The sequence below is a fragment of the Cryptomeria japonica genome, chromosome 5 (genome assembly GCF_030272615.1).
Source record: "Cryptomeria japonica chromosome 5, Sugi_1.0, whole genome shotgun sequence".
Taxonomy (NCBI): domain Eukaryota; kingdom Viridiplantae; phylum Streptophyta; class Pinopsida; order Cupressales; family Cupressaceae; genus Cryptomeria; species Cryptomeria japonica.
In genome coordinates this window covers 170,012,977-170,085,065 of record NC_081409.1, presented here as the reverse complement: position 1 = coordinate 170,085,065, position 72,089 = coordinate 170,012,977, and positions in this window count along the sequence as shown.

The window sequence follows — 72,089 nt, the reverse complement described above, 5'->3', positions numbered from 1 at the left end:
TAAACGAATGATTGTACTCACAAATCAACCAAGTATTTGATAGCTTAACATAATTTTCTTGTCAAAGAAAACGTCATCTTGTCTTTGTTTTTGGTAAGGAAGGATGCATCCTTGTTTGAAAGACAATTTCCGATTTGTTGATGTTGATTGTGTGGTTTGATTAGTAAATGGTCATCGTGTGAGTATTATGTCAATGTTTGTTTTGTATCTGTGTGGATGAGTATGTACAAGGTGTTGACATGTTTTTGTTGGATTTTTGATGGTTTTTCAATGTTTTTGGATTTTTGTGGAACAGTTTTGAATGTTTTTGAAATTTGTGAGACATTTTTGAATGTTTTTGGATTTTGTGAGACATTTTTGAATGTTTTTTGCCAATGAATCACCAGCAATGTAGAATCCACTTCCATCATCGAGATTTTAAGGGTATTGCCCCCAAGTGTAGACATGACTATGATAGAGCAGGATGCAATACGCATGGAGTACTATCTTAATTGCAGATAAATAACAAGTCATGGTTTTGGATGGATGGGTGTATGTATGAAGTAGATGTGATCGCAACAAGTCTGAAAGACAATGGAGCCATAGCCTTTACGAGTGGCGCCTGTTTGCCAGGTCTTCACCATCGTACTTACCCAAGGTGCCACCGGAGTGGTTGTTCACCGTTTGGATGCATGATTTTTCTCTTACTCTTTTTGGTGTTTTTGTATTTTCTTCAGGACATTTTTCTGAATGTTTTTGGTATTTTCTGGTATGTAGGGGAGCCTGATGCTCTATACAGCTTAGGTATAAAACCGTTTGAGGTGCATGCTGTTGATTGGATCTGCAAGCGGTTCTCCTTCTGATGTAGCCAATTGATATGCCCCAGACCCAAATACAGCAGTGATAACATATGGACCTAGCCAATTTGAGTCAAACTTTCCCTGATGTTCTCTATTTGGTTGATTACGAGGATTCTCTCGAAGAACAAGATCACCTACCTCAAATGTACAAGATCGAACTCGGTGATTGTAGCTTCTACTCATGCGCTGTTGATAGGCTTTCAGATGGTTGTACGCAGCTTGTCGCTTCTCATCTAGTAACTCTAAGTCCTGAAGATGGGATACTCTATATGTTTCATCATCGATGAGGTTGTGCAAGGAAACCCGTAATGATGGTATTTCGACCTCAATAGGCAAGATAGCTTCTGCACCATAGACCAATGAATAAGGAGTTGCACCTGTAGGGATTCGAATGCTAGTTGGATATGCCCATAACACTGGATTTAGTTGAACATGCCAATCACGGCCGACATCATTGACTGTCTTCTTTAGGATTCTTAATATGTTTTTATTTGATGCTTCGGCCTGACCATTGCCTTGTGGGTAATAAGGAGTGGAAAAGCGGTGTTGGATATAAAATTTCTCACAAAGTTCATGGACATCCTGATATTTGAAAGGAAGATCGTTATCTATGATGATGGACATGGGCACACCATACTGGCAGATGATGTAGTTGAGGATGAATGAGGCGATCTTCTTGTCGGTGACTTGGGTAAGTGGAATAGCTTCAATCCACTTTGTGAAATATTCAGTGGCGGTAATGATGAATTTATGGCCGTTGGATGAAGATGGATGGATTTTACCCACAAGGTCAAGGCCCCATTGACAAAAAGGCCATGGTGTTGTGATTGGTTGCAGTTCCTGGGCTGGTGCATGTATCAGGTCACCATGAACTTGACATTTCTTTCATTTCTTGACAAAGTAGTAGGAATCCTTTTCCATAGATGGCCAATAGTATCCATTGCGCAGGAGTTTCTTGGCTAGTGACAGTCCACTCGAGTGAGTCCCGCAAATTCCCTCATGGACTTCTTCTAAAGCCTTTGTTATCTTACCTTGTTCTAGACATTGAAGGAGAGTACCATCAAGACCGCGTCGGTATAGGGTTTCGGCAATAATGGTATATCGAGCATTTTGGCGAATGAAGGTTTTACGTTGGTTATTCAATTGGTTGGGAGGAAGGGTGTGATCGCGGAGATAGGTGTAGAATTCACCGTACCATGGGGATTCAAAACCGACAAGGTGACATATCTTTTCGAATTCGGGGATATCATAAGCGAGAATCCAAAGCTGTTCTACCAAGAACTCATAGCGTGTTGAATTTTGTGGAAGATCTAGGAGAGATGCGATGGTAGCCATAGTGTCAGCAGCTCGATTCTAATCTCTTGGTATCTGCTCAAAAGTGATAGTAGTAAATGATGTCTTTAGAGTGTCCACCATTTTCTTATATGGCATGAGTTTATCATCCTTGGTCTGATATTCATCTGTTGCTTGTCAAATGACCAGTTGGGAGTCGCCATATACTTGTAGTTCTTGTAATTTCCATTGTACAACTAGCTTGAGTCCTGTGATGAAGGCCTCATACTCTGCTATGTTGTTGGTACATGGAAATGTGAGCCTGTAAGACTTCGGGATGCTGTCACCTTGAGGTGTGATAAACAGAATGCCTGCCCCCCAGCCATGCCTAGTGTACGAACCATCAAAGTATAATTTCCATGGTTGTGTTGTTGTGATCATGAATATCGTTTCATCTGGAAAATTGGAAATGAGAGGATGATCACCTATGAGAAGTGCATCGGCCAACTGATCTGCAATAACCTGCCCTTTGATGGCTTTACGGTCTACATACTCGATGTCAAATTCACTTAGAATCATCACCCATTTGGCCAAGCGACCTGTCAATGCTGCTTTGCTGAGTAAATACTTGAGTGGATCAATCTTTGCAATGAGTTGTACTTTGTGTGTTAACAGATAGTGCCTCAGTTTAGTGGCTGCTAAGATTACTTCTAGGCAAGCTCGCTCAATAGGCGTGTAATTGAGTTCATAGCCCACCAGTGTGCGAGAGATGTAGTAAATAGCACACTCTTTTCCTTCTACATTATGTTGTGCCAGTAGTACACCCAATGTTGTACTTGTCGCTGAGATATAAAGTAACAATGGTCTACTTGGATCTGGTGGCATTAGCAATGGCGGATTCATGAGATAGTCTTTAAGCGTCTGAAATGCTTGCTGGCATCTGACATCCCACTAAAAGCGGATGTTTTTGTGTAGCAGGTATGTGAATGGGTGACACTTATCAGCCAATTGTGCAATGAATCTTCAGATGGATTGAAGTTGTCCTTGTAATGTCCTTAGCTGATTGATATTCTTTGGAGGTGGCATGTCCATGATTGCTTTTACCTTTGCTGGGTCGACCTCAATACCTTTGCTTGAGACAATGTATCCTAGAAGCTTCCTAGAGGTTACTCTAAAGACACATTTCTTTGGGTTGAGTCGAACATGGTATTGTTCCAGTCTATCAAATATTTTCTCTAAGATGTGGAGATGCCCTTCTCTGGTGAGTGATTTTGCTAGTAAGTCATCAACATAATCTTCCATCATAGTATGCATCAAGTCATGGAAGATGGTAGTCATTGCTTGTTGATAGGTCGCTCCTGCATTCTTTAGACCAAAAGGCATTACATTCCAGCAATATGTGCCCCATGGACATGTGAAGGTTGTCTTATGTTGACCTTCGGGTGCGATCTTTATCTGATTGTATCTAAAAAGCCATCCATGAGTGAAAGCATGGCATGTCCTGCTGTCAGATCCACTATGATGTCAATATTTGGTAAGGGGAAGTCATCCTTAGGACATGCCTTGTTTAGATCTCTGAAGTCAGTACAAATGCGGATGCCCCCTTTTGGTTTGCCAACAGGTACAATGTTGGAGATCCAATCTACATAATCAATTGGTCTAATGAAAGCAACATCTAGGAGTTTCTTGAGTTCTGTTTTGACTAGCACTGCAATGTGAGGATGCATCTTACGAAGCTTCTACTTGATAGGTTTGGCTCCTTCTGCTATGGTGAGGTGATGCATGACTAAATCAGGATCAAGCCCAGGCATGTTCGCATATGACCATGCAAAGTTGATCTGACGCTTCTGGAAGAACTCTATACACTTAGGCTGCTCTTCTGGAGTGAGAAGAGATGTCAGATGTACGAGGTGAGGATTTTCAGGAGTCCCCACATTGTATTCTTTGGTTTCCTTGATGAGAATCATTGATCGTTCTTGTTGTGTACTATCAGGGAGAATGTCAAACCCTTCATCCTTAGGCACCTCAGAGAGGTTTTCACCATTGGATACGCTCTTTCTTTTTACTTTTGTCGGATCAAACAGTGCCATAGTGTGGTTTTCATTGGAAGATCCATGTTTTATTGTTATATTTTTGCAGCTGAAAGGTTTGGCATCCACCCCGAAGTATGTTGCGCTATTAAGTTCAATGGCGGATCTAGCTTTGTGATCCCCACTTGGTAGGTTATCCCTTAATTCCAAAAAGTCAATGATGGCCTCATCATTTTGGAAGAGGTCAAGACATGGGGGATTTGGTTGGTTCCATTCGATAAGTTCAGGGTGGATAATGGGAATTACTTCATCGATTAGGTTAAGTGCGTTAGAGGTATCAGTGAGGGTTAAGACGTTATGGTGAAGGTTGTTAATGGTACTCTCCCTGTCAGAATCAGGCGTAGGATGAGACGTAGGGTCTGTGGAAGATGTTTCCAGCTCAGGAACCCAAGTGGTCTTTATCTATGCTTCTCCGTAAATAGGGATGTCTTTGCGTGGTGGAGGTGGTGATGTGTCTTCCTCATCTGAAGTGTTAAGCTGTACAGAATCAAATTCCCACTCATGTGAGTCGGTCTCTGAGTCACTTTCCAGCATCCGATTACTATACCATACTGGGATGTCTTTTGAGTTAAATACTGCAGGTGTGATCGGTTGATGTACCTTTGTAGTGATTGGTGCTACAGGAAGGTTGGTGGGGATCAAGGAATCTGATACGAGGAGTATCGGTAATATTGACTCAGTTGCTTCTGCTGGAACTGCTGGTGCTATAGATGCTGCTGCGAGTTCTGATACAATTGTTGCTGCTAATGGTACTATTGATGTGATGGCTACTGCAGATGGGATTACTAGTTCGCTTGGTGGGATGAATGGCATTGGTGATGGTTGTGTTGGGATTCTAAGCCTCGGTGGGGCAGTTGTGATGGTGCTTGATGCCGCTTTAAAAATGAAAGGTGTCCTTTTTGCAATAGGCTGACATAATGGTTTGCTGGGTTTTCCTTTGAACTTGAGTTTAGGAAAGTTCTCTTTTTTAAAGCCTAGGCCTGTATTACCTTTGGGCTTTAATTCTGGCAGCAAAGGTTCATGTCGTCCTTGTTGGCAATATTCCAAAGCACTCTAGCCATCATACCCCATTCTTTGCATAATGAGGAGACCTTTGCCATACTGAGTTGTAGGAAGTTTAACTTGCGGTATATCAGTGGTGATGGGATCTTTATAGATCCAATCCGCCAAGTCCTCATCTTGGGTTTCTTCTTCTTGACTCTTTCCAAGGATGAAAGGCGTCAAAGCACATGCAGGCGTGTTTAGTGGTTGCTGGAGTAACTGTTGTGGTTTACCATGTGTTCTAGGAGAAGTGGGCATTTGTCCCACACAAAAGATTTGACTTAAGTTGTATTCCCCAGGACCTTCCTCTGCTATCCTCATCTTAAGCTTTTCTTGCTTGGGTATAGTGGTGTTTGAATTGGCAAGAGAGGCGGGACTTATATATGATGTGGAGGAAATGGCTTCTCTATTATTAGGAACGGTAATCTCTAGTTGATGGCTGATATTATGGCAATACGCAAAGGGATTTGCATCGCCCAAGATTGTGATCTCTGCACCGTTATGTGGGAACTTGATACATTGATGCTAGGTAGATGGAACGGCTTGCATGGCATGTATCCAAGGTCTTCCTAACAATAGATTGTATGGCAGAGGAAGGTCTAGAACCTGACAAATGATGTGCTTTACCACAGGGCCCACTCGGATTAGTAGTACCACAGCTCCTTTGGAGGAACGCTCCGCATCGTCATAGGCTTTGATTGTGATCTTCTTACGGGGATCCACTAATTCTATTGCATATCCCAATGCTATGACCAACTGTAGTGTACAAATATTCAGGCCTGCTCCATTATCGATCAAGACTCGCTTGATCCTATGCTGGTTAATAAAGCTTTAATGTGTAGCGAAGCGTTATGAGGTTTCTGGAAGGAAGAGTTGTCACTTTCAGAAAAAGTGAGACAAGGTGATGACTTTAGATTTCCAACCATGGCTTGGAATTGGTCTGTATTCAAGTTTGCAGGGACTGACACCTCTTGGAGTTCTTGATCCAAGATAGTTTTATGAGATGGTGATAGGCGCAAAAGCTCTAAAATGGATATAAGCACAAGCATTTTGTCTAATTGTTCTACAAGATTGTACTACTTTGGGATGGAGGTGGTGCCTTGTGGAGCTGCCTTTATGGTGACCTTGCCACAATGTGTAACAACATTGCAATTTGAGTTGGGATTTTTGAAGGTTATAGTTGCAACTTGTTCATTGGCATCATACAGATGATTTACAGTGTAATTATACGCAGCCTATGTATAATCAGTGGTATAAGTGCCTCGCCTGGAAGTGGAAGGACCCCTTTGATCTTGTGATGGAAGTGGACTTTTGAACATCAGATGATCATTATTTGTTGTTTTTGGGTCATTTCCTTCAATTTCAATTTCGCCTCAGTCAATAAGATCTTGAATAAGATCTTTCAATCGGTGACAATTACTTGTCTTGTGTCGTCTTCCTTGGTGGAAATCATAGTGTTCAGTATCTCTCCACCATGCGGGTTTGACCTGAGGTTCCTAGTTTGATGTTTTTGGTAGAGTGACCAAATTTTGAGAAATGAGTTGTAGCAATACTATTTCAATGGGTTCCCCTAAGGGAGTGTATGTGCGTTTCTGTTTTTGCTGACGAGGTCTTGGTTCATCATGAGATGTGATGCGACCTTGATTGGAAGGAACATTTGTGTTATTCTGAGGTGGAGGATTTTGTCCTGCAAATCGAACCACAGGTTGTGCATTTTGGATAGTCCGAGCATCCACAACCCCATCGTTGACGATATTCTTGTTTTTGTTCCAGAAGCTTGGTTTATCACTATTGAAGCGCGGACGAGGACCATCTTTTGGTTCATTAAAGATTTTGATGAGTCCTTTCTTGATAAGTGCCCTTTCACATTTCAAACCCTTGGTGATCATATCATTAAAAGAGTCTATGTCTTTGATATCCAGGTGAAATTCCATTTCTTCGTTTAAGTTGGAAATGAATATTTCCACTAGTTCTCATTCAAGTAACTGAAGAGAACGTCTGCTAGACATTTGGCGCCATCATTACAGGAATACTGAGAATAGTTCACCTTGTTTTTGTTTGGTGTTGCACAGATCATCCATGGTGATGTCGCTTTCAATGTTATGAGAGTAATGAGCTAGGAACTTCTGGATGAGTTCCTCAAATGTTCTAATGCCACCTGATAGTCAGGAAAACCATGATGCGGTTGTTCCTCCCAAGCTTTGGGGAAAAAGGCGCATTAGGTAGGTGTCTTCATATGCTACTTCAAGACAAGCGGAAGGAAATTCTCTGACATGATCACGGGGATCTCCCTTTCCTCTATACTTTTCAAATTTGGGTGTTTCGAATCCTCATGGAAAGGGTGGCATAAAAGCTCTACGGTTCAATGATTCTGAATCAAATTCGTTTGTTTTGCCTTGAAGGTAGAGACACATGTGATGCAAAAAAACTCTATGGGAGACAAAGATTTGTCTATTTATATAGAAGAATTTCCTCCTTTTGATCAAAGCCTTTGAGCTTAATGGTCTTCTTTTCAAGTTGATATTCTGATGACACTTCTTCTTTTGCAAGATGTGAAGAATGGTCATAAAATTTGACTCTTTGTTGTTTTGTACTTTGTTTTTTATGTGTTTGGTTGGATGAATACTTTGTTTTTGGAAGTGATTTTCTGATTTTTCTTTGACAAGAAAACAAAGCAAGCACACAAACACAAAAATGTTGCCTAAAAGGCACAAATGAGTATGGGTCTAGATCAACCCAATCCTTGGACTTGCATATGACCCTTTCCTTTAAGTGTATTTTAGGGTGTATTTCCAAAGCCTGAAGTCAGCTCAATTTGCACTTGGTCTTTAAAATGAACACACTTCAAACACTTTTTATCCCTAAGGTCAAATGGCCAGTTGTGATAAATTTAGCCCACATCTTGATATTTCTTCGACTTTGGTACTACATACCTTATGAATCTTGTCATGGTAGGTAAGGATGTGATATAATAAGTCTTGCATGAGCATAACAAATAGATGATCCCTATGATGGGGGAGTCACCACTTTTATCAAGCCACAAGTGACTTTTCAAAAAGCTATGTTTCTACTCAAGGAAATATGTATGGTGAGTATCTTGGGAGCAAAACCATCTATGCTCTTGCACTAAATTATATCACAAATATCCTCAATCAATAGAACAGGTGGGCTACTACTAAAAGGTGTTTAGTCATGTTCGATGTTTTTGGACATAAGTTCATTCTGCAGTGACTCACTTAAGAGCCTTGTAACTGGTGGTGGGGCCCATTTGTCCTTTCAGCCAATTACACTATAAGAAAAGCTATACCCAAGGCTATAGCTTTCGCTCTCACTTGATTTCTATAGCGGCTCGAAGGATTTACCGCTCGAGGTTGTTCCCAAGAGTATCAATCCCTTGGCAGGCCTCTCTTAAAAAGATTAAATTTGAGTGTTACTAACACTTTTCTCTTGCACCTAGGACCACGAAAGCCAAGGGAGAGGATAGTGTGTGTTAGAAGTGGGACCACTCGACCGACTTTTTGCACAAGTGTGCCAAGCACGAAAAACACTTGTTCTTTTTAATCTACCATTGCAATGTGATCTAACTATTTGGAGATGTTGCTCCAATAGTCATGATGTTCTTTTTAACTTCAATGGCAAAATATTTTGTAAACTAGGAAAAATGAAATCTTGGTCAACTTAACAAAAAGCACGTTTTGCTTGAAGTAAAATTGTTATTGAGTTTTGAATGAAAATGGTTTGTTCTTTTTAGATTGCCCAAAACAAAGTGTTGATTATAAATTTCTTTAAGTTGATGCAAGAAAATAAATTTTGTTTTGTTGATTTTAAGCACCAAAACGATGTTTGTTTCCTAACTTGCAAGAAATAAAGTTTGTTTTGTTCAATTTCAATGCACCAAAAGATGAGTGACCCTAACTAGAAAGCATGGAAAATTTGTTTAAGCTTTAAAGCACTAAAAGAAAATTTGTGATTTTTAACGGTGAGGTTTTAAACCTGCACAAACAACAAATGGTTAGTAAAATCTATGTCCAAGGGGGGGCTTCCACAAGCCTAAAATTTTCACTTTTTCGGTTACAAGGCTTTTTGTACAACATTCTATTACAATAGCGCTAGTCTGTGTTTGAATAGAAGCGCTATTTAACACAAACGCGCTAAAAGAAAGGGAAAGACAGAGAGGCAAAAGCACTGAAATCGGGTTAATAGCGCTAAAATAATGTCAAATGCGCCAAAATAGTTACAAAAGCGCTGAACTTGAGGCAATAGCGATATTGTAAGAACAATAGCACTAAAACTATAAGTATCGATAGCACTAGAATGAGTTCAATAGCGCCAAAGCGCAACCTGTGTGACATTTTCAACATTCAAACATGTTATTGGTTTAAAAAAATGATATTTTTGGTGCTTGGATTCACGTCGGGTTCACCAAATGATGCTTTGTTAAATGGACAAGGTTAGCAAATGACAAACAACACAAGAAACCAGAAAATTGTTAGTGTTAGTTAACCAAAAGCTAATCTAAACAGGCATATCAAAAGAGATGCTAAAATCATGCTAATATATCTAACAAATGAAACAAAGATAATGAGGCATCTCCAAATGCCTCTTAGCATGCTCTTAGCTCCTTCTCCCTTGTTCCTCTCCTCTCCAAGTTCCAAAATAGTGTAGCTCTCAGCAGCTTTTTGTACTATGGATGCTTATGGAGGATTGAGATTGAAATGTTGCTCTAAATGTAAATAAAGAAGCAAATATTAAGCTATTGATACTAAAATGATTTATTTTAACCAAAATGACAATATATGAGTTTGCTATGCTAAATGCTCTCTCAAAATGCCTATAGGTTAAATGCATACAAGTTTTCAGGATCTGGATTATGAAGAAATGAGCTCTATTTATAGGAAAAATGGAGCAATGGATGGTTGAGATTAAGCAATCTCAACAAGGGTCAGGATTGAATGATTTCAAATCCATGTGAGGGCTTTCAACCCAATCCCAGGATGACAAGTGTCAATATGAGATAGGTTGAGAGGAGAGGGAATAAACATTAAATGCTTGATATGACTTTGGAAGTTAAAGTCAAGGTTAGTTGAATGAATAAACTCTTTATTCAAAGAATAAAGGTTTTATCCAATGGATAAATTCTTGTGCAAATGTGAAATGGATGAATATGGTCAAAACAATAAATGTTTGGGGGGACAAGTTTGAAATAACCATAAATGGTTATGTAAGAGCCATAAATAGTCATGTAAGAGCCATTAGTGGTTTTGGAAGACTTTGGGGGTTAATTTGTTGAACACACAAAGCATTAAATGCTTTTCAAAGACTTTGGAGTCTTTGAGAAGTGACTCCATTTTGCTTAAGAATGTGACAATAATTAGGGGATGGATTAGGCTAATTAGGAAGGGGTTAGAAGAATCTAGAAGGGGATTAGATTTTGCAAGTGGATTTGGTGGGTGAGGGAAAATAGGATTTTATTAAAATAAAAATTCATTTATTTCAATACATGTGTGCAAGTTGCATTTGTAGGAAAATGCAAGTGGGGGGGGGGATAATGATTTAAATAAATGTTTTTATTTAATTTATTTATAAGAGGAATAGGGGGATTTAATTAAATAAATAGATTTTATTTATTTAATTGATTGTGAATTTGATTTAATGAATTAATTAAAATAAATTGAATAATTTATTTAATTAATAGAAGAATGTTTGGGAATGAATTAATTAAATATTAATTTAATTAACTGATGGCTAGTGGATTTTTAATCAAATAAATAGCGAATATTTATTTAATTAAGCTTGACAGATTTGTGTGACTACAAAAATAAATTCAATTATTTGAATAAATCTCATGCAAAGATTAAATTGAAAATCGAAGTTAAAGTGCAAGCACAAGCTAAATTAATTAATTAAATCATTTATCTCTGCAATCTCTATTTTCATCTTTTAGTTAGCTTTGTCATCTTCTTAATTTCCTCCAATCTTTATTTTTCTTCCTTCAATTAGCTTTTTCTCAATTAGTTGACTCAATTAATCTATTCAATCTATTATGTTTCACCTCTAAATCAACAGTTCAACTATCAATCAGCATGTGAGCTCACCTGAGTTCCACCTCTTGATCAATTTGTTCCATCTTTCAATCAATCTCATCCAATAATCTATAAATTTAGCATTCAATCTCCATTTTCAACAATCACGAACTTTGAATCTTTATGTCAATTGCAGGTTTCGAGCACAATATTTGAGAGCCACCATACCATACAGAAGAGAAGAGCAATGGAAATTATACACAGTCACGTAATAGGGAGTTTTGATTGAATTAATTTTTAATTCCTATTTTGATTTGATTGTGTTATTTCATTGTTTGTTTGTTTGAATTATTTGATTAGATAGGGATTCACGATTTCCCTTTGAATTCTAATTGATACTTTAAAGATGAATTCTGTTTGTGGTGTGAACCGATGAAGTTCTAGGGAAATTGCTCTAGTGGGTGTCTATGATAGGATCATTCAACTATTGAATGCCACACATACCTCGACCCCTAGTGTATTTCCTAGAATGGAGGGGTTCACTCCTTGTCTGCTACATGTTTGTTTCTTCAATGAGATATCTTTACATCTTGGTTCCTTATACCCTGATGTGCTAAGATTCATTGTTCAATAATAAGGCTCAGTGATGAATATATATTGTGCAATAAAATAAATGACACAGGTTTGTGATTCATTCAATTTCATTTTCATCTCATTTGCTTCTTGCTAGTTTGTTGATTCTTTTCTCATTATCTCTTTCTAAATCATTTTCTATCATCTAACATTATTCTATTTCATTCTAAGGTTCATTCTCTCATATTCTATCTCAATGTCATCTTCACATCACCTATCTCTATCACTAATCAACTAACCATTCTTCTATCTTTCATCTCACATTCTTCTTTTTTTGAGAGATCATTCATACCTTTAATGCACAAACAATCTATCGAGGAGGCATTACACCCTAAGCATCGTTGGGGCATAATTTTTTGTTTTCTTTGAAACAATGTCATTCTGATTTTCTCTCAAAGAGGGGCAAATGTAGACACCTAAAAATGTCTCATTGATCATGTTCTAATTATTCCTCTAATTGATTAAATAACTCTTTAATTCTTTAATTAAGTTAATTAATCTTATTCTTGTAATTTCATATTTCCTCATAATCTTACTAATTATTCTATTTCCTATTCTTTCATCATTTAATTATTTTAACCATTTTCTAATGTTAATTAAATATTTATTTATTTAATTAATTCTGATTAATTCCCCAATTTAAATAATCTTTATTATTTAAATAAATTAATTTTCAATTTCTATCTCTAATCATCTAATCATTCAACCCTTTTCTAAATATTAATTATTTAATTAATTGTGATTTAAATCCTTTAATTTAAATAATCTTCATTATTTAATTAAATTCCGTTTCTAAAATAATTAAATAGTTTCTTTAAATTATTTAATTAACTAATTAATTCTTCAATTCCAAATCCCCAAATTCTTCTAATTTTTTTCCAAATTCAATTACATGTGCATGATTTCAAAAATCCAATTGAAAATCAAAGTCAAGTTCTAAATATATTCAAATACTAAATTGAATTTAAAATAAATTCAATTATTTGAATAAATCTCATGCAAAGATAAAATTGAAAATCTAAGTTAAAGTGCAAGCACATGCTAGATTAATTAATTCAATCAATTAATTAATTAAATCATTTATCTCTCCAATCTCTATTTTCATCTTTTAGTTAGCTTTGTCATCTTCTTAATTTCCTCCAATCATTCTTTTTCTTCCTTCAGTTAGCTTTTTCTCAATCAGTTGACTCAATTAATCTATTCAATCTATTCTATTTCACCTCTAAATCAATAGTTCAACTATCAATCAGCCTGTGAGCTCACCTGAGTTCCACCTCTTGATCAATTTGTTCTACCTTTCAATCAATCTCATCCAATAATCTATAAATTGAGCATTCAATCTCCATTTTCAACAATCACGAACTTTGAATCTTTGTGTCAATTGCAGGTTGCAAGCGCAATATCTGAGAGCCGCCATACCACAAAGAAGGGAAGAGCATTGAAATTTATACGGAGTCATGGAATAGGGAGTTTTGATTGAATTACTTTATAATTCCTATTTTGATTTGATTGTGTTATTTCATTGTCTGTTTGTTTGAACTCTTTGATTAGATAGGGATTCGTGATTTCCCTTTGAATTCTAATTGATACTTTAAAGATGAATTCTTTTACATGCGACAATATTCTATTATTTATATTTTTCACTCATATTGTAATCATTTTCCATAATACTAAAACTTCATTTTAGAGGGGAAAGTGGTGCCTTATGGTATACTATTTTTAGTGGTGGAAGCTTAAAAAGATTCAGTTATAATGGATTTTTTTAGAAAGACGTTTAATTATAGTGGCAATCATGTTATGTTTATGACTATACTTAGACTCAATCTTTTTTATGTCTTTGCTTGTTTGTTTTGAGTGAGCTCATTATTAGAGCAGAGGAATTGAATATTTTGGGGGAATTAGATTCATTTTGTTGTGAGGACGACATTTTTATCAGAGAGTACAAGATGCAAGGTAGTGTGGGGTGTAAGAAAATGGAAAGCAAGCATGATTTAATGGAAGGGGAAATCGTTCCACTAATCCTCTCACCTTCTATTAGTATTCATATATTTTTCCGCCACAATTGGACAAATTTTGTAGAAATGTGTTTTCAAATGGGCTGACGCCATTGTAGGTGGTGACTTTGCCGCAGAGCCCGCCCAAGCTTGCAGAAAAAAATACCCCATCATCTCCAATACCCAAAATATGGCCCACGGTCTCTTCATAATTCATATTCCAACTAATTGGACTATAGTTGACATCACTTTGAATTGTACCTACCAATGAAAACCAGTGAAAATCCATGGTTCAGATGGGTTTAATTGTCTTGCACCTTGTTTGGACCTTTCTGCAGTGTTGATGGTAGAAGTCAGCTGATCTACTTTAGATAAGGAACACCTTCGATGTAATTAAACTAATTATTATACTCTTGTGATTTGTTAGAAAAATTTAAATTATTTTTATAAGTTAAAAGAAACAAAAAGAGGACATGCTAGGGTTTCTGCCATCAAAGAGTCAAAAGAGGGCGAAGAGAATGTGGAAGTCGATGTGGATGGCCTTGATGAAGACCTGTCTCTAGCCAATGTCTTCTCAGCTGCCCTTGGCAAGGTTTTCCCCTCTCTGTCTATGTATTTGGATGATCTTTTGGTTCTTTTCGTTGGGTGTGTGAGGGGTGCGACATTATTGTTGTTGTGTGCAATGATGCTCCTGGTGGGTTGTGTGCGATGTGCCCATCTTGCGTGGAGGGGTTTGGGGGAGTTTCAGGTTATCGTCTTGACTTATTATTCTTGGTTCCTCTGTCTCGTGTTGTGATTTCAGGGGGTAGCAGCTATGGCTCCTATGTAGGGGTATGGATTCTTGGCAAGAAGGAAGTTGTTGGTGCGGTAGATTTTGAGGCTATGTTTGGTGGGGGGAGGTTTTTCTCAGTTGTTGGTGTGGATGAGATGTTTGGGACCCAGGCAGAGTTGTTATTGATACCAAAGTTTTTTCTCTCCCTTTGTTATTTTCTATGGTGGGTTTCCTTTTGTCTCAGTTTTGGGCTATGGGACTTTAGGGGGCCTCATGTCCTATTATTGGTCTTTCCTTGTCTTCCTCCCTTGTCTTGGTCTTGTCACTTTTATCTCAGCACTCTAGGTTATTTCTAGTCTTGGCCCTATCTTTTATTGAGCTTGAGATGGTGGGTATTGGAGATAACCAATCTCCTATTGAGGTGGAGATGGAGGTTGTGGTTTTTGTTGGCAGGATTTGGGGGGAGGATGTTGTTGACTTTTTTGGTGAATGACCTACATCTGAGATTGCGCTTATGGTCCCCCCCCCCCTTGTTCCCTATTGAGGTGGTGATTCTGGGGGGCCTTATGTTCTCAGATATGTGTGTTGTGTCTTTAGTTTTGGAAGCTCTATTACTTGAGGTACATGGTATTTTTGTTTCTTGTTCCTTGCTGTCGAGTTTCTCTCCTTCTTCTCCTATAGAGGTGGAGATTTTGGTGATGTTGGTTTGCTTGGAAGTTGTCTAGATCTGGCCTCTTTTTCAACTCAAGGTTTTGGGTGCCTTTTCAAAACCCATTTGTCCATATAAGCTTTGTGGGTTTATTTTTTGGATGCTAGAGTCTTTTTTGCAGTATGAAGTTGTTACTGGCTTCATCCTGGTGGTTATGGGAGCTACTACAAAACCCATTTCAAAGGTTAGGGGAGCCTTTCAAAACCACCTTGTTTTTTCGTTTTTCTATGTGGTCAAGTTGTGGGAGCCTTGTAAAACACACAAGTAGGCTGGATGCTATAAATTTTAAAGGGTCCAATTTGGCCAGCTATTGTTTTTGGTTAAGAATGGGTTTTGTTGGTGGTAGATTAGAGACTCTGTTACAGGTTAAGGGAGCTTGGAAAAACCCTTCTCTGCTAGTTTTGGGGGTCAACTCAAAACCCATGATGAAGGTTAGGGGAGCCTTTTGAAAACCACATGTGTCTAGATTGTAATTGTATATCTATTTGTTGTAATCTGGTGTCTTTGAAGGTGATGGGTGCCTGGAATCATCCATGGTATCAGTTGAAGGTTAAGGGAACCTTAGTAAAACCCTTGAGTTTGTGATTGAGGCTGGTTTTTTCAGTCTTGTTTTTGGGGTTGATCTTTTCAGTCTTGGTTGGGGTTGGGTTGTTGGTTTTTTGATGATCATTCCTTTTCGCAACATTATTTTGTGGGTTCCATATCCTAGAAAAATATGAGGGTTTTAACTCCCTTCAAAACCTATGGGGTTTTGGGTCCCCTCAAAACCTGTTGTTTGGGATTTTGGGTCCCCTCAAAACCTGCTTATCCTTAATCAAAAACAAAAAGAAATTAAAAAAAAATTGTAAGTTACGAGGAGTTGTAATAAATTAATAATTGTAATAATGTTTAATTATAGCTAATTACTTTCTTAATCATAATATTTTATATATTTTAGATTATATTATTATAAATTACGTTTTATAAAATTTAAATTTATTTTTAAAATATTAGTATTAATTTTATTTTTTTAAAGTGTATATATAATATTATTTTTACAATACAAATTAAACTTGTCCAAGGGGTTGAGCTTAGTTGGTTAAAGCAATGAGTTCTCAATGTGGAGACCCAAGTTCAACTCCCATGAGGGACACCTTTGTGTAGAATTCTAAGTTGTGACTCTTGGTCTTCCATTGGTTGTTTAAAGTGGATTTCTAAGTTGTGACCCTTGGTCTTCTGATTGTTGTTTCTAGTTTGGTGCTCGAAAGGAGCTAGTATTTTTAATAAGTTTGTAACGTGGATGCTCGAATGAGCAAAAAATGAGCTTTGTGATTCTATGATACTTAATACAAAAATACAAATTAAACTAGATAATTATAATTATATTTATTATTGTGTATAATATTTGATATAATATAATTTATATCATTACTACATTTCATATAATGTAAATTGTTCAATTTATTTTAAAATAATTTTACAATCATAATAATTAATATACATTATATTATTAAATATAAATTACTAAATGTATAGAAAATAAAATATATTAAACTTATAATTAATATTTAATACTATTTAATATTTAATGTAAACTTATTTTTAAACAGTACTATGATTACATGTAGTTTTTTAATATTATTCTATGATAGGGAGTGCAATAATCATCATATTAAATTAGTTTTCATAATAATTTATAGATATTTATTATACTATGAGATTATTTTAAATTAATCTATACAAATTTAGAAGAATTAACTAGAGGAAGGTTAATCATATAACAACTAATATAATTATAGTGTGATTAATATATAAAATATGTATATAACTAAATAATACATATATATAGATACTAAATTTTTACCATAGTTCATTTTGTAGCACATTCACAATTTATATTGCCTATAAGAAGTTAGTCATAATAGAAACTACAGAGACACATCGATGATTTAATTAGAGAGAGAATCCTAAATAATTGATAGGATAAGATAAAATAGTTTCATTTGCTTTGTATCTCTCCCCTTATCTCTATCTCCTTACCTAACCACCCCCCTCATCTCTCTCTCTCTCTCTCTCTCTCTCTCTCTCTCTCTCTCTCTCTCTCTCTCTCTCTCTCTCTCTCTCTCTCTTTACCCTTCTATCATTCCCACTTTATTTCTATCTATCTCTCCCTCTTGTTATCCCTATCTCTTTTTATATCTCCCTACTTCTCCTTTCCTTCTCTTTATTTCTCCCCACCCCTCTCTATCTCTATCTCCATATCTCTCTCACTCACACACACATTCCATATTTTTCCCTTCATATCTCTATCTCTATATTTCACTCACTTACTCAAACTTTTTTTTTCCCCTCCCTATCTATATCTCTATCTTTATCTTTTTCTGAAGTGTACCCTCTATCTCTGCCTTCCTATCTATCCCTCTCCCTCTCTATTTATTTGTATACATGTCTCAATTTCTTTCTATGCCTCTCCATATATACCTCCCTTACTCATACACACACACTCTCTCCTTTCTTCTCTCTCCCTATATCTATTTCTTATCTTTCCCCCTCTATACCTCTATCCCTCTCTATACCACTCTCTTAATGGCTTTCCTTTGTAACCTTTCTCTCTCACTCTTGCCCACTCTATTGTTGGCAATTGACACTCATCTGGTAAGGTTCATGGCATTATGGGTTGCCATTGATGGCAACTCATCATCTCAAGGTAAATGGTTTCATAATTTTGTTAACTGATATTGTACTCACATTGCTTTACACCGACACCAACACCGACACCAACATTCACTTCATACCTGGCAAATTCCTAATCTCGGTAACGTGTATATGGAACCCAGTAATGAATAGGACCCGACTAAGGAAATCTTTTGTTCATGATTATGTCTTAATGGATTTTTGTGGTAACGTGTGATGGCCAACATGGTCATTTGATAGGGTTTACCTAGCTTGCTCACACTTCACCTAGTTGGTGTTGCTCAATTCCACCAACCTCACCAGGTCTAGCTATGCTTCAAGACCTCTAAGTCCTTTGAATCTCTGCTAGGACTTGCTCCTTACCAATCTCAAGGTGTTTTCAACAAGTGTTTGACTAAGAACCCTACCATTTCAATGTGTTTCCCATAGTCAATCTTGTTATCATGACAACAACTTGTCAATTTCCCACTTTTCACCCCCATAATGTTGTGAGTCATTGTAGAGGTGTGGAGGTGGCATCTACCATGGAATAAATTCAATTTGGTCCATTTGTGGTTTTGCATTCACTGTCTTCCTTACCGATTTCATGAATTTGCCTAAAAATAGGGCTACAAGGATGAGCCCTAATTAGGCCTCCTAAATCCGGTTTTTGAGGGTTTCTGGTTTTATGGTCCAAAAGACCTTGCAAAGAGTGTTATTTTTCTTCAATTAATCACCTATACCAAAGATATTTTGGTGGTTTTGGCTTCCCAACTTGCCGTACAGTACCCTAACCCAAAAATGAGGGTTTGGTAGGGTTTCTAGGCCTTTAACCGCCAGTGACTATTCAATTTTGTGGAATGGGAATCTAAAGGTATTGTCAAGGATTCTCCTTGTTGTTTCAACTCTTTATGGACCTCATGAATATCTCCAATTTATTTGGCTAAGGTTTTGTGTTCGCCTCTGCACTATGCATTCCTTTTTCACCCTGTCTTCTCTAGTCGGGTTGCTCCTGGACTCACCTAGAACAAGGTGGTAACCATGATGAACTCCACTTCTAAAACTCCTCTCTACCTATTTAAACTATACATATGGTTTCCTTCCATGTCCCAACAATCTGTGATGGTAGCACAGAGGGATTTTATCGGGCAACCATTTTACAAGAATTTATTATTTACAAGCCAAAACTGGCTGTTTGGAAACAAAACAGTGAAAGTACTAACACACCCTATCTATAAAGAATGAAATGACAAAATTAGTACTACAACACACCAAATAACTACAATAAAAAATTGTATCAATGGATTCAATCCATTAGTGTTCACATTTTATGCAAAATTAGACAAAAACATTGATAACAGTCCGAAAATGAGTAGTTTCAGATTGTTAATCATACAAAATCAAACTTCCAGCCTTGGTAACCTTGCAAGAGGAGGTTTAAATAGTCTTACCCTTGGGAGGAATCCTAGGGCATTTTTCTATCCCTAACTCCACCGCTAAGCTCTTTAGGACCAAAGTTGTCATGACAACTTTCAAAAGTTGTCATGACAACTTTTACAACTTTTCACATTTTGTGTTTCCAACCTAAGCAACCTATTTCAAGTCATTACTCATGAATTTTTAAACATTAATAAGACTATTCTAAACCTCTCCAATTCTCAAACCAATTCATGCCTCTTTTTACCATCAAGAAGGTCATTTCAACTACTCAAACTATTACCTGTTCACAAAGTGCAAATGTAGGAAGAAAACCAACTCAACTAGGCCTACATTTGACTCAAATCAAATATCACACACACACCTTGGACCCTCTTGGAGTCCTCATTAGAAACCTGAATTGGCTAAGGTCAGTTCAAGCCAAAATTGTGGAAGGACTATGAGCCTAAGTCCTAGGTGCTCCTGCACCATTCTCCCAAACAAAAGAAAACTAAGTCACCTCTTTGGGGATCAGATACTAATCAATACCCATCTTCTTAAAATTTGTCTCAAGAACCCATGTAGCCTCAACATCATCCATACCCTGCCACTTGATTAGGTGCTCCCAATAAATTTAATGCCTTATCTTCTTAGCGATCCTTGAACTCAATACCTTTTCAGCCTTTGGACTATGTTTTGCTAGTACTTGAAGGTTATTTACAACATCTTATACCTCTGAGTGACTGCAATCTAAACCTTGAATTGGCCCTTTGTAAGCAACTATGTTTGCTATGTTGAAAACCGGTGACAATCCTATTTCACTAGGTAGGTCCACCTTGTATGCATTTTCTCCATACTTGGCTAGGATGGCACATGGACCCAACCTTCTCATCTGCAACTTATTAGGTACTCCTTGTTGTAGCCTTGCTTTGTTTAGATACACCATGACAAGATCACCTACTTGGAATTGTAGGTTCTTCCTTCTCTCATCAATCTTTTGCTTGATCTTACTTGTGTTCTCCATCAATGCTTGCTAGACTTATTCATGTACCTCTTTCATTGATTGAGAAAAATATTTAGCATATCCACTTCTTATTGTTGCTTTCCCTAAATCCCTTAACTCTAATATACCCCTTGGGTGAAGACCATAGACCACCTCAAAAGGACTCTTGTCGGTGGTTCTATTTATTGTGTCATTGTAAGCATATTCAGCTTGTGATAGCACTTGATCCCATGTCTGACCATACTCCTTGGTAAGGCACCTCAATAAGTTTCCCAAGCTCCTATTTACCACTTCAGTCTGCCCATCTGTTTGTGGATGGTAGGCTGATCCAAAAGATAGGTTGGTGCCAAGCTTTTGCCAAAGTGTCTTCCAAAAATGACTCATGAACTTTGAGTCCCTATTTGAAACAATGCTCATGGGTAAACCATGTATCCTTATCACTTCCTTGAAGAACAACTCAGCTATATGACATGCATCATGACTAGTCTTGCAAGGTACAAAGTTGGCCATCTTACTAAATATGTCCACTATGATATAAATGTTGTCAAATCCCTGCTTTGACCCTGGTAATCCTACTACAAAGTCCATACTAATCCACTCCCAAGGTCTATTTGGTATGGGAAGAGGTTGGTATAAACCATAATTTGATCCCTAAAGGCTCCATGAGAGAAAACATTGTGAAAGAGAATTATTGTGGGGGAATGGTAGGTCATTTTGGGATTGACAAGACCCTTGAGTTGGTTAGAAGATTCTACTTCTGGCCTAAGATGCAGACCGAGATCAAAAAGTATGTGGAAGTTTGTATGATTTGTCAAAAGGCCAAGGGTAGCAGTTCAAATGCAGGTTTGTATACTCCTTTGCCCATACCAAACAAGCCATGGGATTTAGTCAGCATGGACTTTGTATTAGGACTCCCAAAGACTAAATAGGGTTATGACAACATCTATGTAGTTGTTGACAGGTTTTCAAAAATGGCTTACTTCCTACCTTGTAAAACCATACATGATGCATCTCACATAGCAGGTATATTATTCAAGGAGGTTGTAAGATTACATGGTTTGCCACTATCAGTCATCTCAGATAGAGATTCTAAGTTTATTGGCCATTTTTGGTGAACTCTTTGGAGGAGGTTGGGTACCAATTTGTCATTCACATCAGCTTATCATCCCCAATCTGATGGAAAAACTGAGGTCATCAATAGGTCACTTGGAAACCTATTGAGGTCTCTAACCAAGGATCAAGTAGCTACATGGGATTCAATACTTTCTCAAGAAGATTTTTCTTATGATGACTTCGTGAATAGGAGCATTGGTCATAGTCCCTTTGAAATAGTGTATGGGTCACACCCTAGAGGTGTATTAGAGTTAAGAGATGTGAAGGATTTGGACAGAAGAAGTGCACAAGCAGAGGACTTTGCAGAAGTGATGAGGGATATCTATAAACAAGTAAAGGATAGGTTAGAACAAACCTCAAACAAGTACAAGCATGCATCAGATAGGAAACAGAGAGATTTGTAGTTTAAGGTTCGAGATATGGTAATGATTCATCTCAAGAAGGGGATACTCCCTAAGGAGAAATACACCAAGTTGATGATGAAGAAGATAGGTCCTTTCAAAATCATTCAAAAGTGTGGCAACAATGCCTACGAGATTGATCTCCCATTGAATATTGGTCTCTCTAACACTTTCAATGTTTCAAATATATATGCATATAAAGGTCCTGTTACTGATGTGTGTAATGCAGGTCAAAATGATTCTAGTAGGAAAGAGATGTTACAAGACCTACCTAAGCAGCCTAAGCTTGAAGTTGGGAATGTACTTGACAAGAGGGTGAGTAAGAAAACAAGTAGGCATACCTACTATGAGTACCTAATCCAATGGAAGGACAAGCCCTTAGAAGATGCAGCTTGGATGACAGAGCAAGCTTTGGAGAAGATTGGATGCAAGGTTCCAGATTTGCCAACTCAAGAGACTTGAGTTTTTTCTAGCCCAGGGAGTATGGTGCAGGACACCCTCTTGGTTTTGGATTTCTTTTGTTCTTTGTGTGCTGGATAGGTGGTCTTAGACCCTAGGATGGTTTTTTGGATCAGTTTGAATCTTGTGAATGTAATAAAGAATCTATTGTAAGGTCAATTGGCTCTAAGGTCATTTATAAACCTAGAGACTAAATTAGGCCATGAGGTTCATGTAGTGTAGGAGGCATGTTGATAAGTTGTCTTGAGTTTTATTAGGCCTAAAATATGTCTAAAAAGTCCATTTGGGACGTTGGCATGTCAAAATGTCAAAAAATGCAAAATTGTCAAAAGTTACAAAAGTGCTAAGCAACTTTTCAAAGTTGCTAGGCAACATTTTCCACCGATTGGGAAAAGAGGTTCCACCCACCATAACCAATTGGAAAATAGTTGTAGCCATTGAGTAAAGGCCTATTTGTGCCTTTGATATCATCCATGTTGGTGTTGGATGAAGCATGTAAAGATTTGGTGGTTTGAATAACAAGAAAAAATCAGATTTTACCCAATTTCCATTGCTTTCCATACTGTATGATCTAACAAAGGATTTAATTGCATGGAATTTTGAATTTGTTAGATCATGGTGTGAGTGCAGGCTCAAATGCAAGTGATATGACTCTAATTGATAGAGTTTGGAGCGAGTTGTGGGCAGTTTGCCACAAAGTGTCATCCTAAGACCCAGTTCATAGGGTTTCATCAAAGACATGGCCCTAACTTGCAAATCCCATTGAGGAGTTCAACAGCCTTTTGGGAAATTCTAGGAGTGAGGGTTGGTGTGGTTACCACTAATACCTAGGCTAAACAAGACAATGTGTTTAATCTAGCCTATGAGGAGGAATGAACAAATAGTCACCTAGGGAGTGTTTGGTGACCAGCCTAATGGTGGATTCCATCTATTAGAATCCTAAGGAATATGTCCAAGTGGTGATTTTTGTTCTGCTTTCAAAAATAGGCCTAATTAAGCCTATTAGGTCTGCAAACCTAGTAGGTGCTTAGGGGTGCTGGAGCAGATTCAAACCTCTATCTCTTGGGATTGGATGTAAAGCCCAAAAGGGTATTTAAATATGTATTTTTTTCTTGGAGTGTTTTGGGATAATTTTGAATGATTTGGGAAATACCGGTCTCACAGGGCTACTAGGATTAGGTCTAAATAGGGGTTCCTTGACCAGGGTGCAAAAAGAAGACTTCGAAACTTGGTTGGAAGTATAGAGTGGGTGAACCTGGTTGTCAAATAGTCCAAAATCTCCTTAGAAAGTGTAGTAGGTGAGTGGTTGCATTAGTGTGTGTAGAACCCTAGTTGTGAGGTTGTAATAGGCCTTAGACAAGGCATAGAGGTGTGGTTTTGGGTCTTCTTACCTTCTATTTGCCCACTCTGCATCAATAAAGAGATTGAGAGATAATGAGATATAGATATAGAAGTCAAGGAAACGGGAAAGGGGGAGAGATATGGATGGATAGAGAGAGGGAGATGGAGGTAGAGATGAAGATAGAGAAAAAGTGGAAGAGAGACAAATAGATAAAGAGAAATTGAGAGAGGTAGATGAAGAGATAAAGAGAAACATATAGAGATAGGGAAGGAGAGAGAGAGAGAGAGAGAGAGAGAGAGAGAGAGAGAGAGAGAGAGAGAGAGAGAGAGAGAGAGAGAGAGAGAGAGAGAGAGAGAGAGAGAGAGAGAGAGAGAGAGAGAGAGAGGGAGAGGGAGAGATAGAGAGATGTAGATGGTGAAATAGAATGATAGGCAGATAAACTTAATAGGAGATATAGAGACTGAAAGAGGGAGAGAGATAAAGAGTAGCACATTTGATTTAAAAGGATATGATTATTCATCTTTAAAATTATTATATAATCAAATTTAAAAAACATAATTATTCTATGATAAATATATTTTTAATTAAGATAAATAATTAAAAATTATATTAATTATAATAAATTTTAATTATTATTTGTAACTTCATAAAAATAAAATAAATACATTTTAAACTTAAATATTTTTCATATATATTTAGTTTTCTATTTTTATACTAAAAAATATTATATAATTAAATTGTTAAAAACTTTTGTATTCATCAATCCTTTAATTGTAATATATACAATTAAGCCAAATCATCCAATGACTAGTGTTGTCAGACTAAATGAACGCATTTGTAATTGAGTATCCATGGTTCACTTATGTTACTAGATACAAAAATCCAAAATTGCAACAAAATAGTGAGAATAAAATATTTAAAGATTGAATGTAAGAAATCAATTTATATACACATATATTAAAGAAGTTTAAAATTTATTATAATTTTTTATTCCATATAAATAAATACAAACATATAAGCTAAATTTTATGAAATAAATAAATATAATTAAAACAACAAATATTATATACACTTTAAATTATTTAAAAGATTTTTCTTTTAAAAATAAATAAAATCATTTTAATTATTTATAATATTTTTATATTTAATGTTTTTAAACAATTTCAAAAAACTTTAAAATATAAAAGTATATCTTAACTTTAATTGTAATTTATAATAAATATAAAACCAACAATGTTAATTAAATAACATAAATAAATAAAAATATTTTAAAGGGTAAAGTTAATTCATTTTGTAACGTGAAAGTTTCCAAGCTTTAATAAACTATAGGTAAATATTTAAAAAGAAGAGTAAATTTTAAATAAAATTAATATAAAAATGCTTCTGCGTGACTTCTTCAAAAAATGGAGAAGGCAAAAGCAATTTGCAAACATTAATATATTTTTTTGTCATTCTTTACCAGCATATGTATCTATTATCCCTCCTCCACATTCTGAAGTTTTCATGTACCTTATATTAATTTAGTAGTAATGTTTAGAGGCAACAAAATTCCAAAATTGGCCTTATTATGTATTCTCTACTAGTTTTGGTTTTCTCTGCAATGATAGCGGCGACATTTAGCTGTGGAGTCGAGGCTTTCATCTCACTATCTGCAACTCTCACATACACTACTTCCTTCGCTGCCAACTATATTCTTCTCTTCTCCTCTATCTCTAGACATGTATCTAACTCACTACCTATCTCATATCTCTCTGTCTCCCTATCTCTCTTCCATATTTAGAGGTATTTTCCAATCTTCCTCTCTATTTGTATCTCCTTAGTCCCAACCTCTCTCTATCTCTCTCAATATTCCTCCTCTATTTCTCCCTCTTTTTATCTATATTTCTCACTCATTGTCACTCTCTCATTGTTGCAAATACAACATGATCTTGTTCATAATGGATCCTAATTAACCTCCTAATTTAGAGGTTTTTTACGATCATATTTGGATCCTTGTAAGTGGATGCATTATTGATTTAAAGTTTTTTTTTTTCCATTAAGACCTTTTTTGAACATACAACATCATTTTCTAAATGCCCTACCAATTGACCTCATGTAATACACCAATGTATGCAAAAAAAAAAAGATAAAATATAAACAATACAGATGGAATTCAGAAGATTGGTGTGAAATGGATGACCTCAATTGAGTCAGACAAAATTGAGAGAATTTTCACAAAGCATCTAATCCAAAACAACCTTAGTCCAAAAGATATCGGTAATCTCCTTCCGAAATCCTTGAATGAGATCCTGAAAGAAAGAATGTCTCAACAATTTGTTGAAAAAAAAGGCTTGGATATGCAAAGTCTACTGAATGAATGTACTATTGCTCAAAAGAGCTTGTCAATCTGCATAGAGGAATTGAGAGATTGTATTCACAATGCTAGTAATATCTATAGATATTGTATCTCTTGGCCGATAGCTGTTGTGAAGCACAAAGGTAAAATTGATGCTATTGAAACCGAATTGATAAGTCTAGGTAAATATTTTGATTTTTTGAATGATAATGATGGTGAGCAGAGGAAAAGAGTTAATTCTCTTCCGACTGAGCTTCTTCTATTGCAAAGGTAGAAAGAAGATTTTGTGAGAATGTTTTGGAAGGTTAATGAAATTGTTGAAGCTAAGCTAGAACACTTTTCTATTTTGCTTGAGAATGCAATAGAGTATAAGCAGAATCCAACTACTCCGGATAAATTTTTAAAATTGATTGATTTGCTAGTTGAGTGCAGAAGCCTTTCAGTAAGCATAAAATTGGCTATACATTCTTGGGAATTTCTTCCAAAACTAAAAGAAAAATACAAGCTTATATTTCTAAAGAAGAGAAGATGAAAGTTTCTGTGTAAGATTCATATTTTTGGTTGTATGTATATTTGTTCTTTTCTTTTTCGTCAGAGGCATTTTTTGTCCTTGATGTCAAAAGGGGGAGAAGGGAATATGAGTTCAAGGAATTTAAGGAATGTGGTTTTGAGTCTCTCATAGCAAGGGTTTCCACCATAAACCTTGTCTCTCCTTATGAGTTGCCAATATATTCTTGCTTGGTTATTGAATGGGAGGACTGATGTGTTGGAGATTGCTCGATATTGGTGCTGCTAGGATATGTTGTTGTCATTTATGTCAACATATTCCTATGATTTTCTTCTGTGTTTGTAGATTGGGATCATCTTATGATCCAATTTTGTAATTTTGTTTTGTTGATCACTGTTTTGTAGAGTTCAGCATTTTCTCTAGTATATTTCGGTGTGATAAGATCTCGTGCTGATATTTTGGGATATTTTTGGGATGGTCTTATGTATCTTCATTTTAGATGGATCATGATTTGGTGCTCCACAAGTTATCTTTCTTTGTGACAGTTGCTGATTGGATGTATTCTTGAGTTTCAGACATTGACAGATGAAGATTTGATAAGTGGTGTTGGTGCAGTTGTTCCTGATGATTATAACATGCTTGTTGGTGTTTCCTAGTCATGTCCTATTTGACTTGATGATCCACATTAATTGTTGTGCGATTTTTTGATGGTTTCTATGAATCGGTAATGATCTTCGTGTTATGCGATATTTCTGGTGGTTTAGCGTGTTGCGGTTGATCTTGGCATGATTTCCGATGGAGTTAAGCATTTGGGAATTTGAATTAGGTCCATGTTATGTCATTTAAATAATCATATTGGTCTAGTGGTCGATCTTTGTATCGTGTGATGAAATTTTGTAATTGTGAGTTGAGGGTTTAGCCAAGCTTATTGTCAAGGTTAATGTTTTATATATATAGGTGATATTGTCATGTAATTTAGGTGTAGAGGTTGTGTATTCATTATCAGAGAGTGGTGTGTGTACGATCAAGTGATTCATCTTTCAGTGTTATGATTGATGAGAGATTGGTGTTGCTGAGAAGACAACTATGCTTAACTAGAACTGTAATCAGACATTTGGAGATGCTATTTGTATATGGCAAAAATGGATAACAATAACAATATTGAAAGGCTAAATGAATTCAACCACAAAACCCTAGCCTAACAATCAACAAAGATCCACCATAACATATGAAGATTACCTAAGACAATGCAAATCACATGAAATCACAAAGATTATACCATCACATGTCCAATAGGGTTTTGATCTCCATTCTTCCTATCTCCATTGATCTTGCTTGATATATTTGCTCTCAGATTTTATGTGCACAAGAGCTCAACAAAGAACGGAATGTGGTTGCAAGTAGGATCGTAGTGTAGTCAAAATGATCATTAGGGTCTTAAGTCATTAGGATGCTTGATTAGGATTAATGATTAGGGATTGTTAATGAAGTAAGCATCTCCTTATATAGAAGACACTATATGAAATGGAGGGATAAGATTGAGAGGTGTAAAAGGAGGTCGGCTAGGATTAGAGGGTAGGTAGAAGAAATAGTAAAATAATGAAAGGGGTAGGTAGTGTAGGAATTAAGAGATGAATGACATGTGTCATGTGTAGAAAAAGCTAATGAATTAATTAAATAAATAAAGATTTATTTAATTAATAGAAGAAGTGGATCAATTAAATAAATAAGATATTTATTTAATTTAGGAAAAGGATAATTTAAATAAATAAATGTATTTATTTAAATGAGAAATAAGGCTAGAAGAGGATAAAATGAATTGATTAAATAAATAAAGATTTATTTAATTAATAGAAGAATTAGGCTTAGGTAATTAAATAAATAAAATATTTATTTAATTAGACATGACAATTTTAGGTGTCTACATTTTTCCCCTCTTTGAGACAATGCGGCTTGTCGCGTTGTTTCAAAGAAGATAAGATGAACTGATACAGAGTTGCCCCAGGATGGGAATGATATGCCCCCACGAGAGATTGGATGAAAATGTCTGAAAAGATTGCAGACAATCTCTCGATAAGAAAGAAAGGCTAGAATGGACTGACCGGATAAAGTGACAAAGTCACGGGATAAAGAAGACTGACTCAAGAAATGAAGGCTAAGGCTAGGGTAGGCTATAAGATAGACCATGGGGGAAAATACATCCTCATTGTCATCTACACATTCACAAGAGCATATTACAGAGCGAAAATAGAGAAGGAGCAGTCAGCAGCGATGGCTTTCGTGCATAGATTCGACCGTGTTCACCGATTTCAGAGGCCAGCAGAGGCAGGAGAGCCGGTAAGTACCACCAAACTTCCTCGTACTTTGACGCATTTAATTTTGTCATTAATGCATGTCGAATAGGGCAATAAATGCGCTTAGAAGTAGAGTTGAAAAATGTCAAAAACCATCTAACCGCGTCTGCGTCGGTGCCAGGCGCGTCTGTGTCCGCCAGGCGCGTCTGTGTAGGTGCCAGGCGCGTCTGCGTCTGGAATCGCAATTACGTCGGATGCGAGCACATCTGCGATGTGCAGGGGCATCTACATAGACAGGGGGAGCCACAGGCAGAGGCAAAGGCAGAGGGGGTTGACCCAGTGGAGGTTGAGCTACTGGATCTGAGGGAGATCTGCCAGGGACAGGTAGATGAGATTCAGGAGCTGGAGAGGGAGAGGGATCGGCTCAGGACGAGGCTCAGAGATACTGAGCGGGAGAGAGATCAGGTGATCCAGCGCTATACAGAGGCCGAGACAGCACTGAGGGCAGGGAGACAGGCGGCGGAGGACACAGGGTTAGGATATGCATATGTCCTGCGGGCAGGAGAGGAGATAGGCTACTGGAGGGACCTCTACAGTGACAACTACGGGGGGGAGCCGGAGGAGACAGGCATCGAGTGGTGGGGTCATGGGTCCTCCACCACCACCAGATAGAGGGGACAGGCAGGATGATCCTGGGGCGGGTCCTTCAGGGGCTCAAATTCCACTGAGGCTAGGCAGCTCCGAGGGAGGGAGTTCATCATAGCCATAGAGGGCTCCCATTGTATCAGTTTTGTACCTTTTTTTGTATGATGATGTAGACACCTGTGGGTGATTGTAGCCATATGATTTTGACATCATTGTATCATGACACTTTATATATATATATGAGATGATTCATCTTTGCGGCAGCTATATGCATGTGTACCTATGTGATGAGATGTTCTTATGTGATGCTTATGATATGGATGCAAATATGTATATGATGCAATGCAATATTTTATTTTATTTTTGTTTTTATATGCATGATGCAAATGTGAATGTATGGAATGTAAATGAATATAATAATGCAAATGTAAATTGTGCTAACAGGTGTTGTGTGCAGGATGTGATGCAGTTGTGATATCTATATGTATGTATGAAATGCTTATATGTGGTAATGTAGGTGCAGCTACATGAAATGCAAATGTTTTTTGGTGTGTCATTATGCTCAGTCATGTGATAGCAGGCTACGCGGACTCAAGAAGGATGATGGAAGTCAATCAAGAAAGGGGGATGAAAGACAAAAGATATGAAAGTGAAAGAGCTTCTTGTGCGTTATCATCATTGAGCTTTATTATGGCAAGATAGGTTATGATAATCGAGGCATATGTTTGACCCAGAAAGTCATTGTACCTGTTTGCATGGAGATAAGACAGTCACAAACAAGGAATGCCCCAGTTCACACTAGACTCACAGTGTCCTCATATCCTTGGACAAGTCATAGCATTACTAAAAGACAATCCACAGACAACAAATACAAATAAGTGACGATACCCCATCCTCGCCTTTCTAGTCAAAGACATCCCAGAAAAGCTAAAAGACATGTCACCAAAAAGATAAAATCAAAAGAAAACCAAGACTCGACACCAACATCCACTGTAGTCCTCAAGTTTAGTGTCTCTTGTCACTTGTATAAGTCATGTTTGATTGTGGTCACAATGTTTACTTTCACAGAAAGGATAGATAGCACGGAACCATAATGTTATCTGAGTCTGTTGAAAGATTTGATTTGTTGAAGCCCATTGTTGCTGCTGTGTCTCATCTAAAACTGACTGAATCCATGAAACTGATACTTTATTGCGGAGAAGATGAAACTTTATTGCGGATCTGTGATGCAAATGCTGCTTTATTGCGGATTGTGTGCGGACAGACTGAAGGAAGCTGGAAGAAACTATACTCCTCGAAACATGTGATGTTCTCAGTTCCACACGCATCACTAGACATAGGATTTGCCTTAGCCACAGATAGGATCTGGTTTATTATGGATGGAAAGGGATGATTTATTATGAATGGCTAACCAATCTTGGGTAGATCAATAACAAGCCATGATGGGAATGGGTAAATTTATTATGGATGAATTGGTCGTGAGTGTGTGCAAAGTGAAAAGATGAAAGTGAATCCTGAAGGAGGGAGGAGCAATGTCTCTACGCATGGCGCTGGTGACCCAGTTTTCACCATGGTACTTGCCCAGGGCGCCACCGAAGTGGTTTTCACCATTGGACGAAATTATTTCTCTTTACTTTTTTTCGTTTTTTCAATGTTTTTTGTGTCACAAGGTGCCTGTTTGCCAGGTTTTCACCAAGTAACGATTTTTTTGTTTTATAATTTTTTTTTGTATTTTTGAATTTTTTTGATTTTTTTTTTTGTATTTTTGAATTAGGATATTCTGAAGAGTTATGTGTAGAACCTGCGAAGGTGCATGTTGTTGATAGGATCCTCCAAAGGTTCACCTTCTGTGGTTGAGAGCTGATATGCCCCAGAGCCATATACTGCTGTGATGATGTAAGGACCAAGCCAGTTTGGTTCAAACTTGCCCTTCTTCTCTCTGTCTTGCTGATTCTTGGGGTTTTCTCGGAGAACCAAGTCACCTCCCTCAAATGTGCAAGGCTTGACTTTGTGATTGTAGCTACGACTCATTCGTTGTTGGTAAGCCTTGAGATGATTAAAAGCAGTTTGTCTCCGTTCATCTAGCAGTTCCAGTTCTTGTAAGCGAGAGACTTTGTAATCTTCATCAGTGATGATGTTTTGCAAAGAGACCCGTGAAGAGGGTAGCTCAACCTCAATAGGCAAGATGGCTTCAGAACCATAGACTAGTGAATAGGGTGTAGCTCCTGTAGGTGTGCGAACACTTGTGCAGTAGGCCCAAAGTGCAGGATTGAGTTGGATATGCCAATTACGGCCAGCATCGTCAACTATCTTCTTGAGGATTTTAAGGATTGTTTTATTAGACGCCTCAGCTTGGCCATTACCTTGGGGGTAATATGGTGTGGAGAAATGATGGGAAATATGGAAGCGGTCACAGAGTTCACGAACATCCTGATTTTTGAAGGGACGCCCGTTATCAGTAATAATGGAAATAGGAATACCATATCGGCATATGATATAGTTAAGGATGAATGTAGCAATCTGTTTTCCAGTGACTTGTGTGAGAGGCACGGCTTCAATCCATTTTGTGAAATACTCTGTGGCTGTGATAATGAATTTATGACCATTAGAGGAAGGAGGGTGAATCTTGCCTATGAGATCGAGTCCCCACTAACAAAAGGGCCAAGGAGACGACAGTGGTTGTAGTTCTTGTGCTGCCGCATGTATGAGGTCTCCATGAATTTGACATTGCTTACATTTCTTGACAAACTGATATGAGTCTTTTTCCATATTGGGCCAGTAATATCCAGTCCTGATAAGTTTCTTGGCCAAGGTAGGACCACTAGCATGTGGACCACATATCCCTTCATGCACTTCACGTAACGCAATCTGAGCTTCGTCACTTTCTAAACATCTAAAAAGAGTGCCATCTAGACCTTACCGGTATAGGATATCAGCTAAAATGACATATCGAGAGGATTGGCGAATGAAGGTGCAACGTTGGTTATTTGATAGATCAGGAGGTAGGGTATTGTCACGAAGGTATGTGAAGATGGAACCATATAACTGGGATTCAGGACCAATAACACATATCATTTCAGTAGGAGTGATCTCATATGAAGGAACCAACAGGTTGTCCACCAAGAACTCATAGCAGGTCTCATTTTGAGGTAGATCAATCAGTGAAGCAATTGTAGCCATGGCATCTGCAGCACGATTCTGCTCTCTTGGTATCTGCTCAAAATCTATCTTTGTGAAGTGTTGTTTCAAATCATCCACCATTTGCTTGTAAGGCAGTAATTTTTCATCTTTTGTTTGGTAATCATTAGTTGCTTGACAGATGACAAGTTGGGAATCCCCAAAAACATGAAGTTCCTGGATCTTCCACTAAACTGCAATTCGTAATCCAGTTGTTAATGCCTCATATTCCGCTATATTGTTAGTGCAAGGAAATGATAAGCTGTATGATTTTGGTATAGAATCTCCTTGAGGAGTTATAAAGAGAATACCAGCTCCTGCCCCATGCTGTGTGTATGAGCCGTCAAAGTATAGTTGCCATGGCTTTGCATGTGATATTGTTAAAATGGATTCGTCTAGAAATTCTAAATTTAGAGGAACATCATCAATCATGGGGGCATCTGCTAATTGATCCGCGATGGCTTGTCCTTTTATTGCTTTTCTATCCACATACTCGATGTCGAATTCACTAAGGATCATTACCCATTTGGCCAGCCACCCAGTAAGTGTTGCTTTATTGAGGAGGTATTTCAATGGATATATCCTTGCAACTAACTTAGTCTTATGAGTAAGCATGTAATGTCATAATTTTTGTGAAGCAAAGACCATGGCGAGACATGCACGCTCGATTGGTGTGTATTTTAGCTCATATCCCACCAATGTGCGACTGATATAGTATACGGCTTTTTCCTTGCCCCCAGCAATTTGTTGTGCTAAGAGTGCCCCCAGTGCTGTTGGATTAGTTGATATGTATAGTAGCGAAGGCTGATCTGGAACTGGTGGCATCAAAACTGGCAGATTCAAAAGATAATCTTTGAGCGTCTAAAAAGCTTGTTGACAGTTATCATCCCATTTGAATTTGATATTTTTATGTAGCAGGTGTTGAAAAGGATTACACTTATCTGCAAGTTGTGCTATGAATCTTCATATAGACTGGAGTCTCCCTTGTAAAGATCGAATTTGACTGATATTTTTGGGTGGCGGCATGTCCAAGATAGCCTTGACTTTTGCTGAATCGGCTTCAATTCCTCTTTTGGACACAATGAATCCTAGGAGCTTCCCGGAGGTTACTCCAAAGACACATTTCTTGGGGTTTAATCTTACTTTGTATTTTTCCAACCGATCAAAGACGACTGAAAGTATGTCCAAATGTGTATTTCTGTCTACTGATTTACCCAAGAGATCATCAACATAATCTTCCATAGTTATGTGCATGAGATCATGAAAGATAGTGGTCATTGCTCTTTGATATGTAGCACTTGCATTTTTTAGCCCAAAGGGCATGACATTCCAATAGAAAGTTCCCCAAGGACAAGTGAATGATGTTTTGTGTTGATCTTCAGGTGTGATCCTTATTTGATTATAACCAGAAAATCCATCCATTAATGATAACATTTCATGACCTGTTGTGAGATCAACGATCAAGTCAATATTTGGTAATGGGAAGTCATCTTTTGGACAAGCTTTGTTGATGTCTCTGAAATCTGTACATATTCTGATACTGCGATCTGGTTTACTGATAGGTACTAAATTGGAGATCCATTCAGGATAATCAATTGGGCATATGAATCCGACATCCAATAACTTCTCCAGCTCTGCTTTGACTAGTAATGCCACTTGTGGATGCATTTTTCTTAATTTTTGTTTCACTGGCTTTGCCCCCGGTTTGACTGTCAAATGATGCATTACCAAATCTGGATCTAGTCCAGGCATATCAGCGTATGACCATGCAAAGTTGATTTGTCGTTCCTTGAAGAAACTTATGAACTGTGACCTTTCGGACTCTGTCAATGATTTAGCCAGGAATATGTTGTGTGGAACCTCTTCTGTACCAATGTTTGTTTTGATAGTCTCCTCTACCAGCATGGATGACTTTTCCTCATACGAGGCTGGGAGAATGTCGAGCCTTCCATCTTCGGGTGCCTCAGAGAGGTTTTCGCCCTCAGATACGTCCTTTCTTTTTACTTTTTTGGGATCAGATAGTGCCACAGTGTGGTTTTCGCCATAAGACCCTTGATTTGTTCTTATTTTCACATTTTTGCGACTGGAAGGTCCGACACCCTCACCAAAATATGCCATGTTGTTGAGTTCTATACTGTATCCTGCTTTATGGTCCCCAAGGGGAAGATCATCTCGTATGCCAAGATAGTCAATAACAGCTTCATCATTTTGGAATGTGTCAAACTATGCTGGTCCTTCACAATCCTAGTCAATGAGTTGGTAGTGAACAAGGGGAAGGCCTTTAATGTTTTTGGAGTTTGCGGGGTCAAGAGTGAAGATGTGGTTATATTTGGGTATGTCGAGGTAATTATTGAGGTCATCGATGGCACTCTCCTAATCAGTCTTGATCGCAAGCGAATCCAAATTGTCATCACTAGTAGTGCATTCTGGGATAGGTGTTCTCATCCTATGTGATTTCGGCCTAGAACCTTGAGACGAAGACTGTGTGGAATCCTCATGGGTTGTTTCTTGACCAATTCTGAACTTTTTATAAAATTCCTCTTCTTCTGTGGGTTCATCTGGCTCTCTGAATGTCTCGGTGAGCTCATAGTCACTGGAGGATTTATCTGAACCCCATTCCCATTCGTTGGAGTCTGTGGAATAGCGATCCTCTTGTTGAATTTTGGCAATTTTGATTCGTGATGCCTCTTCTATCCTTTTAGTGTGGATCTTGGAAGTCAGAAAACCAAGTCCCTTCGAGTGTTCCCTTTTTACAGTCAATTCAGGTTGTAAGGGCTCCATAACACCTTCTTTTCGTAACCCAAGAGGGCTTTTTCCATCATACCCGAATTTTTGTAGAATCTTGAAGCCTTTGCCATATTTCTCACAGGGTATATTGATCTGATCTTGTGTGTCATCTTCAATGTCTTTGTAGAGCATTTTGTATAAACCTTCCTCTTCCAGTTCGCCCCATCTTTGAAAGGTCGTAGGATCCCATTTGAATACTATGATGGATATTTGCTTGTTAGGATGTGGCCTTCCATATTCTTTTGGAGAGCTCATGACTTGTTGTAAATACATGGTCTGATTTAAAGTGTATTCTCCCATGCCTTTGTCCTGAAATCTGCCTTTAAGTTCACCCTGTTTTGATGTCGAAGGTTTCAATGACAATGTATGTCGAAGAAGGAACAGCTTCACGATTACTGGGAATGATGATCTCAGTATGTGGTCTCAAGTTATTGCAATATATGAACGGATTAGGATAGCCGTTAACTGTTACCTCGACTCCGTTGTGAGGAAACTTAATGCATTGGTGATATGTCGATGGGGCTGCCCTCATTTCATGAATCCAAGGATGTCCTAGCAATATATTATAAGTGAGATCTAAATCCAGGACTTGACAAACCAGGTAAGGTGACCGTGCCCTTGGATGAGCGTTCTTCATCATCATATGCCTTGATGGTGATTTGATTTTTTGAATTCATAGCTTTATCGGAATATCCCAATTGTTTAATGGTGCTCAATGTACAAATGTTTAGACCAGCTCCTCCATCTATCAGGACTCGCTTTATTCGATGTTTGTGTATGAAGGCTTCAATATGTAATGGTGCATTATGTGGCTGACTTACGGAGGCGTCATCGGCTTCTGTGAATGTAAGGGAATGTGGAATGGAAAGGTATCCCACCATGGCTTGAAACTGGTCCACGTTCAAATCAGTAGGAACGACGATGTCTCTCAAGATTTTGTCAAGAATAGCTTTATGAGCGGGGGATATGCGTAAGAGCTCAAGGATGGAGATGAGCACGGGTGTCTTCCCTAACTGTTCTACAAGGTCATACTCAGGTTTGGTAGATGAAGAAGCGGTGTTTTTAGCTGAAGCACCTGGCAAAGTAATTTTACCTCGATGAGTTGTAACATGACATTCAGAAGTAGGTTCCGAAGAAGATCCAACACCTCTTAGGACAATCTTGGGTCGCTGAGGAGGATTCTCAGGGTTTTTGTTCTTGATGGTAATAGTAGAGATATGATTGTCCATCAAGATATGATTGATAGTTGAATCATAGTTGTAAGGTGCTCTAGTATAGTTGGCTTGATCATCTGTGACTTTAGCTTTTCCCTTGTCGTGCTTTGGGAATGGTTCCTTAAACATCTCATGTTCTTGATTGGATGAGTGTCCCTCAATCTCAATGTCACCTCTATCAATGAGATCTTGCACAATATTCTTTAGTCGATGACAATTACCTGTTTTATGACCCTTGCTTTTATGAAATTCACAATACTCATCATCATTCCACCAATTTGGTTTAACCTTTGGTTCATATGGAGGAAAATCTGGAACTGTGATTACCTTGTTTGCCACTAACTTCTTGAAAACTGACTCAAGTGGTTCTCCCAATGGAGTGTACTTCCTTCGTGATCTAGAAGTTGTTTCAGTATTCACTTGATTGTTTGTAGAACTTGATCCTAAAAAGATGAATTTGGGTCGCACCGTGTTGGCATCAACAACACCATCATTGACTGTGTTCTTGTTTTTATTCCAAAATCTTGGCTTGTCTTTTCCTTTAAAGTCATCTTTGTTTTCCTTGAATATCTTAATGACTCCTTGTTCAATTAGAACCTTTTCTGTTGCTAAGCCCTTTTCAATGACATCCTTGAAGGTGGACAAACAAGCTTTTCTTAGATCATAACCAATGTCTTTGTTAACATTCTGGGTGAACATTTCTACCATTTGTTTTTGTGGAATTTCACAAGAGCATCTGCTGGCTAGATTTCTCCATCTTTGTAAAAATGATGCAAAAGATTCTCCCTCTTTTTGCTTGGTGTTGCACAAAGTAGTGACTGATATGTCTATCTCTATGTTGTAGGAGAAATGTTGAATAAATGCCTCTGCTAAGTCACCCCATGACTTAATACCAGGTGGGAGTTGGGAGAACCATTCCATAGCTTGATCGCCTAAGCTTTGTGGGAATAATCTCATCAAATATGTCTCTTCTGCTACTACCTCAATGCAAGCTGTGAAAAATTGTCTTATGTGTGCCTTAGGATCCCCTTTTCCTCTGTACTTATCAAATTTAGGCGTCACAAAGTGTGTAGGAAAAGGAGGCATTGGAATGCTCTTGTCAAATGGATAAGGACATATGTCTCTCATTGTGTAAGTTGGCTTCGATGTATTTATGTCCTCCATTTTCTTTTGTAAGTCCCTGATTTGTTGCTCCAAATTGCTTTTAGGTGGAGATCGACTTCTTGGACCATATCCTATGTTTGAGACACCAATTTGAGGAGGAGCTTGTTGCATATATGGATGATATTGATCATACACATGTTCATATGGAGGAGGTCTATATTGATGCGGCATATATGGAGCACTTGGTATAGATTCATGTTGAGGAACACCATATTTATTTTGTGCCTGTATGTCATACTCTACAGGTATGTCTTGTTCTAATGTGTTGCCCCCAAATTTGACACGGGGTTTCCTTGTGTCCAAATTTTGAGCATGCCTTTGAATATCCAATTGCTTTGGTTGATCCATAGCTTGAGTATGTGATTGAGCATATCTGTCTGCGTAAGACCTCCATAATGGTCTGCGAAGGTGAGTATCATATACTTGACCATGTGTATGTGGGACCTCTGGTTTTTGAAGCAAAGCTGATGGTGATTCAGGTACCATATGTGGTCCTCTATTTCCTCCACTATTAGGTCTCCTTTAATCCATGTTGGAGTGAGTTTTTTGCAAAGGCCTATTTTCCATTATTTGAGACATGTCAAAATCATGAGGTATCTTGGCTCCACTTTGTGCCATCATTTGTAAGAAATATTGTCTATCCCTCATCATTATTTCCTCAACCAATCGATTGAAATGGGGATTCATAATGGATTCTTCCACATCTGCTGAATGTATTGAAAAATTGTCCATATTGTCATTGTGTGTAGTGTCTGCGTTCTCCACATTTGGAATGTTTCTATAGACATCCATGTCTAGCAATGTAGTGTGATCAGTATTGAAAAATAAATCATTGTCATACTCATAAGAACTCATGTTTGCAGAATCTTGAGCCTCTTTAGTTTCTCTCCTAGATTTTTGAAGACGGGTTTCAACCATGAACTAGGTATTGACCAAGATGTGTAAGACTAGATGAAAATGGAAAAAGTATGGAAGACCAAGAGTTGGATGGAATGTAAATGAATCTGAGGTGTTCTTGCAAATGTCCAAAGTGTAAGACCAAGTATGTATGTAGTAGAGTAGGTGTGACTTCCAAAGAGAGGATAGTTTCTCTTGATGAGGTAAGCTGACCTTGACCCTAAGTAAGACTAAATGAGACCCAAAGGTAAGAAACCTTGATGAGGGACCACTTAGCAAAGTGTTGTTGTATGTAGTGTGTTGACAAAGTATGATGAGGACAAGCAAGTGACCTTTTGACCCAAGTTTAGACAAGTATGAATGTAAAATGAGATGTGAAGCAATAATGGACTATGTGAGACCCAAAGACAGGTTGAATGCTAGATGACCTGAAGAAACAACCTAGGAAGCTCAAGTATTCCGAAACTGATTTCTTTTGTTTGCTAGACTATGAAATTTTCTTGCAATTTTGAACACAGACGCGCCTGTATACTGCACAGACGCGGTTATCCGACGCAGACGTGTTTCTATTCAACACAGATGTTGTTATAAACACAGACGCTATTCTGCCCTTCACAGACCCATTTATATGACTCAGACGCGGTTAAAACAGACACAGACGCGTTTTTGTAAAATTTGTGCAATTTTTTCCAATCTGTGAAGTCATTTTGTTGTGACCAAATCTGACTGTTTGACTATTTTTCGTGACAAGAGGACACAATGTTGATGAGGACTCAATGTTTGCAAGTGTTTAGACTCCAAAATGACTCCAAGAAAAGTGTGTTGTTTGATGTAAAAATGTTTTGCATACACTTGAAGACACAAAAGACACAATGTTTTGTTGTTTGGTCTTGAATGTTTGAATGTTTAAAATAAGTCAAGCACAATTCTTATGGCTGGCCAAGACAATAGTTGTTGATCCCACATGGGGTTTTACCCCCAAGGCTACGCTATTCAGAGCGGATACTTAGATGCTTGACCTCACTGGCTCCACCCTCGGCACTCCCTTCTCGAGTCAGCCAAGCATCAGTCCCCATGAAAAATCCCCATGGTGAACTTTGTATCTCTACTAAGAACCGTATGTGTGTGGGCCGCTACCAGAGGCCCGACCTCCTGCCCCAACAACTAGAAGGATTTGGGCTTCTAAAACAAAAAGGTGCTAGTAAGGGCATCTGCTCGTGTGGCCATACATGTGGCACTTTCAGCTCTGTAAATACAGAAGGCTCCCAGCCAGTAGGGGTTACGCCCTACAAATGATCAAATAAATTTGATCAAACGGGTTTATGGGGAGACATAGTGTCGTTATGAACTAATCAGCACATGTTATTCATATTTTTCACCATGAATACATTTGATTATAGTGGTTTGGAAGAGGTGGGTTTTCCTCACTACCACTTGAGTCATTCTCTTCTCACTAGTAGTCCTAATGACCACACGGGAAGACAGACCCTCTAAAGATTAAACAAAAAGAGCCTATTGCTCAAGACACAAAAGACAATGATTCAATTTTAGTACACCAATGGAAGTGTTTGCTAGTCTATGAAAACAAGGCACACAATAAAAATCAAAAACTCTTGCCAAGGACCTGCAACAAAGAGTTGTTAGTAATTTGGGTTGTTTGAAATAATCACCCCTTCCTACAAACACACAAGTGAGGTAAATTTTAAAACCCAAAAGACTTTGTGAAAATAGGGGCCTTCAACCAAATGATTTAGCTTCCAAGGCAAGTTGCACCAATTGTGTTAGCTAGATCTGAAAATGTTAGTCCAAAAATAAACCAGATCTGAAACCCTAAATGCAAAATCCGAAAACTGAATCAATAAAATTTTCAAAATTTTGAAACAGGCAATACACAGACGCGACTCCAAAACAAAAACATGGTTCTCTGAGACACAGACGCGATTAAAAACCACAGACGCGCTTTCTGTCCTCAGACGCGGGTGAAAACGACACAGATGCATTTCAGTAACACAGACGTGCCTCCCTGGAACCTGCAAAATGAAATATGATCAAAACATAGACGCAGATCCAGCTGTCTCAGATGCGCCAGAAAATCAAAAACGCGATCCGAAAGTGCGCAAACGCGAAAATACCAAAAATGCTGCCGAAAATGTCCGATCTGCAACTTCAAAAACACAAGACCTACAACAAGGGGGTCAAATGCAAAGGGACAAGAGTCCCACTAGGCGTGCCAAAATGTATATGGTGAAAATGGATAACAATAACAATATTGAAAGGCTAAATGAATTCAACCACAAAACCCTAGCCTAGCAATCAACAAAGATCCACCATAACATATGAAGATTACCTAAGACAATGCAAATCACATGAAATCACAAAGATTATAACATCACATGTCCAATAGGGTTTTGATCTCCATTCTTCCTATCTCCATTGATCTTGCTTGATATATTTGCTCTCAGATTTTATGTGCACAAGAGCTCAACAAAGAACAGAATGTGGTTGCAAGTAGGATCGTAGTGTAGTCAAAATGATCATTAGGGCCTTAAGTCATTAGGATGCTTAATTAGGATTAATGATTAGGGCTTGATAATGAAGGAAGCATCTCCTTATATAGAAGACACTTTATGAAATGGAGGGATAAGATTGAGAGGTGTAAAAGGAGGTCGGCTAGGATTAGAGGGTAGGTAGAAGAAATAGTAAAATAATGAAAGGGGTAGGTAGTGTAGGAATTAAGAGATGAATGACATGTGTCATGTGTAGAAAAAGCTAATGAATTAATTAAATAAATAAAGATTTATTTAATTAATAGAAGAAGTGGGATCAATTAAATAAATAAGATATTTATTTAATTTAGGAAAAGGATAATTTAAATAAATAAATGTATTTATTTAAATGAGAAATAAGGCTAGAAGAGGATAAAATGAATTGATTAAATAAATAAAGATTTATTTAATTAATAGAAGAATTAGGCTTAGGTAATTAAATAAATAAAATATTTATTTAATTAGACATGACAATTTCAGGTGTCTACACTATTCTTTTAGCTCATTTCTTCTGGATTGTAGTCTGAATCTTGTTGTAAGTGAGTGATACTTCCCTTAGGTTTGTAGCCTTCTGGGTCATTATATTTTGAGCAGTGAGCTCTAGGTAGTGTGCCTGAATGCATGTGCATTACCCATTCTAATATTTTTACATACTATTGCAGAGTATCATCTTACTGTGGGTAGGTTCCCACCATAGTTTTTCCCTTAACCGGGTTTTCCACATCAAAATCTTGGTGTTGTGTGTTGTACTATTAATTTGCTTATCTTTATCATTTTTGTTGTTTGTCATATCTATTTTTGTAGTTAAATTTATAGATCCAGGGAAAACTGATTCACCCCCCCCCTCCCTCTTAGTTTTCCTCCTCTTTGTTGCTAAAAATTGGTATTATACCATGGAGCCCATTCCTTGAAAAGATAATCAACATGCTGATGTGATGGAGTGTGTTACCTCTCTTGTATCTCTAGAGGATCCCTTGGTAGATCTTAAATTCACTATTCAAAACCTCACTATCCCGACTATTGTTGATAATCCTAGTGATGTGGCATATAGTTGCATTATAGATTCTGAGGAATGGTACTCTCATATTGTGAGATATTCGAGTGATGGTACTTTTCTTGATTCTGTGAATAGGAATACTAGGGCTAGGATTCACAAATTGGATGCTAGATACATTATCCTTTCTAAAATTCTTTATAGGAGGGGTTATAATGGTCTTCTTCTTTGATGCTTAAACAAGGCTGAAATCCTTATTTCTCTTGGGGAAGCACATTCAGGTGCTTGTGGGGCTCACTTTGGGGGTAGATCTTTAGTTTAGAGATTGCTCTGAATGGGATACTATTGGAAAACCATGGAAAAAGATTCAATTCCGTTTGTTAAAAGATGTCATCAATGTCAACAACATAGAAATTTGATCCATGCCCCTGCCCAAGAACTTTGATCACACGTAGCATCTTGGTCCTTTTCTACATGGGGTTTGGATCTTGTTGGTAAAATATCTCCTCCTTCATCTTAAGGACATACTTTCATCATAACTACCAGTAATTACTTTACGAAGTGGGTGGACGTTGTTCCTCTTCGATCCACTACCGCTGAAGTAATTTGTCAATTCATTTTGGAAAACATTATTTCTCAATTTGGGATACCTTCTACCTTAGTTTCTAGAAAATGGAACGTCATTCAAACATAAGGATGTGAAGAGGTTTCTCAAAAAATATCATATTCAACATAAATTTTCTACACCTTATTATCCTCAATCAAATGGTCAAGTCAAGTCTTCTAATAGGATAATTGAACAAATTCTTCAGAAGACTATAAACACACATGATAAGGATTGGCATACTCAATTAATGTATGCTATGTGAGCCTATCACACAATTGTATGTGTTTCTATGGGATATACCCCTTATAATCTTGTTTATGGTGTTGATGCCATTATGCTTGTGTATTTAGAAATTCCTTCTTTGAGAGTTTCTCCTAGGGACACAGTGGATGATGATTCCTACAGAGAGAAAAGACTTCAACAACTTGAGATGCTTGATGAAAGGCATATAAGGGCCCTCGAGCATATTCAAGCTTATCATAAAACTTTTCAACAGAGCTACAATGATAAGGTTATTCAACATTCCTTCTCAGTAGGGAATTTGGTCCTTTATGAGAATCAACACAACATGAATGCCTTACTTGAGGAGAAAGGAAAATTCAGTCCTAATTGGATTGGACCATACATTGTTGTGGAGGTCTATGGATCAGGTGCTTACAAGATAGCAGATGTGGAAGGTACGCCTCTCAAGGAACCCATAAATTCTATGCATCTTCGTAGATACTATGCCTAGTTCTATTTTTCTCTCTCTCTTTTTCTACTCTTATTTCTTTTTTCCTTCTAAACCTTTTCTCTTTCTTCCAAATTGGGTAATATGTTAGCATGTCTTCATTAAAGTATGTAAGATTAAAAGATGTTATATTATTTGGTCTACATTACTTCATTATTGACAAGCATGCTACATTACTTTATTGTTTGTCTTGCATTCTTTTATGTAAATTGTAATTGAATTACATTTCATATGTGCTAGCATGTTATACAATCTCTTATGTGTTGAGTAGAATTATATCAAGTTGTGTTGAAATAGAATTTAATTAAAACATATTTGTCATATAGTTCTTAGGGTTAATACATTCTTCTTTTAAATAATCAAAGTAGCATTTGATTAAATACTTAGTCATTGAATTAAATCACACATGTATCAATTTAATCATGAAGCATTGAGAACTCAATCACATGGAAATTAAAATTAGATTTACATGCTCATTACTCAATATGTTACTTCTAATGTAAGCAACGCATATATTGTTTAAGCATTAAAATAACATAATCATGAGTGTCATCATATATACATCATTACATAAAAATCATCTCCTATCCCTAGGACTAGTAGCTAGAGGATGGTGGCTAGATGACCCCTCCTGATCTGGCCGTGGGAGTGGCCCCATGGGGGTGTATCATGATACGGACCATGAGTGACTCCACGAGAAGCTCCTGTGATCCCTCTCCATAATGATCCCTCAGTATGTGGCTGCCTATGTCTTTCATGCTGCTAGGTCACACTCTGTCTGTTGTAATCTCTCTCATAGGACCTCCACCTCCGTTTGAATAGGGGAGAAAAGGTCCTCATGTCATCCTACATTCCACTAGGATCTATGTGCTATCTGTGAGGAACTAGGAATGTGCGCAGTCACAATAAGGTCTGTCACTGCATGCTGAATAAGAGAACGCCACTCTTGGATGATGGCTGGAAGATAGAGATAAATTTGTCATCAGTAACATTCTATATCATCAAATCTAAAACAAGTAAGATACACAAGTAAATCAATAATAGGACACCTTACCTAGATCTTCCTCTCGCTAGTAGGGATCATGGACAATGACTACCTGAGACTAAGACCCACTAGGCTCTCTGCACTCGTACTGTCTCTATACAGTAAGTGTGGTCTGATGGGGACTAGGATCAGGACCCCTTATAGGGTCTCTCTCTGCCTACAGTGGGAGACTCGGTGGATCTAGGGCTATGGTAGTGATGAGGAACTGCATCTGACTCCTCCTCGTCCTCGTCCTCATCCTTGTCCTCATCCTCCTCCTCGTCCTCCTCATCGTCGTCTTCCTCATCCTCCTCCTCCTCTCCATCCTCCTCATCATCTCCATCTCCACCTGAATCCTGCTCCTCTATGTCGTCAGCCTGATCATCTGATCCCTCCTCAAATGTATGGCATCCCTCTCCATCACCTGACTATCTCCATGGTTTGGGGTTCCCTCTAGGGTAGTCTATTGGGAAAATGGCTCCAGGATATGTCCTCCCCCACCATGTGATGTACCATCAGTGTGCGCTTGAATCATCTCTATAATTTTTTGCTATTTCTTGTTTCAACCCATCTAAATTTGTGATGTCAATCTCATCACTCATAGGCCAAGGAATGGCTCCTAGCCTTAGCATCATGCATGAGTGTCGGATGTACATAGGCACATAAGTAGGAACACACTACTCGAACCCAAACTACCACTGAACTCGGTCGAAGTAGAAGGGAATGACTATGTGGCTCTACCGCCCCTCTAATAGACAGTTCCTTTGCATGTTGAACATCTTCCTGCGCATCTCTACCCACATGTACATCGTGAGGTAGGGTCTCTATATGACCCCTCCCACTTTCAATCTATCCAAGCTCAACCTCCGATACAAGAGATCGCTGAATCGCCCCTCACGGGTAAGAGGATAAGCATATACCCTAGGCTCCTCTAGGACTAGCTCTATGGGGGCTACACCAGTCCTAGTGCAGGTAATATGCTCAAACATCTACACCTATAGTAGCGTGCATGTCATCAAGCTACATCTCTATCCAAACACATGCTCCCCAAGGTCATGGTAGAGATGCACAAGCATGCTACAAAACCAAGAGTATACTCTCCTATGTCTCTCCGTAGCTCGTATGGCGTAGATGAATCCTCCATGCATATGCATTCTGCGCCCATTAGGGCACATGGCTAATGCAAGGGTTGCAATCATGAGTTGTCTCACTAATGGAAACTCATCATTAGGGTGTAGGAGCTAGCTAACCATGATGTGGCACCTCGTCTCATTGTGTATCAGTCTCCCCATAGTATATACCTTCTCTCTCATGTAATCTTGCTTTGTCCAGTCGGATCGGTATCTCATGGTCTCTCCTCTAATGGGAAGGCACAAAATGCGGTATACATCCTCAAGGGTGACCATCATTCCCCCATAGGTAGTGAGAACATCGAGGTGTCTGCATCCCACATCTCCATTAGCACCATCAGCATCGCAGAATGGAATCGGATGGCCGACATGATCATCGCATCCCACAACCCCACTACATGTAGAAAGTCCCTCTCTCCCGTTGTTAGCCTTGGGATCTGCTCCCGAAGGCTCCAAAAGGTGAGACTGACGGTATGCTTGCATGTATGGTAGTGTCTACAAAATGCAAAGCAATCTATCATTAGTAATCGATCAATCATCATCTAATCAATGCAATCATTCTATCAGTTCTAACATTCATCGCCTGATTTTGTGTTGTCGTTGGTCACCCCGAACAGGGACCAGGGTGCCCTAAGTGGACCAGGGCACCCTACTAGGACCATGGCACCCTACTAGGACCATGGCGCCCTAGGAGGAACAGAGCACCCAAGGACCCCTAGGTGTCCGAAGAAGGCACCCGGACTAGGTGATGAAATCATCATTCCAAAAAAATCTGAAAGCATGAAAAATTCAAATGGATTCAACGAATGGTCAACTCACCTCGTCGAGCAGTTGGTCGATGAGTATAGACTGGCGTAGGATCTCCATCGGCATAGGTCGATGATGGCTTGTATGTTGGCTCCTCTACAATTAATAGTGCCAAAAAGTTAGAAAGTGACAAATGAAAGTGTCACTTTCATATTTATGTGTTATGCACTTTTTCACTTTATGTTTTTAAGTTAAAACCCTAATTTTTGCACTTTTTCTTCAATCTATCATATCTTGAGATAGGAAGCTTCGATTCTCGCACTGTTGGTGGTGTTGGAATCATGAGTTCACCCTCTCATTCCGCATTAGTTCCATAACATTCTTGGATAAGCAATCAAGCCTTGTTGTGAACTTCCTCCATCAAAATCTTTATCACAATTCGTTGTGGAAAACATGATACCCTGTTTCACCTCACTAATAAGCAAGTTGTGACAAGGGGGGGGGGTATATAGCTACCCACGAATTTCATCACCTTCCTTAGTAATAATTAGGTGATTTTGTGATCTAACATGTGGTTTTGTAAGGTGTGGTTCCTAGCTGTGTACTGTAGATACCGCTAGGGGCTTCGTTCGACAACTTATCGATATATCCTTTTTCAAATGATGTTTACTTTTCTGTACTTTAGCTTGCATATGCACGTAGTTTCATATAACTGCTAAAGTGGGTGCTAAATTTAGTGTCATAAATTGTACACCCTTGCTAGGGTGGTATAATTTCACACTTAGGTTAGTACCCACCTTAGTGTGTCTTGCATCTTGCATTTCTATTTCCCCTTTAAGCATTTAATTAATTGATTTAATTAAATCTAAGGTCACATCTCATCACTTTACACATTATAAAGTTGGGCCCTTTACCCTAAGCGTGCCCCTTTTCATAATATTCCTCCAATGAATCATTTAATCATAAACCCTAATTATGTCTTATTTTGACTATTTAGGCTTGATTTCGCATATCTAAACATCTCGAAATCAGCTCTAACTTTGGGATGCACTCTAATATCATCATATCTAACAACCTCAAAAATTTGGTGAAAAGTTGGTCAGACCATGGCGAGAATGCACATGGTCCGCAACTTTTTCCCCAAAATTTCGGGAGCACAATCCTATGATATAATAATGCTTAAACCCCAAAAATCAGCAGGAAATTCAAATCCTAGGTTGGCCTAAATATTAAATTAAGATCTAGGGTTTCATATTTAAGAGATCTATTTCTTCAGTTGATGAGGTTTTTCTTCTAAGAATCTAAGAACATGTTTTTGGAGCATTAGAGCATTCTTTGCAATGAAAGAGTAGATCTTTGAAGTCTTCAACAACATTCAATATTTATCCATCAAACATTCATCAAGCATCATTCTATCAATTGGGGGATTTTGAAGATGTAGCAGAATAATAGGAGATCATCGACTGATGATTGGCTTGTACTTCTCCCTTGGGGTTGGGTATGGTTTCATGTTGTTTTCATATCTTTGCATAAGCTTCATTTTGATTCATATTCATTCTTTAGATCACTTTGTATTATGGATTTATAGCATTTACTTTGTCAATTATAAGCAATTAGGGTTTACTCTTTAGGGTTGCTTTAGGTTGTTTACTTTCATTCTTAGGATCTTGCACACACATTTTTAGTACATTATCAGCTATTCATGGAGGTGGAAAACACCAACACGGGGGTTTGACTAAGGAAAAACCCTATATAGCCATCCCAAACCCTCTTTTTCAGCTTCAGGTATAGGTTTGGATCTGAGCGTCGCTAGAGGTTTCGGGACCGAAAGAGCACATAGGGACAGTTCTGGGTTACAGATCTTGGCAGAAACCCCAAGGACAGGGATGTGGTGCCCTAGTCCTACCCAGGACACTAGTGTGGTTCCACGGTCTTGCCCTTTGTCAATGGGACTTGACAAAATAATACTTTGTAGGTCTCAGAATCCCTCCTTTCAGTTGTAGCTCTAGGATTGCAGAATCAGGATAGTGGCTTGGCACCCTGGTCTCGAACATTTCTGCTTAGATTTCAAACATAGGTGCACCTCTGATTTTTCCTTCTGATTTGTACTTTCTAGTAGTATATCAGTTGTTCTTTGATTTGCATTCTCAGATTATGATTTGCTTGCTTACTTGCTTTGTAGGTTAGATTGCATTTTACATCATTCCTCTCTCTCATTTACAACAAAAGAATGGACAACTTAAGAGATTCCTGAGTATCCTGTGCCTGAAGAGATTCTGTTGCCAAAATATTCTCTATCGGTGACATCATATGGTATGGTTTGTCAAAACTGATTGAAAGTTGTGATAAATTCCCTTTAGCTATGGCAGAAGTGTTAATTTCCAAGACAAAGGAGAGATCCACCACACTCTCCTTACCCTTATCAACCAGAGAGAACCTTTGTATCCTTTAGCTCTTGTGCACCGATGGCTTTGCCACTTGGTGCCTCACCCAAAACCTGAGAATCCTCTACACCTGTATCCTTATTTACATCCACCTCTGCATCATCTGTTATTTGTACATTATCTATTGAGATATCCTTTGTTTCAAAATGAGACTTAGTAACTGGTACAGTGGTACCTGGTTGAGTGCTTGTCGGTTTCTCAGTATTTACAGTTGGTTTATCTGTTGGTTTCATATCCTTAGGTAATTGAATGTTCTATGTGTGTACAAAATTGGAACTTAACTCATAGCCAAGACCCAAAAGAACTCTCACCCATATATCAATTGTCTCCTTTTCTTCAAGTTTGTCCAACATGAGATTGTTAACTCTAAACTTGGGATTGAATTCTACTGATCCGGTTTTATTGATTAAATCATCCATTTTCGGAGGGGTTATAGAAGGACAAAGGTTGACCAATTCGGTCTCCTTAATCCATCTATCCAAGGACTAAGCATGTAGCTTTATGACATCTAATCTATCAAATAACTCCTTAGGAAAAACCTTCTCTAATTCTATCAATGCCCTACTGAATGAATCAAGATATAAAAGAATAGCCTCTTCTATTTGCTTCTTGTCCTCCTCACCAAAATCATCAAAGAATGAAGAAATGTTATCTAAATTACCATCATTTACAATTTGTTCAATCAAATCTTCTGCATTCATCTTTTTCTTACCGGTGGTCTGTTTAGATTCTGGTTCAACTTGCTCATCTGATTTGGATTCTCTCTTATGTATAATGGTGATATTTGACCTCCGAGGAGTCTCCATGATAGGTTCATCCTTGAGTTATTCTTTCTTCTCCCTTACCACTCTAGAGAAAATTCCTTTCCCCTTTGGAACCTCCTTGATCTCAGTATCTAATTCTGTTTCAAAAGAAATAGTCATTTATTGTCGAGTCACCTTAGGTTTCTTCTTGGGTGGCTCTACTGCTATCTTACTGGCAGGCTCAAGTTATGGTTGTTTGGATGTCTCTAATATAATCGGGACCACACTGGGTGTGGCTTGAGCTTCTTTCTGAGCTTCCCTTTCCTCTTTCTTCCTCTGCTCTTCCAAAATTTTAACATGTTGCTCAACCTTAGATCTGTCAGCACCTTCACTTACCAGTGACTCTGCTACTAGCCAAGTCATGTTCTTTTGGATTGTCGGAGCTACCTATTCTTGATGAACTTTAATTCCTTCCTCCTTAGTAGTTCCAAATTTTTCTTCCTTTTCATCTACCAGTGCCTACAAAAGGTCTTGTGAATAGGCAACCAAAGTAGCTTCCTCAACCTCATAACCCATAGGCATTATCCATATAGTCTTGGGTTGTACAACTTCCATCATACATTCATCTTTATCTACCATAAAGAAAATTGTGTCCTTATATTTCTCAACTATAGATTTAGGAATCCGGGACCTATTCTTCATTTCCTCCTAAAATGTTTTGAAAAATGCCCATAAATTGGCTTTCTTATCCTTATCACCTTGTCTATCCCAAATTTGAGCAATCTGGGTTACTACCAGGTGGTCAAAAACCCACTCTATCTTTCCAAAACTAGGAACGGGTCCCAAAAAGTAAAATACTAGATAAATGATGAAGGAGCCATACCAAAAAGTATCTTTTTGTCTTGCTTGATCTTCTGCAAGTTAGTCATGAGTTCCTTTAGCATTACACTACATAGATCATAATGGACAACCTCCTTTACCATATGATAAGAAACCAAAATATTGTTGTTGGCTACAAAGTTTAACCAGTTTGACTGATAAACCTTATAACCAATAACCATTGTTGCAAATTTAACATCTATGTCCTTAACATCATCTACCCTCATAGACCTTCCATCAAAATTTGTGCCAGTAAGCTTATTCATTTCAATGTGAGATAACTTACATCTAGTACCAGGAACACCTCTGATTTTGTGAAGACATGTGACATTCTTGATAACTTCCTCAGTAATCTTGTATGACCAGTCCAACCAGATGAATTCTCCTTGATTGCGGCTCAAAACATAGCATACCCATTCTGCCTCATCAAAAGTTGGGAAATCCATAAATTGTGTGAAAACCTTCCTCTGCAAATGTACAAATTCTGGTTTCAGTTGGTTGTCAGAAATTAGGTTTTTAATGAAAACATAGGACAACTCATAACATCCAAGTTCTTCAATGTCGTAGTGGATGTATGCCCTAATATCCTCCGTATGAAGAACTCCATGATAAACTTGCGAAAATGCAACTAATGGCTCGTCCCAGAGATATTTGTACAAATGATTCTTAAAAATGGGATGAGGGTGGTTCTTAATCTCAATCACCAAGCGAGTATCAATGTTGGATAAAGATGAAGTCATTGCAACCAAACACGAAAGCTAGGATTTCTAAAAACACGAAAAATACCTTAAAAATGTTATCGATAGATCAAATTGCTTGAAAGAAAGTGCTTGCTCAATTTGCTCTAGAACCATGAAATGCTCTAGAAATTCACTTTCTTGAATACTCGATCGTTGTGTGAAGAAAATAACTTAACTTTCCTTTATACCACCGTTAACCCTAATTTTTTATTGTAATAAATATTATCGATTAGGCTTGATTGGTTCACATGATTTGCAAGTGGATTCTGGAAAACCACTTAAATATCCTCAATATCCATCCGTAATGAGAATTTTCTGACTACAGACCTAATCCAGGGTATCTGCATGATCTTTAATTATTTTCCTACCCCTAAGGCCTCATGCCTTAGTTATTGGTTGTGTATTAGATCTTCTGTTGGTTGTTCTACCAGTTGTGTATCAGATCTTTTTACCCATCTCATCTCATGTTGTTTCCTGATGTCTTCCACTTTTTCTTTTCCCTTTCCATCTATATTTTCATTAGTTGCTGGTGGGTTCTTACTTCTGCAATATTTAGCAATGTGCCCAATCTTGTTGCATGCATAACAGACTATTGTTATTTTGTACTTCCTTGTTAACTCCTTGATTTACTTGATTTCCTTTTGATATGCATTGTTTAGCCATATGTCCAAATCTACTACATGCATGACATCTTACATTTCCAAGACCGTTGAGTGATGCATTGTTCTGATTATTCCTATTTCTGCACTGACTAGCCATATGATCATATTTATTACAAATAAAGCATGTACCATTGAATTTGTGAGCATTAGGCTATCTTACCAATGATTTTTGGTTCTAGTTGACATGATTTTTCTTTTGTCCTGTTGATGTATCTTGTTGTGCAGTACCAAAGATTTCTCCTTCTTCATAACTAAGACCTCTTTTGCCATTAGCATCTCTCTAATTCTTCAGCAATTCATAAATTTTAGCAGATCTATCCTTGAACTTGTCCTTGTACTCATTTGCAATAACCAAATCATCTCTCATGATAATAATTTGTCTTTCAAGTTCTTGTTCATTGTTCTGGGACTGGGTCAACTCAAGTGTCAACGTATCATTCTGATGAGTCAATTTGTTGCATTCCTTAGATCTATCCTTCAATTATTGACCTAGGTTTTCTTCATTTTTCTTTATGTCCTCAATATCCTTGCACATCCTCATAGTTAGGGCTTGCATCTCATTATTCAAGATAGTGTTCTCCTAAGTAAGTTTTTGATAATGATCCTTCATAGCATCTTCCTCATCACTACTCTGATTTTGCAATTGATCACAAAGTTCTCTTCTCTTAGTCTTGACAATTGAAAGCTTTCCTTGCAATGAACTGATGTGTTCACGAGATTTCTTTAGTTCATTTTTTAGTTTACTATTTTCCATCTACTCATTATCAAGATCCTCAAGAGCAAGTCTAAGTTGTTGTTGTAGACCGATTTCCATTGATTCTAGATTATGGATCTTCCTCAAGTGGTTAAACTTCTTCTGAGTAACCAAGCTCTGATACCAATTGTTGGAATCCAAGAAAAATAAGAGGGGGGAGTGAATCAGTGTTCTACCAGTAAAGTTAGTTTTGAACTTATTCCTTATTAACAAGTTAACAGTAAATAAAATTAGAATGCATACACAAAATAACCCAATGAAAGGCAACACCATAACACCAAGATTTATATGTGGAAAACCTTGAAAAGGGAAAAACCATGGTGGAGCTGATACCCACAATATCTATATACTTGATCAAGGTATGTACAAATATTACATAAGAGGGTCTGCACATGCAGAAAGGCTAATAGCCTAGAGCTTACTGCTCAAACACAAAATATAGGAACTCTCACTGACTTACAAAATATTACAAAGTGTTTACAACTGAAAATGAAATTGTAAATAACATCTAACCATGTTGGATAAGTTCTGGTGAATTCTCTGATATCCTTCTCTATATAGTGGTTCTCTGATACTTTGTTCTACTATCGGTTAAGTTGTGCACGTGAAACTGCACACAATTGCTTCCAATCGCATACCAAAACTCATTGAAAAATTTGCAATCAAAAGCTCGCATACCATCTAACATAACCGTTTGATCTATCATTGATGTGATCTTCTTAAATATCCATCTAACTTAACCATGGTGGCTTCAACAAGAAACATAAACAAGTTGGTTGTCGAAACATAATGAAAATCAAACATAAATCCAATGATGGTGCAGGAGCACCTAGGACTTAGGCTCATAGTCCTTCCATAATTTTGGCTTGTACTGACCTTAGCCAAGTCAGGTTTCTAATAAGGACTCCATGAGGGTTCAAGGTGTGTGTTTGATGTTTGATTTGAGTCAAATGTAGGCCTAGTTGAGTTGGTTTTCTTCCTATGTTTGCACTTTGTGAATAGGTAATAGTTTGAGTAGTTGAAATGGCCTTCTTGATGGTCAAAAGAGGCATGAATTGGTATGAGCATTGGAGAGGTTTAGAATATTCTTAGGAATGTTTAAAAATTCATGAGTAATGACTTGAAATAGGTTTCTTAGTTGGAAATACAAAATGTGAAAAGTTGTAAAAGTTGTCATGACAACTTTTGAAAGTTGTCGAAAGTTGTCATGACAACTTTGGTCCTAAAGAGCTTAGCGGTGGAGTTAGGGATAGCACAATTCCCTAGGATGCCTCCACATGTGGGGAAGAATATTTAAATCTCCTCTTGCATGGTTACCAAGGCTGGAAGTTTGATTTTGTATGATTAACAATCTGAAACTACTCATTTTCGGATTGTTCTCACTGTTTTTGTCTAATTTTGCATAAAATGTGAACACTAATGGATTGAATCCATTGATCCAATTTTGGATTGTAGTTATTTGGTGTGTTCTAGTATTAATTGCTTCATTTCATGGTTTTTAGATAGGGTGTGTTAACTTACTTTCATTGTTTTGTTTCCAAACAGCCCGTTTTGGCTTGTAAATAACAAATTCTTGTAAAATGGTTGCCTCATAAAATCCTCTTGTGCTACCATCACAGCCTATTGGGACATGGAAGGAAACCCTATATATAGTTTAAATATGCAGGGAGGAATTTTGGAAGTGGAGTTAATCTTGGTTACCACCTTGTTCTAGGCAAGTCTAGGAGCAACCCGGCTAGAGAAGACAAGGTGAAAATTGAATGCATCGTGCAAAGGTGAACACAAAACCTTAGCCAAATAATTTGGAGAGATTCATGAGGTCCATAAAGAGTTGAAACAACAAGGAGAAGCCTTGACAAGACCTTTAGATGCCCATTCCACAAAATTGAATAGTCATTGTCGGTTAAAGGCCTAAAAACCCTACCAAACCCTCATTTTTGGGTTAGGGTACTGTATGGCAAGTTGGGAAGCCAAAACCACCAAAATCTCTTTGGGATAGGTGAGTGATTGAAGAAAAGTAACACTCTTTGAAAGGTCTTTTAGACCGTAAAACCAAAAACCTGAACCTGATCTTAGAACCTGAACCTGATCTTGCCTTAGAACAAGAACCTTTCCTAAAGGCATTGAAAGGCTTAAGTGGTAAATCACTAGAAGGATTACCATTGTTCACTGGTAAGATGGAAGCAAAAGTGGTTCTATAATGGATAGAGGGAATGGAGAACCATTTTGAGTGTGAAAGCATAACTGAGGCTCAAAGAGTTAAAGTGGCCAAGTCTAGGATGAGAGGAGTTGCTCTCACATGGTGGAAATTTGTGCAGGATGAGAGGAAGAAAGTGGGTAAAACACCCATCTCTTCTTGGAAAGGGATATTATTCAAAATCAAAGAATTCTATCTCCCTAATGACTATGAAGTGCAGATTCATAGGAAAAGACAAAACCTAAGACAAAAAGACCTTGATGTGAGTGGTTATACGGAGGAGTTTCACAAACTTAGCCTTAGATCTCATGTGGTGGAAGAAGAAAGTCTTAAGGTTGCTAGGTACCTAAATGGACTATGGTGGAACATCCAAGAGGAAATTAGTCTAATGAGCCCAAAGACAGTTCATCAAAGCTATCAACTTGCCCTTAAAATGGAAGAAAAACTAAAAAGAAAACATGATTCAAGTAGTAATAGGGGCAAGGGTAGAGGAAAAAAAATAGGGGAGGCTTTGGAGGAAGAAACTCAGAGCAAAGAACATAAGGTGAGTCTAAACTCATTGAGCAGAAAGAAAGTGGCATTGGTAAAGGAGGATTCAATAGAGGAAGGGGGTCAAACAGTGGTTTTAGAGGAAGGTCTAGTGGACAAGGTAGAGGTTCCTCATATTTTGCCTCAATGAAGTGTTACCATTGCAATCAGCTTGGTCATCTAGCATCTAGGTGTCCAGAGAAGGGATCATCATCACAGAGTAGTGAAAGGACAGTGAACTACATTCAAGAAGAGACTTCAAGCAGCAAGACTTCAGAGGTTGCCTTAGAATCAGAGGTAGGTGACAACTTGATGATAAGAAGAACTTTGATTAAAGAACCTATCAGAGAAGAGCCTAGCCAAAGGAGATAATTGTTTAGGATCAAATGCAAGATTATGGACAAAGTTTGCAAAGTAATCATTGATTCAAAGTCAACAGACAATATTGTGTCAGAAGAGGTAGTGAGTAAGCTTAAATTACAAAGGATATCTCACAACAACCCATATAGAGTCACTTGGTTGAACAAAGGCCAACATGTCCTAGTCAATGAGAAAGCATGGGTGGATTTCACCATTGGGAGGTATAAGGACAAAGTGTTATATGATTTCCTACCCATGGATGCATGCCATCTTCTACTAGGAAGACCATGGCAATTTGATAGACAAGCTATTCATGATGGAGCCAAGAATGTATACTCATTCAAGAAAGATGGAGTCACATTCAAGATCCAATCTATCCTTGAGGAAGGTGAAAAAAGAGCAGCAGGTCCTAATGTCCTCTTAGTGAGTGAAAAATAGTTCTTGAAGACACTTGAGGAAGGTGAAGGTATAGGGTTTGAATTAGTAATGAAGCCTAAAGAGGAAGACAAGAAAGAGTAGCTAGATTTGCCAATAGAGGTTCAAGACCTATTGAAAAAGTTCAAAGGAATAGTGTGTGATGGACAGCCAGCCACCTTACCTCCTAAAAGAGCCATAAGCCATCAAATAGACTTTATTCCCGGAGCATCCTTACCAAACAAGGCAACTTACAAGATGACTCCCCAACAAAATGTTGAGATTGCCAAACAAATCCAAGAGCTTTTATACCAAGGCCTAATTAGGAAAAGCATTAGCCCTTGTGTTGTACCTATCATTTTAGCCCCAAAGAAAGGTGGTACTTGGAGATTGTGCACTGACTCTAGGGCTATAAATAGGATCACCATTAGATATAAGTTTCCAATTCCTAGAATAGAAGACCTAATGGATTTTTTAGGGGGAGCCAAATATTTTACCAAGATTGACCTTAAAAGTGGATACCACCAAATTAGGATTAAGGAGGGTGATGAATGGAAATCAATATTCAAGACAATAGAGGGTCTTTATGAATGGCTTATAATGCCATTTGGCTTATCTAATGCTCCAAGAACCTTCATGAGACTCATGAATGAGGTGATGAAGGACTTCATAGGTAAATTTGTGGTGGTATATTTAGATGATATTCGCATTTTCAGTAAGGATAGGGTAGATCATGTTAATCATTTGCAAATTGTGCTACAAAGATTGTATGAAGAGAAGCTAACCCTGAACTTGGACAAGTGTGAATTTGTTAAGAAGGAGTTGGTTTACCTTGGTTTTGTGTTGTCACAAGGAAACCTCAAGATGGATCCTCGCAAGGTTGAAGCCATAGTAAAGTAGCCTACTCCTAAGTCAGCAACAGAGGTGAGAAGCTTCCATGGACTAGCTCAGTATTACACGAAGTTCATTAGGCAATTCAGTGCTATACGTGCACCAATGTTGGACACTATTAGAGGTGGAATGGAGGAAAAGTTTTAGTGGAATGAACAAGAAAATAGAGGTTTTGAAACCTTGAAGGAAAAGATAGCTACTCAACCGGTGTTAGTTTTGCCTAGTTTTGGGAAACTCTTCACAGTGGAATGTGATGCAAGCAATGTTGTAGTAGGTGATGTCCTAAGCCAAGAAGAAAGACTAGTAGCTTTCCATAGTGAGAAGATAAGTGATGCAAAGAGGAAGTACTCCTCATATGACTTGGAATTATATGCTTTAGTGCAGGCTTTGAGGAAGTGGCAACACTATCTCCTTCCTAAGGAATTTGTAGTCTACACAGACAATCAGGCTTTAAGCTTTCTAAACTCACAAGACAAACTCAATCACAAACACATGAAGTAGGTAGAGTATATGCAAGCCTACACATTCACCCTCAAGCACAAAAAAGGTCAATTAAATCGGGTTGTTGATGCATTGAGCAGAAGACTTTTGACAGTGCAAGAAATTCAGTTAAGAAGCATAGGTGTTGACAATTTTAGATACCTATACCCAAATGATGAAGACTTCTCAAATGCCTACAAGGTATGCAAAGAGTATCAAAATCATTTTCATAGTCAGTATTCAGATTTTACCTTCCAAGATGGGTTATTGTTTAGAGGAGGACAACTTTGTGTGCCTAGAGGGTCAATGAGAGAAAATCTCATACAAGAGAAGCATAATGGAAGCCTTAGTGGTCATTTTGGAGTCAACAAGACTCAAGTGTTGGTTCAAAGGTATTATTATTGGCCTAGGATGAATCAAGATGTGAAAAAGTATGTGGAGACTTGTATTGTTTGTCAAAAGGCCAAGGGCAAAGATAGATTCTCTTGAAAAGTAAACCTTCTTGCAGAATAAAATCTGAGAACTCCTTATGGTACTTGTCACCCATTTCCTTGCATACTTGGTATGATTCTTTGAAATCCTCATCTACTTGGTACATATCCTTCATGGAAGTGATTCCTATGGTCTCCAACTGAATCTCCTTCACTGTCAAGTTCCTCCTACTAAGGGCATCAACTACTTTATTTGCTACTCCTTTCTTGTGCTTGATGGTGAAAGTGAATGCTTGAAGGTATTCCATCCACTTCATATGTCGGTGATTCAACTTGTCCTGCCTATTAAAGAAACTTAGAGCATGGTTATCGGTATAGACTACAAAATCTTTTGGCAACAAATAATGCCTCCATTTCCTCAAAGATACTTTTATTTGGCTTCGTTCAATTTTTCTCTAAGAAGGCTACTAGTCTACCTTGTTGACTCAAGACTCTTCCTACTGCCTTGTTACTAGCATCATATTCTATGGTGAACACCTTATGGAAATTGGGTAGAACCAATATAGGTTGCTATGCTACCCTTCTTTTCAAATACTCAAAGGACTTGGCTGCATCACTAGTCCATACAAACTGACATTTTCTACCTCCCTTTATTCTGTCAATCATAGGTGCACACACACCACTAAAATTCTTAATAAACCTCCTATAGAAGCTTGCAATACCATGAAAACTTCTTACCTAACTTGCATTTCTAGGTGTAGGCAAATTGAGGATTGCCTCCACCTTGGATGGATCCATCTTGAGGTTTCTCTTGGAGATTACAAAACCAAGAAATACTAACTCCTCCTTCAAGAAGACACATTTTTCCGAATTGATCTTCAACTACTCTTCATTCAACCTTTTCAACACCAAATCCAAATGTATTAGATGCTCATCCATATTCTTGCTAAAAATCAAGATATCATCTAAGTATACAACAACAAAATGATTGATAAAAGGTTTGAAAACTTCATTCATGAGTCTCATGAATGCACTAGAAGCATTTGAGAGGCCAAATGGCATAACAAGCCCCTCATAAAGTCCTTCATTTATTTTGAAGGCCATCTTCCACTCATCTCCCTCTCTTATCATGATTTGATGGTAGTCGCTCTTCAAATCCACCTTAGAATAGTACTTGGCTCCTACTAGACAGTCCATCAAATCTTCTATCCAAGGCATAGAAAACCTACACCTAATTGTGATCTTGTTTATGGCTCTTGAGTCTATACATAATCTCCATGTACCTTCCTTCTTTGGGGCTAATACTCTTCCTTATGAATCCTTTCTCTAACAACTCATGTACTTGCCTTGCAAGTTCTTCATTTTGATCAGGGGTCAATTTATATGTTGTTTTGTTGGGCAATGTAGAGCCTGGTATGAGGTCAATGCAGCGACTTACATCTTTGAAAGGTGGCAGGGTCTCAAGTTTGCTTCATGCAACTATACCCTTGTATCTTTCCAACAACTCTTTCACTTCTCTAGGACCTGCAGTACTTTCTTGCACTTCGTCTTCCTCTTTCTTCCTCACTTCTTCTCTGGGCTTCACCACTATGGCAAAGCATGGGGTATCCTTCTCTCTAATTGTCTACATAAACTCCTCCTTACCCACTAACATGACACTAGTCACAACATGGTTGTCCTTACCATCATTCGGTAGTGGGGTCATAGTGTATTGCACACCATCTTTGGTCAACTTGTAAACATTTTTCTTCCCATCATGCCTTGATTCTACATCATATGTCCATGGTCTTCCAAGGAGTAAATGGAAAGCAACCATCTCTGCAACATCACACAAAATCTTGTCTCTATATTCACCTATTTAAAAATCAACCCAAACTTGTTCACTTATCAAGGCTTACTTCTCTTTGCTCAACTAGGAGACTTCATAGGGGCAGGGGTGAGGAAGTTTCTTCAATCCAAGCTTGCTGACCATCTCATTTGAAGGAAGATTATCAGTTGACCATGAGGCCACAATGACTCTACATACCTTTCCACTTACCTTGCAAGTAGTTCTAAACAATGACTTCCTCTGTGGTGGCTCCTTGATGGTTGGTACCTTCAAGAGGGTCCTTTTGAACATCATACACTCCCCTTGCTCTGGATCTGCATGCCTTGAAGGTGAGTTCAAACTTTGGGTGTCCTCCTCTTGTGCCAAATGAACTCTTCTTTCTCCATCTTGACTGTTAGAACTTTGCTTTTTCGAACATCTAAATGATTGATGGCCAACTTGATTACATGTGAAACACCTTTCGATGAACACATTGATTCCTAAACATCCAAATCTACCTTAGCCATTTGGTCTCCTTCCTCTGAAACTACCCCTATGAGTTGGTTCTCCTTCTAATTCCTGATTACTTGACTCTCCTTGTGGTTTAGGAGATGTTCCTCTTCCACCAAATCTGCCTCTTCCTCTAAAGTTTCCTCCTCTTCCTCTACCTTGCTAATCTCCCTTTTTTTCTGAACATTTCTTCAATTCTTAATGCCATTTGGTAGAATTTATGAACTGTCTCAGGATTAAAGAGACTTGGTTAATCTTGAATGGCATACTTGAGGCCATTCATGTATCTTGCTAACTGTTTCTTCTCATTCTCTGGCACCTTTTCTCTTAAGGATAGTTTGTGAAACTCCTTTGTGTATCCACTCACATATAAATCCTTTTGTCTAAGGCTATGCAACTTCTTGTGCATTATTACTTCATAATCCTCAAGTAAAAATTGCCTTTTCACCTCTGCAACCATCCTCTTCCATGATGAGATGGGGTTCTTCCTTTCTTCTATTCTCTCATTTTGCAAGAAGTTCCACCAACTAAGGGAAGATCCCTTCATCTTAGACTTAGCAGTATTCATCTTTTGGTTCTCAGGCACATCTTCACACTCAAAGTGGCTCTCTAAGGCCTCCAACCAATCCATGACCTCCTTTATGTTCATCTTCCCAGTGAACATAGGTAGGCTTTCTTTGTCATCTCTACTACCTACTCTCTCAAGGGCTTCAAGGAAACTTCTCTGATCTACATGTATCCTCTCTCTTGCCTGCAAAAGGCAATCATCATCATTCTCTTCTTCTTCTTCATCAGAGTCTCCTTTCTTCTTGTCCATCTTACTCTTCAACTTATCCAATTATTTTCTCCTCTTTGTTTGTTGTTGCTTGCTCTCTTACCACCTTGGCCAATTCAACTTTGGTCGTCCTTCTCCCATCACTAGTGTCTTCTCCTTCTGAAATCTTGTCAATCTTAATCTTTCACCCTCAAGAAACTTTATGGCTCTGACACCACCTGATGCAGAGTGGGCAATAAGGTAAGAAGACCCAAAACCACACCTCTATGCCTTGTCTAAGGCCTATTACAACCTCACAACTAGGGTTCTACACACACTAATGCAATCAGTCACCTACTACACTTTCAGTTTGGACTATTTGAAAACTAGGTTCACTCACCCTAGCCTTACAACCAAGTTTGGAAGTCTCCTTTTTGCACTCGGATTAAGGAACCCCTATTTAGACCTAGTCCTAGTAGCCTTGCCAGACTGGTATTTCCCAAATCATTCAAAATTCTCCCAAAACACTCGAGGAAAAAATTACAGATTTCAATAACCTTTTGGGATTTACATCCAATCCCAAGAGATAGAGGTTTGACTCTTCTCTAGAACCCCTGAGAACCTATTGAGTTTGTAGACCTAATAGCACTAATTAGGCTTGTTTTCAAAAGCAACTGCTTGAAGATGGGGTTGCAAAACCAAACTCACCACTTGGACATGTTCCTTAGTCTTTTAATAGATCAAATCCACCGGTCACCAAACACTCCCTAGGTGACTATTTGTTCATTCCTCCTCGTAGGCTAGACTAAACACATTATCTTGTTTAGCCTAGGTTTTGGTGGTAACCACACCAACCCTCACTCCCAGATTCCACCCTTTGAAAATATAAGTATACACACCCTCAACCTACATTTCCCAAAATGCCATTGAACTCCTCAATGGTATTTGCAAGTTAGGGACATGTCTTTGATGAAACCCTATGAACCGGGTCTTAGGACAATAGTTTTTGGCAAACTGCCAACAACTTGCTCCAAACTCTATCAATTAGAGTCAGGTCACTTGCATTTGAGCCTGCACTCACACCAAAATCTAACAAATTCAAACTTCCATGCAAGTAAATCCTCTGTCAGATCATACAATAATATAATTAAGTACACACAAATATGTGATACAATTGATAAAAAAAGGTTTAAAATTATTTAGTTTTATATGTGATTTAAAAGATGTTTTTAATTACTTTTCATGCTATCTAATTTTTAATTCTATTATTTATCTTGAAATTTTAAAGCTTTTTTAGATTGACAATCCTACACATTGTTCCAAGGTTTAGTCTCATATTTATAAAGTTATGATTGTCACACTTGCAACTTTAATTTTGCTAGATATTATTTTAAACTTGCTCCATGACTTTAAACATCACATCGAGGATCTTTATGATCTTCATCACCTCTAATATGCAAGAATGATAGTTCTCGAAAGCACCATTACAATTTGCTATGATAAGGATGAGAATTCAATTAGGTTCTTAATTTGTCTTAAGCCCTGGGATCTATTCAATGATGTTGATAAAGTTTCAAAATAGTCAAGTAAGAAAATCAAATGCATATAACTATCTTTACGTTCTCATATGTTCATGGAATGATCCTTCAGTAATGATTTATTGATATGTGAATGAGTTGATACAATCAAATCAATTTTTGTTTCAATAACTTCATAAATATTCAATGAAAGTGACATGTCCTATGCAATTTCCAAGTAACTTCCTCCATTGGCACTTTCGCCCCTACAAAACCCATCTTACCAGTTAGTACAATTATGAATGACATGTCAAATATCATAGTTGAAAATATTTTATGTTTTGATCTCCCATATGTCTTCTCTCTATTTGTCTCTCTCATTCACTCCATCTCTCCCTCTATCAATCCTACTATACATCTCTCTATCTCCCTCTCACTTATCTATTTATTTCTTTCTATCCATATATTTCTCTACCTCTATCTCTTTATCTCCATATCTCTCTCTTTATCCCTCTATCTATTTCCCTATCCATTCTTATCTCTTTATATCACCCCCCTCTTTTCTCTCTCCCTCTCTCTACCTATCTCATTATTTCTTTCTACCCCTATATCTTTCTCATTTTCTAACTCTTTATATATCACCTCCTATTTATGTATTTATCTTTCTATCTCACACTCTCTCACTCTCTCCCTCTTAATATATTTATCTCTTCAATCTCTATATATCCCTCTCTCCTCTATCTCTTTATCTCTCCCTCTCCTCTCCATATCCCTCTTGTTCTCCATATCCATTTCCATCTCCATCTCTATATTTATTTTTATCTCTATCTGGCATATGATCATCACACGTTATATCTGGCAAACAAAATCCTCCCAAGTTGTACATCATCTCATGAATATGATCAATTCACTGTATATCTGACGGACTCACAACTTACATATTTTTAATGTTCAAGATTACATACTAAATTTATCATGTGATTTTTTTAATGATTGGTTGCTCTTCCACCATCCAAAAGCAATCAAAAAGAGCCATTTGCATCTTCCGTGACCTGCACATAGAAAATTATAATAATAATTTAACTTAGATTTTTAGCATGTTCATTTGATTACTTATTTATTATAATGAAAATACATTAGTTATTAATTCTAATAATCTATATAGATATAATAATAAATGATTATATTATATTTATATTTAATCATTTTTAATACAAAAACATAATATATAAAATAATAAATATAATCAAAATTTATAAGAACACATTCTAAATATGAATGAGCTTAGGATGAGACCCTAACCAATATAGTTAGGTAATGTGTTTAAGAATGATAAGCCATCAAAATATTGACCATACACCTCATCAAAATCTAATTTAATTATTTCTTGTGATTATTCTTTTTTAAAATGAGGCCGTAATATTGACATAAATGTACTACAAAAGGAATGGTAGGTACTCGCATTTTTTTGTCGCGAACTGAAGGTGGGGCGTACTGTTGCAGAAACACTAAATGAAGTTACTCATGATGAAACGTGGTTTGTCGGCATTTGGACATCCTTGAGATTGATGCTTGTCGTTTCTATCTTCTTCTCGCTATGGACTGTCCTAAATTGTGCTCAAAATGGCCAAAAATGTGCCCAAATGTGACTGCAGAGTTTGATATGCCTGTCGTGCACTAGACTGACCTCGAATATCAGGAAGGAAAAGACGAAACTGGTGGGAGTTTCAAGAAACTTAATATTAGATAATATCCACTGTGATCTCCATTATTATATAGATGCATGATTTGTCTCACAGTCACAGTCAGAGCAACTTGCGTGGTGCGTTTGCAGTGTTGGAGAGGTGAAGGCCAGGGGAGTTGATACCCTACTCTCCTTCCTATATAAACCCACTCCCAGCGCTCCACTTTTCATAGTGAAAACACACGATTCTGTGTGTGTTGAGAGTCTTTTGCAGTTGTCTTGTTAGGCTTTCATCTTTATGTTTGCACAAATTCTTTGAATTTTAGTTAAATTTGTTTCTGCTATGCGCTGAGAGTCACAGGGTGTTTGAAGAGACTCTTTCCTTTCTGTGTTTCTGTTCTGTGCTCTGCGCTGAGAGTCACAGGCTGTTTGAAGGGAGTTACTCTGCATTTTCAAGTGTATAGAGGGGTGAGAATGTCATAGGGGTCCTGCAAAAATGTTAATCTTATAGAAGCTCTTATAAATGGAATTGTGATAATGTTTTCAACTTTTTTGTGTGGGGTGAGAATGCCATAGGGGTCCTTCTAATTCACTGTGGGTAATGTTCTCATGTACTGAAACTAAATATCTTTTCATGGTCTTTCTTAAGACTGCAGAAATCAGGTACCGCACCCCTACCCCTCTATAAACTGCAATGGGTATTTGATGGAGGCGGCATGTTTGCTCAAAGCATTATATTACATTACTTTAGTTTTTGTTTTCTACGGCCTGCCTGATTTATGATTAAACATTTCGTACGGCCTTTGCATTATATTCTGCGATTGGCATATCTGTTCTGCGCTGTTCTTTATATTGTCTGTGTATTTGTTCTGCGCAGGAAATGGCAGGTGCTGAAAGGGTCAAGCTTGTTATGGAGGCGGCATGTTTGTTCAAAGCATTAAGTCATTACTTTTTGTTTTATATGCCATGGCCGATTTAGGGTTAAATGTATTCTTGTTTTTTATTGCAGGGTGCACGGCTCCCAGATATTTCCAACACTTCCGATTTATATAGTTTTATATAATAAAATATGATTTCTATAGTTTATGGTTTTATTAAAAGGTATTATAATTTGAGGGTTGAATAAAAGTAGTTAATGATTACATTTAACATTTTAATTTTTAAATAATATTTGAAAAATGATGTGTTTTTATTTAAGTATTTAATATAATTTAAAATTTATTTTTAATTTTTAATTAAGAATAATAAATTTTGATTTTTGTTAGATGGCTATATGTATACAAAGTTAATATAAATCAAGTTTTGAGATAATGTTAAATATAATATAAAGATATTATAAAGAAATATAAAGAAAATGGATATATGAAGATTGTTAGTGACTGAAGAAATGAAAAGATGGAGATATTTTGAAACCAAGACCATTGAAGAAGAGGAGCATTTTTAAATCTTCAATACTCACTTTCTTTAAATTTTTTCCATAATGTCTTTGTATTATGTAATATTTTTCTTGAAATTTTGTTTATATTTATTTTGTATGCATTATGGCTATCTAACAAAAATTTAATATTTTCTTATTACTAATAATTTTATGTATTTTAATTTTTAAATCAATAAATTATGCACCACTGTCTTATATAATAATTACTTCTGATTTATATATTATAATTCAAAACAATAATTCACACCAATTATAATATCATATTTTATAGTTGATAATTTACATTTGATCTTAATAACCATTTTAGTTATGATGCTAATTGTATATAATATGAAAAAATTGTGATCTTAATACTATAAAATATGTTAGAATTATTTTATTAATATTATAATTTAATAGACCAATGTAATTTATAAAGAGTTTTGTTGAATAAAAATCTTTTTGAACTATAATTTATAATATTTATATATATTTTATTTATCATTCATTTGTATAAATATATCATGATAATTTATAAATTTATTGTAAATAATTAATATATGATAGCCAATTTAAATGGGTTAAAGAGTCCAAATATGGCCAGTTTAAGTGTAATATGTACTCCATAGTCAAAATATCAATTATATAATACTTTTTCTTTTAATTTTATTTCTTTGTATTTCTTTGTCATTCTTAATATTTGATAAGATGTGCATTTAATCATTGATAAGATTTGCATTCCAGATCATTTAATCATTGGGTGCATTTAATGATGGAAAGACTTTATAAAATTCTTAAATATTTGATAAGAGGTGTCTTTAATCACGGGGTTTCTTAGCTACTATTCTAAGAATTTATAAATTTTCTCCATAAAGGTAGAGATCAATACTTTAATTACACAAGTTGTGCTTGGTTAAATTTTTGAACACTTTTTCATTCTTGACATTTAGCTTTATGTTTGAAAGAATTATAATTTTGATTATGGTGGGGCACACGTATTTAGTGACAAGAAGTGTGATGGTGATCATTTGTTCTATTTTATAAACTCTTTCTATCATTGTAAATCAGTTATGTGTTTTTTTCCATACATGATACAATATTTTTTTTAATAAGATTATATGTTTCTAAGTGATTAGTATTTGGATATTACAAGAAATAGGTTATGTCTTAGTTTGAAGTATTTTTATAGAAACTTGGTATTGTTGGTGCTTCTTAGATTGAAGTAGTTCTATAGAAACTTTTATGCTAAGCATCTAATTATACATTAGGTAAGTAATCATTAGTTGGATGATATATGTTTTCTAAACAAAATAATCTTTTTATTATTATAAGCTTATACATTTCTAAGTAATCATTATTTGGATGATATTACTTGAAAATTTTATCCTTTATCTTGAAGTGTCTCTTTTATCTATACAACGTGATATTTTTTAATTTTAAGATTATACAGTTCTGAGTAATCTTTATTTGGATGATATTATAGAAAAAAAAAATCCTCTACCTTGAATCATTTGTACAGAAGCTTGGAACTATGTTGGTGCTTCATGTTGAAGCTCAAAAATCATATAATTGTAGATCAGGTATATATTTCTTCTACACAAGATAATATTTATTTTATTATAAGTTTATAGATTTCTAATTAATCATTTTTTGGGTATTGCAGGAGAAGTTGGTCCCTTATCTTGAAGTGCCTCTACAAAAAATAGTATTATGTTGGTGCTTCTTATATTGAAGTGGCTCTATAGATAATTCATATCTTTTTGGAGCTCAAAATAGCATATATTGGTTGTTGATGAATGTGTCAAGAATATTGATAATTCTTTTTAAAATTGTTAAATATCTTACACCTTGTGAAAATATTGTCATTTATCTTACAATATGAAATATAGCATTTTGGTCTATTCATTTATTGTAGTTTTTTATATATATAAATGATATCATATTTCAATCCCTTCTCAATTTGAAATCCAAATTAATCATTTTTTAAATTAAAATGATTGATAATTTTTAAATTTACATTACCTTTCATTTTTATTTTTATAAATTAAAAATATATATTTTTACATTATTTAATATTTAAAAAGTGTTTAAATGATAAAATATTAAGATTGAAAATAAAAATTTGATGTGCTGAGAGAAGATACTCAAAATTATAATATAAACTTTTGAACTCTATGTAAGTAAAGAGTTATAGATATGAAATACTAATAAGGGTATCTATCTTACATAATTTTATAAAAATAAAATTTAAGAGATAGTTTTTCAGGTATATATTCTACTTACATTGTCTAATAAGATATGCTACTATCATCTATAATTTCAATATGTAACCACAACATTATTGAAATGAAATTAATAATTTATAATTCCAATTTAATGTTATTATTATTTGAAATATATTTTATGTACTATGTTTATTATGTTTCTAACAAATGTATGTATATATATGTCTATATCTATATATACATATGTACACACACACAGAGGTATGTCACATGTGTATGTGTATATGTATAGACACATACACATCCACACACATTTCATACATATGCATGCATATGTTTGTATATGTATGTGTATGTATATGTATATATGTTTCTACCTTTTTGGTATTGAAATGGTGACAAGAGAGCATGAAAGGCTCAAACCTCTAAATTCTCAATAATTAACAAAGTAGAAATGATTACATTTTATGGCTTTATAAAGCCATTCAACTTATTAACTACCTAAACCACTAACTACCAATTAACTCATAACTAATATTTAACTTAAAAAAACATCAAATAAATTATTATTATCATCTTAATTTATTACTTATTACTTATTCTTTGTCATGTACTATAATTATTAATGCCCCTCTTTAGTGGTGACATTAAGAATTTATTTTGGAGTTGCAATACCAACAACTAACCTGCCTCAAAAACGCCCTCTTTGATGGGAATTTTTATCCTGATTTAAGTTTCTAAAAAAATTGGATCCAATGTGCAAATACAAAATCTATCACACCTTTATGGCTCCATAAAAATAATTAAAATTGTCAATTCAAATACCTATGCCTTTTATCACACTACGAAATAAATATGATTAGTATTCTCAAATTATTTTTGGGTTTTGTTCTTTTAATCAATAGCTTTCAAAAAAATGAATTTTTGAGTTTTGTGAATAAATAATAAAAATATCATAGTTTTAGAGAGACTTTGTTAAACCATCATTTTAAAATCAAAACAATATACCAACAATAGAATGACATCTAATGAGAAAATGATTCCTCCTTTGCACAAACTAAATATTCATAGAAGAAAATCAAATAAAATCCATACCAATATTGAAATAGACAAACCCTCATAACTGAAAGATAAAAAAAAAATCTTCTCAACCACCTTATTCTCCTACATTTTTCCACAACACCATAGATCCTTACGTTCAATAATACCTACACTTTGTCGAATTGCCTACTTCAATCACATCCGTTCACCAGTGAGCTCTTGTACAAGCAAAAAAATATGATAGCAACCATACTAAACACGATTGGTGGAGATAGGAAAGCAATGAAGATCAAACCCATAAAATATGTGAATGGTATTATTTGAGTCATTTATGATTTTGCATAATTTATGGCTCTTCATTGATGTTATGTTGGATTTCATTATAGGTTTAGGGTTTTGTGGTTGAATCTTGTTAGGATTTACAATATTAGGAGTTCAAATTTGATATAAACACAACTATTAGACTTGTCTTTTGATATGGATACAATGAACATTATGAAAGAAAATATTATAGATAGGGAAAAAAGATGATGCACATTAATAGTGGATGTCAACGAGCTAAGTGTGAGGTATGTGGTATCCACTAGTATTGCTAAAAAAAAAAATTGCAAGAAGAGTAAATGATATAAACTCCATATTTTATGCAAGTCCTGTGGTATCTCCTACTCTGTTATTTTTAACTCTTGACTTTACAACAAGTAGATGGAGATAAACAAAGATAGTGGGGTCCTAAAGGTCCTTAGTATCCTCTAAGTTATTGTCCTAATCAACTTGACAAACAAATCATGAGTGGAGTCCTATTATGAAACGTTCTTTAATACCATATTAAAAAATGGTAGTGAAAATAATATATTAGAAAAACTAAACTATTGTTGAATAGAATAAGACACATAAAAGAAAATATTTATTAGATTTTGTTGCATAATCAAGTTACATTATATTTTATTTGTATAAATAACCATTGGTTTCCAATATAAACTACCTATAGAAATAACTGTCCAAAAATAACTTACATTTATTTATTAACTGAGCTATAAACTAACCTTTATTTGTAATATAGATTTGTATAGTAATAAGTTAAAGATGGAGAGCAGGAGCGGGGAAGGGGGAGCTAGGGTGTCAGGAGGTGGAGGTGTTGTAGCGGATTTTTAGGTGGAAGATGGAGATGGAGAGGCGGGGAAGGGGGAGCTAGGGTGTCAGGAGGTGGAGGTGTTGTAGCGGATTTTTAGGTGGAAGATGGAGATGGAGAGGCTGTTTGTTTCTATTCAATCTTCGCATTGTGGTGGTTCGTGGGCCTCGTGTGGCCATGGTTAATACCCCTTGTGGGTAGTTTCCTTTGTTTTCGCCCTGGTGTTGATCAATGGCGGTCGACTCCTTCACAGTATGGGGACCCTGGTGGCGGTAAGCGAGATTTGTTCCCTTGGGCCTTCCTTAGGCAGGAAGCCCTTGATGTTCATTTCTCTATTCTGAGTTTCTGAGGAGTGTGCATTTTCGTCCTCCCTCCTCCTGGGCCAATTCTTCTCTTCTCCTACAGTTTCATTTGCTATTGTTGTAGGTATCGCTGGTATAGGGACTGCACAGAGGTGTTCCCTAGTGTTCCGCAATGTCATTTATTATGTTTCTCAGGACAAGGTTTATACCCTATTGCATCTATGTGATCTTCCTAGATTTTTGGGTGCTATGATTTAGTGCAATTCTTCGGTGATGTCTGTGGATGCTGACAGAAGCCAGTGGAAGGGTGTTGATTGGAGTTTGCAGTGTGTGTTGTGTTCGTGTGCTTTCTGCAAGGGGCTCCCTATAGAGATCATTTGCTGCCTCTTCCTGGAGAGGGGTTTTTTATTGTAGCTCTGGGAGCTTGGCCTAGGTCCATGAGATCTATTGGTTGGGTTGGGAGTTTGCGGGGTGTACCTGTGTAGATTTATGAGATAGATTGTGTTTCTAATGGAGCGAGTCCTTCATTGGCTGCTGTGGGTTTTCTCTAGAGGAGTGTTGTGGGCTAGTTTCCGTGCAAGAGATTAGTAGAGAGGGCCCTACCTCCCTTGTACCTACATTTATGGTGAATGTTGGTTTCCTTTAGTGGATGCCTCTATTTTTTCGAGTTTTTCCTTTTGGATCACTTGCCCCCCATCACCTAGTGGTCTCTTTTAGGATGACTCTGTTTCTTGTTCGATGGGTCAGATGGGTCCTCATTGAGTTTGGTGGTGCTCGTTATTAGGAGTCCTTAGGGATTTTTGTTGCCCCTTTCGTGTTTTATGAACAGGTTTTGTTTGTAGGATTCTTATTTTTTTAAGGTTGTAGGATGCCTTTCAAAATTTGATTTTTGGTTTTTCTGCTCGCAATGGGCTTATGGAGGCGGTCCTTTTTGTTGTGCTTGCAAGGGTTTTATATCAAAGGTTACTAGGTGCCTTCCAAAACCAATTGGTTTTGAGGTCTTATGGGCCTTCATCCTTGGCTTTAAATGTCTCGATTCAATGTGGTCTTATAGGTAAAAGGTTGCAAGAAGCCTTTCATAACCTACTGTTAGTTTATTGTCTCCTTGATTGTCTTGCTTTTAGTGCTAAGGTTCTTGTCTTCTCCCTTAGTTGCTATTGTTACAATTCAAGAAGTGGTGTTAGGAAGATGGTTCAAGGTGATTTCCTAAACCCCTTTGTCTTGAAACCCCGTTCTCGTCAGTTTGTTGCTCTGCTCAAAAGCTTGCTTCAAAAAAAGGTATGTCCTTATTTGGTTTTTGTGTTCTTGGTAGTTTCGCTGATTGTGAGCTCCTCCATTTTGTGCATTGGTGTAATGGTTAGATAATGGTTTACACCTATCCTGATTTAATCTAATCAAAACCTTTATTTGTAATATTTTAATCTAAAATAATATGTAATAACCCAACTAGTTTCTTTAATAATGGTCATGCATGGAGAATAGACATGGAAAATTCCTTCAAATTATAGATCAGTGTCCTTCACATGTAATTAAAGGAATGAATGAATAGGAATGGATGAACTAAGGATTTCTACATATAAAAATTGCCAAAAAAAATACCTCCATACTACCAAAGTTGTGAA